This window comes from Rosa rugosa, chromosome 2, assembly GCF_958449725.1.
Source record: "Rosa rugosa chromosome 2, drRosRugo1.1, whole genome shotgun sequence".
NCBI classification, from domain to species: Eukaryota; Viridiplantae; Streptophyta; class Magnoliopsida; order Rosales; family Rosaceae; genus Rosa; species Rosa rugosa.
The window spans coordinates 54443708-54506795 of NC_084821.1; the positions used below are offsets into that span (position 1 = coordinate 54443708).

Sequence of the window (63088 nt, forward strand, 5' to 3'; positions counted from 1 at the left end):
CTTTTTGGGGATTACCGGAAGGGCAGGAGACAACAGGGCAAGCGAAGGCGACGACTCAGGTACCGGGTGATCCTTCTTCTGTCTCTTAGCACCGGATCCCTTAACGTCCCGGCCGGTGTACGTCACCTCATGCTTCTCGCTTCGGTGCCGATGCTTGTGAGATCTCTTCTTCTCACCTGGAAGCAAGGCCTCATCACTCCCAGTGGAGCGGGAGGAAATAGATACGGAGGCCGGTGCTTTTTCCTTTCCGGTATCAGCAATGGTAATGACGTCAGCAACTGACGGCTGTACGACTTGGGTCGCGGGAGCTTCAGGATCAGGTTCCCCATACCCCGCATCAGTAAGCTCCAGTAGGGTCTCTTCAACGGACCGACCCGTAGTTTTCGACCCTAGGTCGACTTCAATATGAAGGGCGTCTTCTCCCTGCCCCATCAGCATATCCATCAGCTGATTATCATCCATTTTGTCCTCCTCTTTTCCTTTCCGGGGTTTCCTCTTCGGTGCTTTCACTGCAATCAGTTCGAAGTTAGTCAAGGAAAAAGGACAGGGTGACATGCAAAAAAAAAAAAAAAAAAAAAAACCTTTCAGCCTTACCGGGAAGCCATCCTAGTCCTAGCCTATAAAGTATAGAGTGCCGGATGAATCTATAAGAGCTCCTCTCCTTCTCATTCCAAACGGCATATACCCGGGCTATCCTCTTCCTTTCTACCTCAGACAAACTGTAGGCCTGGTCCCCGATGGCTTGGAAGGTACCGGTCAGCTGCCACTTCTTATTTTTAATTTGCCACCGGCCCCCAGCTAGAAATACTTTATTCCTCCACCTTTTGCTCATCGAGGAAGGCATATCGGTAACTAGTGGTTCGTAGTCCCTAGCAGCAAATGTCACCGTACCCGCACAGGACAGCTTCCTCGAGTACAGGACCCTGTGCACCGCGCGGAATTCATTTACTGAAGGCCACCCTTGTTGGCACAAATCCCACATGGCCAACATACTATATATTTGGCGAATAGCATTCGGGGTCAACTGCCCCGGTGACAGGTTCAGCATCCGCAGCAGATACTGTAGGCACCGGGGCAGAGGTAGCGATAATCCTTGGTGGAACTGGTTCTCGTGCAGCGCCACCCACCCCGGGGCAGGATTTGCGGCCATCTCTCCATCCTTGAGAGGCCTAAGCTCCACTGTATCCGGTATTCCCCACTTCAGTCGCATGGCGATGATCTCCTTCATCGTCATACTTCTCCCGGGTTCGTAGCATACGGTCCCGTCCGCAAGTGTATACCTAGGCTTCGGTATGCCCTCGGGAATTGCCACCGTGACTACCGGGGCCTCCGCCGACCCTCCCTCGCTCTCACCCTCGTCGGACTCCTCACTGCTCTCCGAGAACACCCCAGTCGAGGATCCGGTATTCTCTGCTAATTGACTTACTTGCGCTAAGTACCGATCGATGTCCACTTCAGCTTGCCTGGCAGAGGACTGGTACGACGATCCCGCATCCCCACCCTTGGTTTCTGATTCCATCCTAACTACGATACCGCGGACTTCAAAACTCGATGTATCTGGAATCAGAAGCACAAGGGTTAGCCTAGCCAGATCTAAGACCATGTTGAAGCGCGGATCACTCCCCACTTCAAACAAAAAACCCAGAAAAAACACAGAAAAAACCCAGAAATTCAAGCAAAGTCCATAAACACCCAATCGGCCGTAGCAATTCCTACCCACTTTCACATATTGCTTATTCTGAGTAACCCAGAAACGCAAACAAAAAAAACCCAGGAAAAACAAAAAAACATGCCAAACGGAAACACACAAGAAAAACCAAAAACCAAACCACATTCTCTTACCTCTTTTCCTGCAGTCGCTAATCCGGCCAAGGCCTTCTCTGTGATCGCACCTCAAGGTTTTCGTCTTCACTCCTCACAGCAACAGAGGCACACAGAGAGAAGGTAAAAAGCAAAACTCGCAAATTCTCAGAATTTTGGAAAGTGAGAAGGGAAACAGTCTGTTTCCCTCTTAAATTCAATCCCTAAAGCATCAGGGCCGTTGAAGACGAAAAGACCTCAACCGCAAGATCACTACACGTGTCCCACGTCTCGAAAACCGTCAGTTGAGGGGACGGGCATTTATTGCACTCAGTCTGCCCCACGTGGCTGACATGCACCGCCTACCCCATTGGGTACCACGAGGCTCACATCCTCTACCCCATCGGGTACCAGAGCCAAGTCCCCTCTCTACCCCATCGGGTATCAGAGCCAAGTCCTCTCTCTACCCCATCGGGTATCAGAGCCAAGTCCTCTCTACCTCATTGGGTACCGGAGGCTCACATCCTCTCTACCCCATTGGGTACCGGAGGCTCACACCCTCTACCCCATCGGGTATCAGAGCCAAGTCCTCTCTCTACCCCATCGGGTATCAGAGCCAAGTCCTCTCTACCCCATTGGGTACCGGAGGCTCACATCCTCTACCCCATCGGGTATCAGAGCCAAGTCCTCTCTCTACCCCATCGGGTACCGGAGGCTCTCATCCTCTACCCCATTGGGTACCGGAGGCTCACTTCCTCTACCCCATCGGGTATCAGAGCCAAGTCCTCTCTCTACCCCATCGGGTATCAGAGCCAAGTCCTCTCTACCCCATTGGGTACCGGAGGCTCACATCCTCTACCCCATTGGGTACCGGAGGCTCACTTCCTCTACCCCATCGGGTATCAGAGCCAAGTTCTCTCTCTACCCCATTGGGTACCGGAGGCTCACATCCTCTCTACCCCATTGGGTACCGGAGGCTCACATCCTCTACCCCATCGGGTATCAGAGCCAAGTCCTCTCTCTACCCCATCGGGTATCAGAGCCAAGTCCTCTCTACCCCATTGGGTACCGGAGGCTCACATCCTCTACCCCATCGGGTATCAGAGCCAAGTCCTCTCTCTACCCCATCGGGTACCGGAGGCTCACATCCTCTACCCCATTGGGTACCGGAGGCTCACTTCCTCTACCCCATCGGGTATCAGAGCCAAGTCCTCTCTCTATCCCATCGGGTATCAGAGCCAAGTCCTCTCTCTACCCCATCGGGTATCAGAGCCAAGTCCTCTCTACCCCATTGGGTACCGGAGGCTCACATCCTCTACCCCATTGGGTACCGGAGGCTCACTTCCTCTACCCCATCGGGTATCAGAGCCAAGTCCTCTCTACCCCATCGGGTACCGGAGGCTCACATCCTCTACCCCATTGGGTACCGGAGGCTCCATTCTCTACCCCATCGGGTATCAGAGCCAAGTCCTCTCTACCCCATCGGGTATCAGAGGCAAGTCCTCTCTCTACCCCATCGGGTACCGGAGGCTCACATCCTCTACCCCATTGGGTACCGGAGTCTCACTTCCTATTCCCCATCGGGTATCAGAGTCAAGTCCTCCCTACCCCATTGGGTACCGGAGGCTCAACCCTCACCCTATCGCAGCGTGTAGATTAGCTACCTACAGCGTAACCCGCTCAAGATATCCCTTGAACGGGAACTTGGGGGACTCCCTATAGGCACACTAGTGCCAAACTTCCGAGACAATAATAAGTCCCCACCCAAGAAACATCTTGAACGGGAACTTGGGGGACTTGTACATACTAGGGAAGTCTCAACTAAGTTTGGCACTATCGGCTGGGCCCCATCGGTACTCCCATGTACTATGCCATGGGCCGGGTTCACGACCCACCATGGCGGGGCTCATTTGGGATGCCACCCCGGGCACCCAGGGCCCTGGGCAAGGCCAGCACAGCCCAACTATTTACACAACAGGAGGACTGATATGGCATCAGAAGAACAACTAGTGTCCCACATCGAAGATGGGGGAGACTTCCTTCACATGCTCGAGTATAAAGGCATTAGCACAACCACCTTTTACGGGTAATAACTCCTTTTGTCCACTATTTACTTGATACGCATCTATATTAGTTTCTCATTCAAGCATCGGACAGGCGTAAACCGTCCGGTACGGTTTACCCCTCTAAGCGTGTGTTATTGATACAGGATTTAGGAGTTGGATCGGTACCCCAGACGGTATAGCATTCTGTGTGAGGTACCCGGAGAAAGCCACCAGAAACACCATGTATACAAGAATTTTCAATAATTCACAAGGTATAGCGTGTACACTACATAGATATCGACTTATTATAAGAAAAGAGATTGAATGGTAATTATGAGCTACTCTAAGCCAAGTCTAATTGTTCACGTACGTACATGGAATAGTATTTGTTTTGATAGCTCTATCATTAGATAGGGTTCTATATGGAGAATTGGTAATGGTAAGGAGGTGCACTTTTGGACTAATCATTGGTCAGGTAGTGGTTTACTCTATGATTTTGCAACTGACCCTTCTATGGTGGATGATAATATTATGGTTCATGATTTCTTGGATAACAGAGAATGGGATGCTGCTTTGCTCTTTGCTTGCTTACCCCCTACTGTGGTTGAAAAGATTTTATGCTGCCCTATTTCTTACCTGGATCAAATGAATGATAAGTTAATACGAAGGCAGATATACTCCAAATGGACAATTCTCTGGATAGAGTGCTTATTGCAGCATATTGTTGATCCTGGCTAGCATCCCGATCCTAAATGGAAGCATATTTGGAATTTAAACATCCCCCCCTCCCTCAAAAAAAAAACAAACAAACAAAATTGGAGATTTTCACTTGGTTACTTCTCAAAGGAAAACTCTTGACTAATGTTAACGGCTTGATTATACATTCGACTATTGATTCAAGCTGTACTCATTTTCCAGGTGATGAGGAGTCTTCAACCCATCTATTCTGAGATTGTTCTGAATTAAAGCAGCTGCTATATGGAATGCTATTGTGTCCCTAATTCCATGACCAAGACTTTCACACTTCAGTGGGATGACTAAGTCGCTGCGAATTTGTTTCAAACAAATGCAGGTTTCTTGGTCTTCAGTCGTACAAATTATTCGTCTTCATTTGTTGGTTTATATGGAAATAGAGAAACAAGTATGTATTTGACAATACTTTTCTAGGTCCCTATGATACAGTTAATTCTATCTTGAGTTACCTATCTAAATGGGATAGAGCTACTTCTAAATCAAAGGTTGCTACTATTTTTAGAGCTGAGCTGTTATGCTGGTAGAAACCTCCTCCTAACTACTCCAAAACTCAATGTGGATGGCTCTAAAAATGCAGCTGGTATGATTAGTACGTACGTACTGGTGGTGTTATAAGGGATAGTTCTGGAGAGTGGGTTGGAGGTTTTATGAGATGTATTGGTCATGTTGAAGTATTGCAAGCAGAAGCTTGGGGTCTTTCTACTGATCTTCATTTGGCTAGTGATCTTCACATTAAGCATGTTATGATTGAAATCATTGAATGATTATGAAGTGTTGGTCAACCTCCTTAATAGCAATGACATTGGTTTACATCCTTTTGATAAGTTGCAAAACTCTTCTATTCTCCTTTGATTCCTACTCTATCTATCATCTTCGTAGGAGGAGGAACATGGTGGTTGATTGCTTGGCAAAGAGAAGCATAGAGATGGATCTTGGCCTTCTGCATTTATCGAACCCTCCTATTTTTGTTAATTAAATAGTTTTGGATGACATTGATGACCTAGTGCTGGTAATTAGGTTTTTCTTTTTCTTTCTGGGCCTTTGTGCTCCCATTGTACCAACAAAAAAAAACTCAAATTGGCAATGGCCCGGCCCATCAAGCATTTTAAGTTTGGTCCAGTTCGAGTCCACGATACTTGTTCAGCTTACAAGTAGAGAGGCGCATCCTCTTCCTTGCTTCTAGCCTTCTAGGGTTTGTGCCGACGTATTTTACTGTGCGGAAAGACGAAGTGGTTTAGCTGAGGGATTCTTCATCGAGGTAAATCCCCCAATAGCTAGTGTTTACCTCTAGGGTTTTTCTCCATGGTGTTTGATTTGTTTGTTTATATGAATGTTACTCTGCTGTGAGTATGAGTTGTAGTTAGTTTCAATTCTATCAATTATAGCTGATTAGGGGCTTGTTTTCTTCTTTTATTCTTTGTTTGTTTTGTTTCACATACGGGTCTTTGATTGTGAATAATTTGGATTCTCTCCGTGTAAATTTCAGCTAAGGGAATTGAAATCTGAAGCAATGATAGACTCTTTTCCTGAGGAAATCAGCCATGATATCCTATCCAGACTACCTATTAAGTGTTTGATCAGATGCACCTCGGTGAGCAAGCCATTGTTGTCCATTATCAAAAACTCTGGTTTTATTCGCACCCACCTCAGACGTAGACATGAGACTCTACTTCTACTACATAGCAGGTGCTACAGAGCTTCCATGCATGAGGGAACAGAAGAGGTTTACCGTTTGCATTGTGATAATCCTGCTTTTGATGAGTATTGTAGGATAGATTTTCAAGTTGACCGCATGGTAGACCCGATAAATGGGCGTTTCCGTGTGGCTGGCATTTGTGACGGGCTAGTGTGCCTGGCGGATGATTTAATATCTAAAGCTTTAAGCTACATAATATGGAACCCAACAATAAGAAAGGCAGTGATGCTTCCCCGGCCTGGTTTTACCTTCACCACTCATGGTCCTTTTGAAGATTCTATTGGGTTCGGGTTTGATGCTATGACCAATGACTACAAGGTTGTTCGACTTGTCACTCTTGAGAATCTTGTAGATGAAGATGCGGAAAATCCAACTGTAGCTGAGGTATATTCACTAGCCACAGGCTCGTGGAGAAGTCTTGGTTCTGTTGGTCTTCCATGCAAAATATTTTGTACAAGACCGCATGCTTTCTTCAATGGGAACATTCATTGGGTTGTTCATGCTGTTGCTTCCTTCTATTTCATTTTGGCATTTGATCTTGATAGTGAGTCATTTCGCAAGATATTGATACCAATTGGTACCGAATTGGGCTTCAATTCTCGAGTTTCTGTTACAGGAGATGGGAAATATCTTGCTTTGTTCACGTGGTATAATGATAAGAATGATATTAGTTATCTTGATATTTGGGTTATGAAAGAGTATTGCCAGCAGGAGTCCTGGACCAAAATGATAACTCTCGCTCCACAAGGTCCAGAAGGAAGTGTGCGCCCCAAGCCATTTTGTTTTAGAAAGAGCGGTGAAGTATTTTTGGAACTAAGAGAACCATATTTCTATCGTCGATATCAAACATTAGTTTCACTTGACCCTGTGAGTCAACAAATGAACAATGTTGATATTCTTGATTGTGAGTGTTATTCTCTTGATTCTTATGAAGAGAGTCTTGTTTTACTCGACGTGGAAAATGCAGTTTCCTGTTGAGAAAAAGAACAGGCCAGGTTAGGTTATTCTCCGTGCATGTGTCTTTTGTCATACACATGCCTCTAGTTTGGTCACTTGAATAATTTTTTATATTTTCTGCACATTTTCTTTCTATTCTTTTTAATATATAGATTGCATCTTCAACTTACTTGCCTGGAATTTTGTTAAACGATTCATTGATGTCTTTTAAGTTTGAACCACCTATCTTTTGCTTAACCTTTACATATTTGTTTACACCAGTAGTGCATATCTAGCTCCCTGAATACGCCACTGTTCACAGCCAATTACATCAAGAAAACTTAGAAACTGGTTTTGCTGGCAGTTTTATTCCTGCATTGTGTTAAATCTTAATTGTTAACATCAGTCACTCAACTTTGTGCAGGTGTCAATTGGGAGCAGAGAAATCTAAGCTAGTATGTGTTGTCTGTAGCTGTGGGCTGTGAAAGTTGCTGCTTGGATTTGCATTTTTAGTTATCAGTGTTTTTTTTTCCCTTAAATCTCTCAAGTCACTCTATCTGAGTGGCTACTAGTTTAACCTTATCCTACTGATCGTCTTGCCTTGTGAGTATAACTCTTATCAAAATTTGCAATGGTATCTTTGTTATGTTCCTATTAAGAAAGAACTGCTTTTTGTGTACATCATGTGCATGTTGTTGTGGCGTATTCAAATCACTCATTGTTGAAACAGACACTGCCATCTTCAACACTTGAAGCATATCTGATTCATGTATGATGAAAAGAGTCATCTAAACATGTAGAGTAAGGTGTTGTCTGATTTCTTGGGTTTTACTTCTTTATATAGCTCGTTCATCCTAGCTGTTTGAGCCAATAAATTCTAAACTAGAATGGGCTTGGACATAGAACTTTGGCCTGCGTATCAGCGTATCTTTTGAATACATACCTTTTCCTTAAAGGAAAGGCCTAAACAGCAAGCATTATTTTCCTCAAGGGATTTAGTACTTGTTCTCCAAGGAACTCAGCCCCCTATAAATAGAGGTCTCACACGGCATTCTATCTACAATTCTACACAAACTTGCAAGTTGCAAGCGCGTTGCATCCACAACAAGCGCAAATAAAAGGACCTTGCACTTGGAACTTTAAGGCGTCAAATAGCTTATTAATCTTTCGGTGTAGATTCTTTCTTATTATTTCTCCATCAAAATCTGAAACATGATAGACTCTTTTCCTGAGGAAATCAGACATGATATCCTATTCAAACTACCCATCAAGTGTTTGGTCAGATGCACCTTAGTGTGTAAGTCATGGAAGTCCATCATACAAAATTCAAGTTTTATCCGCGCCCACCTAAGACAGAAAATCAACACCAGTAACCAGCATGGCACTCACCTTCTACTTCACGGTGTCCGCAACCGAACTTCCTGGCATGAACCAATGGAAGAGGTTTACACTTTGCATAATGATAGCAATGATTTTCATGAGTGCTGCTACATAGATTTTCAACTTAACCGAATGGTAAACCCGGCAAACGAGCGTTTCCGTGTAGCTGGCATTTGTGACGGGCTGGTCTGCCTTGCGGATGATATAGGGTCTAAAATGTTCAACTACATAATATGGAACCCATCAATTAGAAAGGCAGTGATGCTTCCCTGGCCTAGTGTGACCTTTACCACTCATGGTCCTTTCTAGGCCTGGGAACTCCAAACCGACAAACCGAGACCAAAACTGTCCGATCCGAGCCGATACCGATCGGGTCGGTTTGCAATTCCAGTTCCACATATTCCCGAACCGTACCGTACCGAATAGTAAGTAAACGGGTCGGCATCGGTATGGGTCAAATAGATACCGTATTGTCCGACCCGACCCGATTTTCTAATATTTTCACGACTTGTCGTATGTGATCAGCCACTTAGCCCTAATACTCCCAAATCCCAATTCATTTCGCATTTTCCCCTTCTGCCGTTCTCATTTCTCAACTCACAAACCCTAAATTCCTAAATTCCTCTCTGGCTCTCTGCCCTCCATCGAAGATTCGAAGGCCCAGAGAGGAGATTCAAATTCGAAGGCTCTCACTCCTCTCTGCCCTCCATCGAAGAATCGAAGGCTCTCACTCCTCTCTCCCCTCCATCGAAGAATCGAAGTCTCTCACTCGGTCACTCCTCTCAGTCCTCTCACAGAGACCAAATCAGAGTTCAAGAGTGAAGAAGTTAAGACTTAAGAGCCTCGATTGGACTCAACTCGATTCTTCAAGCCTCCCACTCTGAAACCATGGGAAAACTGCGGGTAAGTCTCTCACTTTCTCAGATTTTTCTGTTTTCGTTCATGTTTTGTACTTTGTAGCAGCATGATTGAATTTGGGGTTGATTAGTGGTTGGATCTGTGAGGTTTCAATAGTGAAATTTTAGGCTGGAGCAGTGGGTGTGCTGGGCAGTGGGTAGTGTGTGGTTGTGGACTTGTGGGATCAAATGAGTTTTAAATTTGAAGTGATTTAGGCTGGAGGCTTCTGATTTGTGGATATGTTGATTCTAGTCTAGTTGTTTCTTCAACTGGTATTAATCGATTTGTTAATACTATGTATAAATGTTCATACTACATTGCATTTTTCATTTTCGTGTTCATAACTTCATAAGCTGCATTGCATTTGCATGTTTATATGTAATCGAGTAATCTGACTGTTGTGTAATTTACTTGTTTCAGTTTAAAAGCAGTAAGAAGAGAGCTCAAGGACAGAAAGAAGCATATTCTAGTCTAGTTGTTTCTTCAACTGGTACCTCTCCCTAAATCCCTGACAGAGCTGAAGAAGATGTCACTCAAGCAGGAGCTCCATCTTCCTCATCTGACAAGGTTAGTAACAATCCTCGAGTGATAGAAAACGTAGTTGGGTGTGGGAGCACTTTAAGGAATATAAAGATGTAAAAGTCACTAAAGTAAAGGGTCAAGAAGATATTGTAGAAGAATTTAGGAGGGCTAAGTGTATATATTGTCCTAAGGGTCCTCTAGGAGACTATGCTTGTGATTCTTACAAAAATGGGACTCAAGGGATGATTAGGCACATAAACAAATCATGTAAGTATTATCCCGGAAGGAGAGCGATAGATAAAAATCAGAAAGTGCTTGCTGGTGATAAAAGTAAGGGTAATTCTATGAAAATTGTAGCATTTAATCCTGATGAAGTTATGAAAGCATGTGTTGAAATGGTAGTAGTTGATGAGCTTCCTTTTAGCTTCGTTGAAAAGCAAGGGTTTAGGCTTTTTTGTCATGTTGCAGTGCCGATGTTTAAGGTCCCTTGTAGGAAAACTTTGGTTAAACATTTTCTTACATTGTATGATAAGACAAAGAAGAAGTTGAAAACTGATTTAGCACACTATAGGGTCTGCCTAACCACTGACACTTGGACAAGTGTTCAAAATTTCAACTACATGGTGCTAACAGCACACTTTATCGATGATAAGTGGGAAATGCATAAGAGGATAATCAATTTCTGCACTATTTCTAATCATAGTGGGAATTCCATAGGTCTTTTGATTGAGTCTTGTTTGCTTCAATGGGGGATTAGCAAGGTTTTAACCATCACAGTAGATAATGCAGCAGCCAATAAGTGTGCTATTGAGTTTGTTAGGTCCAAACTTAACAAAAGAGAAAAACTACAATCAATCTTAGAGGGTCAGTACATGCATGTTAGGTGTACTGCCCATATTTGTAATTTGATTGTTGGTAGTGGGCTGAAGAGACTAAATAGAGCAGTGCTGGCCATTAGAAATGCGGTAAAGTTTGTTAGGTCTTCACCAGCAAGGTTGGATAGTTTTAAGGCATGTGTAGAACAGGAACATATCCCTTGCAGAGGATTGGTTGTTATGGATGTTCCCACGAGGTGGAATTCAACATTCTTAATGTTGGAAGCTGCCTTGAAGTTCAAAGCAGCCTTTGCAAGGATGGAGGAGCAACCGGACAGCTGCTTTTCAGCCTATTTCAAAGAGCCTGAGGAAGAGTATGATGAGGAAGGAAATTTGGTTCCAAGTAAAAGCAAGAGGCCTAGAGTGGGGCCACCATCCGAGGATGAATGGGATAAGGCGGAAGTGTTTGTGCAGTTTCTTAGGGTATTCTATGAAGTAACTCTAAGAGTTAGTGCAAGTAATAGGCCCACAATCCATACCACTTTTCATGATGTGTTGTCAATCGAATCGGAGATTAGCAAGCTCTTCATAGAACCTGAAATTGCAACAGGTTCGGACACCGAGAAGGTTTTGAGTGATATGGCAGCAAATATGAGGTCCAAATTCATCAAGTATTATGGTGGCTTTCGGGATTTGAATCCCTTGGTGTTTATGGGGCTGATCCTTGATCCTAGATTCAAGGTAAGGCATGTAACTCATCTTTTGACAAATGAAGGGTTTGAATTGGAAGATGTGCAGACTAAAACGAGGGAGTTACGTGATGTGTTGATGTCCTTGTATGAAGAGTATGCACCAAATGAGGCCCCTGCAAAGAAGAGAGGTCAAACAGAGGTTGAAAGCTCATCTTCACAAAGCACTGTAACAAGCACCGGCAGCAGAGGAAGACAATCTTACATCAATGATTGGAGGAAAGTAGTTTCTGAGCTTGATGAGGCTGTGGTTTCGCATGAAGTAGACAAATACTTGCTGGACCCTCTTGAATTCACAAATGAGAAGGAAGGGTTCGAGTTCCCGATTCTGTTATGGTGGAAGATCAATGGAGCCAAGTACCCTATACTTCAAGCAATAGCCAAAGATGTGTTGGCTGTTCAAGTTTCGACAGTTGCATCGAAGTCCGCTTTTAGCACCGGAGGGAGAGTAATTGACAACTTTAGGAGTTCATTGACTCCTAAATCTGTCGAAGCATTGATTTGTCTACAAAGTTGGTTGAGGGGGAATGATACTAGTTGCATAGAAAATGAACCATGCATCAAAGATTATGAGTTCTATGAAAAGTGTGAGAAAGGTGCAGATTTTTAACTTTCTCTGTTTGTTTTTTTATTTTTCAGTTTTCGCTTTTTACATTTCAGTTTCTGCATTTATTTTTTACATTCTGACTACAGTTTCTTGTGTTTTGTACTTTGGTATGTAGATCATGTAACCTCAGCCTCTTCAACCTCTTGTCCTCCTCCAAAAGCTAAGGGAAAGAATGGTATTGGAACTGATGATGAAGTTGTTCAACTCAGTGAAGTTGACTCCGAGGATGAAAACAGTTGATGCCTATTGCCTTGATGTGATCAGTTTCTGACTTTCTGGTTTATGCCGCAAGGATGGACTCTTTCAGTTTTCATTTTTCAACTTGATTGTTTCATATTTTCATGAACTTATTTCAATTGCTAGTTTGCTACTGTGGTTTCACTGGTTTGTGAACATTTCCATGTAATATTAAGCTGATAGGCTTAGAACAGTGGGAACTAGGAACTATTTGGCTATTTGCAGTTATGCACTTCTGAGTTCTGATTTTATTATGTGATTTGTTAACCACTTATTTAGTTATTTTAGTTATTTGTACTTTTGTAGTTCCAAGTTCTGCTTTGATTTGCATTTTGGACAGAAATGTGCATGAAGTTCATTGGAGAACTAATTAGAAAGGTTTGCAAATTTACAATGCTGCATTTTTTCAGGTTTCTGGAAATTTTGCTATTCAAATCAGTTCAGGCCGATTGGAACCGAACCGATCGGATTCGGGCCTAAACGGTATTGCAGATGAGATTCCGGCGTCCCGAACCGAACCGAGCCGACTATAAACTCGGTATCGGTATAGGTATAGGCATGTTCCCGAGCCGAGCCAAACCGATCCCAGGCCTAGTCTTTTTGAAGATTCTATTGGGTTCAGGTTTGATGCCATGACCAATGATTACAAGGTTGTTCGACTTGTCACTCTTGAAGAAGATGCAGCAAATCCAACTGTAGCTGAGGTTTATTCACTAGCCACCGGATCATGGAAAAGTCTTGGTTCTGTTGCACCACCATGCCGAGTACATGGAGTAAGAGGCCAGTGTTTTTTCAACGGAGCTATTCATTGGGCTGTAGAACCTGGGGGAATTGCTAGTGCTTATTTCTATTTCATTTTGGCATTTGATCTCGGCAGTGAGTTATTTCGTGAGATAATGATGCCAAAGGACCGAAATGCACTTAGAATCGCAAGTGTCTGTCTCGGGAGATGAGAAATCCCTTGCTTTGTTCACGAGGTACAGAGACAAGAATGATGTTTGTTCTCTTGATAACTGGGTAATGAAAGAGTATTGCAGGCAGGACTCGTGGACTAAACTGATAACTTTAGGTCCACAGGGAAGTTTACGGCCTCAGCCATTGTGTTTTAGAAAGAGTGGTGAAGTGTTTCTGGTACTAACATCTAGAAGGCAAACGTTAGTCGCACTTGACCTTGTGAGCCAACAATGCAACGATCTCGCGGTATTTGATTTCGAAGATTTCTGCTCTCTTAATTATTACGAAGATAGTTTTGTTTTACTCAACATGGAGAATGCAGTTTGTTGTTGAGAGAAGCTAGATTGCTATATGGAAAGCAAACAAACATTAGTTTTTTGTAGAGAATTTGAAAAATTGTATTGTATTGTATTCATCTCACCATGAGGTTTATATAGGGTTACATCATGTATACAAAAGGCAATACATAATAGCTATACTAATCACTCGCACATTACGAGTCTGTCAATCGCATACATTACGAGTCTGTCAATCGCACATTACAAGTATGTCAATCGCATACATTAAGCAATACCTATTGCATGAATAGTCATGATCATTTACAACACTCCCCCTTGGATATTCCATGTCAATAGTGTTGCATCTGCTATGCGCTTCTAAGTTGCCTCGTCAAAAACCTTGCAAAGTAATAAAAACCTTGTGGGAAAAAACAACCTTGGTCGAAGGAGAAAAAGAGCACAACGCGCGTGAATGTGGAGTAGTCGACATCCTTCAACACTCCCCCTTGTGCCGCTCAAACTCAGTGATGACGCTTTGATCGTTGCCTCACTAAAAACCTTGTCAGGTAAAAAAAACCCTGTGGGACAAAAATAACCCTGGTCGAAGGGCAAAAAGATCACAACACGTCCTTCACTCTTCGAGATCGAACATGTAGACATCATACCTCCCCCTGATGTCAAGGTCTCCCCCTGAGTTCTACAATTATGGGAGTTCGGATAACTTTCTTAATCCGATGCTCTTCACATGTTTCTCGAAGGTGGATTTAGGTAACGACTTGGTAAACAAGTCCGCTACATTATCCTCTGAACGGATTTGATTCACTTCAATATTTAGAAGTGTTTGTTGTTGCTGATTGTAAAAAAACTTAGGCGATATATGCTTGGTGTTGTCGCCCATGATGAAACCTAACTTCATTTGCTCAATACAAGCTGCATTATCTTCATAAATGCATGTAGGTTCATCTGTGATAGACTTCAAACCACAAGTTCCTCGAATGTGTCTAACTACATACCTTAGCCATATGCATTCTCGCACGGCTTCATGTAGAGCGATAATCTCTGCATGATTTGAGGAAGTAGCAACAAGGGTCTGCTTTGTAGACCTCCAAGATATCGCAGTGCTTCCCATGGTAAAGACATAACCCGTTTGGGAGTGACCTTTGTGAGGGTCAGAGAGATACCCTGCATCAGCAAAACTCATCAAGACATCGTTGTCATTTTGATGGAGGGGAGAAGGAGCACGGAAGGTGGCGTTTTGCCTTGTGGAGTCTGATCCCACACTTCCGTTATTTATTTTCTCTCTATAGGGATAGAACAAGCCCATATCAATCGTACCTCTCAAGTATCGAAGGATTGTCTTTATGCCAATCCAATGGCGGCATGTTGGCGCAGAACTGTGTCAAGCTAACAAGTTCACTGCTAATGAGATATCCGGTCTTGTGCATTGAGCTAAGTACAATAATGCGCCTATTGCACTTAGATAGGGCACTTCAGCCTCTAATAAGTCTTCGTCCTCATCCCTTGGACGAAACGGATCTTTTTCAGGCTCAAGACTACGACCGATCATGGGAGTACTCACAGGCTTTGCTTTATCTTCATTAAAGCGCCTTAATAATTTTTGAGTATATGCTGACTGATGGATCATAATCCCATCACTACGGTGCTCGAGTTCTAGTCCGAGGCAAAACCGTGTTTTCCCAAGATCTTTCATCTCAAATTCGGATTTCAAGTACTTAGCAGTTTCCTTTAACTCATCTAGAGTTCCAATTAGGTTCATGTCATCGACATAAACTGCTACAATTGCAAATCCGGAACTTGTCCTTTTTATAAACACGCATGGGCATATTTCATTGTTCTCATATCCCTTCCCAATCAAGTAGTCACTTAGACGGTTATACCACATCCGTCCGGATTGTTTCAATCCATATAGTGAGCGTCTCAATCTTATTGAAAACGCGCTCCGTGGTTTAGAGCCACTTGACTTGGGTAATTGAAGTCCATCTGGAACCTTCATAGATATCTCTGAATCTAGATCCCCATATAGATATGCTGTAACCACATCCATAAGCTGCATGTCAAGTTTTTCGGAAACTACCAAACTGACAAGGTAGCGGAACGTTATAACGTCCATTATGGGAGAATATGTCTCCTCGTAGTCAATTCCAGGGCGTTGTGAGAAACCTTGCGCCACAAGGCGGGCTTTGTATCTAACAACCTCATTTTTCTCATTACGCTTTCTAACAAAGACCCATTTATGGCCAACAGGCTTTTATACTTGGGGGTGTTAGCATTATAGGCCCAAATACCTGTCTCTTTGTTAGTGAATCCAATTCAACCTGGATCGCATCTTTCCATTTAGGCCAGTCTGCTCTTCGTTGACATTCTTCAACGGAGCGAGGTTCGATATCATCGTGTTCTATAATTCCTTGAGCAATAGAATATGCAAACACATCATCAAGGATAATAGAATCTCGATTCAACGTCTCATGTACACTAGTGTAATTCATGGAGATCTCCCTATTCCCTGGAATTGGTTCTAACATTGGAGCGTCCCCCAATGATGTCTCTTGAACATAACCATAATCCGAAATATCTTCATGAGACGGGTTATTTATGTCGATGATTAATGGATCTTTCTGTGCCAAACTCGCTTTCTTTCTCGGGCGAGAATCCATCGAACCTTTGGGCCTCCCACGTTTCCTTGCTGGGAGCCCGGCCTGAGCCACATTTCCATCACTATTAGTGGTGGCGGCGCCATGCCCAATACCCCTAGGGGTGGCGCCATGTCCATGATTTTTAGGGACATCAATCCTTGCAGGCACGTTTGCAGCAGGTATATGTGATCTTGTCACTTTAGCGATATCAGAAAACGCATCAGGCATAGAGTCTACTACGTTCTGAAGATTGAGAATTCTCCGCACTTCAATTTCGGACTGTGCGGTTCGGGGATCAAGATGAGACAAAGTGGGGACAGACCACGACAATTCATGTCGTTCCTGTTGAACATTATTGTTCCTATCTCCCCCTAACGACGGGAAGACTGTCTCATCAAAGTGACAATCCGCAAATCTAGCGGTAAATAGATCGCCTGTCAAGGGTTCTAAGTAGCGGATAATGGTTGGAGAGTCATATCCAACATAAATGCCTAATCGTCTTTGAGGACCCATTTTGGTGCGCTGTGACGGCGCAATCGGCACATAAACTGTACACCCAAATATGCGTAAGTGTGAGACATCAGGCTCATATCCAGTAACCATCTGGGACGCAGAAAAGGGTTGAGTGGCAGTAGGCCTCAGACGAATGAGCACAGCTGCATGCAATATTGCATAGCCCCAAGCGTAAACAGGGAGATTGGTGCGCATAACCAATGCTCTAGCGACCATTTGAAGTCTTTTAATGACAACTTCTGCGAGACCATTTTGGGTGTGAACATGAGGAACAGGGTGTTCAACCTCAATCCCAATGGACATGCAATAGTCATCAAACGTTTTTGATGTAAACTCTCCAGCATTGTCAAGACGAATTGACTTAATGGAATGATCAGGGTGGTGAGCCCGTAATTTAATGATTTGTGCTAGGAGTTTAGCAAATGCAGCATTTCTTGTGGACAATAGCATGACATGTGACCATCGTGTCGATGCATCAACCAACACTATAAAATATCTAAATGGTCCGTAAGTTGGTTGAATAGGTCCACAAATATCACCTTGGATTCTTTGTAAAAATGGAATATTTTCCTTAGTGTCCTTTGCATAGGATGGTCTCGATCCTAATTTTGCTAAAGAGCAGGCTTTGCAAAACGAAAGATGGGCTTTAGAAGCAACCAGGGAAGTATCCGGTTGAGCCACGAAGTCACAATTGACTTTAGAAGTAGAAAAAGGAACCAAGAAGGTATTGGTGGCGTCAATACCACTTTTGGGCCGCAGGGGGTAGGCGGCGCCAGCCCTACCTTGGATCGAATTTTGGTTCTGACTTCTTTTCGTTTTGAAAAATGGATGTTCGTGTGAAGTTTTTAATATACGGATCATCATATCACGACCTGGGTGTCCCAAACGGTCATGCCAAAGCCTATATGTGTCAGAATCCCATAAGTCATTTCTCATGATATGGTTGGATTCAATAATTCGAATAGTGGTTGCATACAACCCACTAGATCGACACATAAGTTTCTCTAATACTCGTTTATGTCTGTAGTCATTAGAGGTGATGCAAAGGAACTCTTGTCCATTCTCACAATGTGTTTCCACATGAAAACCATTGGCTCTTATATCTTTAAAACTCAATAGGGTCCATCCAGCCCTAGGAGCATATAGAGCTTCGGTGACATTAATACTTGTGCCATTTGGCAACATAAATTGAGCTGGTCCTCGACCATGAATCAATTGTGATGGTCCAGCCATCGTAGTCACAGAAGATCGACTATGCGTCATCCATAGAAATAGTTGCCTATGTCAATATATAGTATGTGTGGTGCCACTATCAACAAGGCATTCCAACTCTCCAGGAAACATACTGAAAAATAATAAAGTTCGGAATTAAAACATGTCCATGACATCGAATAATAATACGATACTTTATTAATAAAGATAGCCAATGATTACATCAAAGGTCCCAGAAAGTCTAATCCAAAATAAAATCAAACTAAGACACATTGTAGTCACTCTATCCGTTTGGTAACTCCAATCAAATATGACTAGGAAAGTAGAGAGATGTTGGTGGAGCGAGGCTCTCTTAAGTACCAATGATCTCAATGACTTTCCTAGACATCATATTTTATTGGGTGCGCCACATGAGAAAGAGTTAATACAATTGTCACTTATTGACTAAGGCATATTGCCATTACAAAAATTCTTGGAAAATAAAAGGACTAATCTAATCAAAGTCTGCGGCATCCTTATGCACTTCATTGTCAGCTTTGAAGTCCTCTATGGTGAGATGGACGTCTCCACCATTTTCTTCTTCTTTTGCAAGGTACACTTCTTGCTCCCTCAGGTCCATGTATGCCCTGTATCTTGCAGCTAGTTGCTCGCTTGCCTTGCATTGCTTGAACCAATGCTCACTTGATCCACATCGATGACACACATCATTGTGGTTGCCTCCCTTTAATTGAGGTGCACGTTGTGGGCGTTCCCTAGGAGGGTTGGTGCCACCACCACGGGCCATGGCGCCACCACCACCGCCAGGGTTGCCACGACCCCCTCTCCCACGTGTGGCATTGCCACCACGTGTATCCGCACCAAACTTGCGGTTTCCTTCCTTGTTAGGGCGGTTATATGGACCCATACGTCCCTCATATCCCTTATTCTTATGGTTCCGCTCCTTGCGCCCTCTTTTGGGTGCATTATAATTCGCCTCATGAACGCTCTTAGTTCCAATGGGCCTTGAATTATAATTCCTCACGAGTATGTTATCATGTTTCTCAGCTACAGATATGAGATTGATAAGCTGATGAAACCTCGTGATCCGTCCAGCATTGACTTCAGTGCGGTATTGCTTTGATACCACAATGGCTGAAACGGGGAAGGTGGAGAGAGTTTTCTCAATTAGCTCTTGCTCTGTGACAGGTTGTCCACAAAACCTCAACATGGACTGTAGGCGAAGAGCTTCTGAATTATATTCAGCAACAGGCTTGAAATCAGCAAAGCGCAGATTGTTCCATTGAACCTTCAAGTCAGGGAGGAGGGAATCTTGGACATTGCCAAAGCGCTCTTCTAGCACTACCCATAGCTCTCTTGCATCCTTGATCGACATATACTCCAATATGAGTGCCTTGTCCATATGGCGTCGCATCAAGATAACTGCTTGAGCATGATTTGTAGGTGTTCGCGCGCACGAACACACGATCCGGGTTAGGTGCCTGGATTATGGGTAATATTCCCTTTGAAGTGAGGTGGTTCTCAACATCGGTTACCCAACTGTGGTAATCCGAGCCTGTTGAGTCAAGCATGGGAAAGTCGAGTCTAGGTTCATTCGACATCCTGAAAATAAGAAGAGAAGATATATTAGTTTCGGAGCTAAACTTCCACGAAAATTAAAATAATAAGATTTCCGAGCTATGCTACCATGAAAACAATTTCCAAGAATCTCTTTTGGATTAAACCAAAAAATAATGTTTTAATATGATCACAATTTGATGCTTACAGACGCTCTTAGTCCAAGCATTATGAACACTCTTAGTTCATACGAACGCTCTTAGTTCATTTAATTATGAACACTCTTAGTTCATACGAACACTCTTAGTTCGTTAAGCGTGAATCCCCACAATTCCGCTTTGTTAAATACTCAAAACCATTTGGCAACATATATTCCAACATTCTGCAGAAAATAAAAGGAATTTAAAAGACAAGAAAGCAGGAACTTTAATCTTTAAAACTTACTTGTTGAAATTCGGAGCAGATTCGCTTCTGAACAGCTCCCACTTCGAATGGTATACAGGTCTCAAAACGACTCCAATAGGGATGAAATTTGGAGGTCAGATAGAAGAGGCATAGACGAACAACTTTGATGAAGGAAAGATTTTGATCTGAGGTCCCGATCAAGAGGTTTCGGGGCGTTCAATCAGGCTGATCTGCACAGGAACGAGCGTGCTGCTGTGCTGCAGGGGCAGTAGGCGTGCGACGATACTGCAGGGGCAGCAGGGACTGCAGGGAGGCTGCGGCAGAGGGGTTTTTTCTGGCTAGGGCTTGGGTTAGAGTATCGTGCTGATAACGTGTTGTAGAGAATTGGAAAAATTGTATTGTATTGTATTCATCTCACCATGAGATTTATATAGGGTTACATCATGTATACAAAAGGCAATACATAATAGCTATACTAATCACTCGCACATTACGAGTCTGTCAATCGCACATTACAAGTATGTCAATCGCATACATTAAGCAATACCTATTGCATGAATAGTCATTATCATTTACAACATAGTTCACTTGAAGCTTATTATGAGAGCACGAAAGTTGCTACTTGGATTTGTTTTTTCAGTACCTGTCTACCATGTATAATCCTTTTTCTTTTTCTTTTTCTTTTTCTTTTTCTTTTTCTTTTTCTTTTTCTTTTTCTTTTTCTTTTTCCTGTTCTTAAATTCCAAAAGTCACTCTACTAATTATCTGATAGTGAGTTTAAGAGTTATATCCTTCAAAACTAGAAGCATATCTCTTATTGAGGTATAGTAAAAAGTTCTCTGAACATGTAGTTGCTTCCAAATTTTGATGAGTACTCGAGCGCATTGACTAGTTTTTGTTGCTTCCCTTTAAGAACTCGAGCGCATAAACAAAATTCACAATTCACTTGCGGTCTAAATAATAGACGCGATTGACAAGGTCCTTACAAAAATGAGCTTCATAGTTGTTTATGTGATGATCCTCATTTGCTTCAGAGGGTGTTATATTGGACGAGAGCAGCCATTTAGTGGTGCGACTTTGAATCAAAAAATTTCATTGGATACGGAGAGTGACAAAGTAGATCATTGTATAGTTTGTTTGTGAACATTGTTTAAGGATGTTGTATTCTAATGTGCCTCTTCAAATTAGGGTTTAGTTCTAGAGTTGTAATAGGAGAAGATTCTAAGTTCCCTAATTATATTCAGATTCTATTACCTTGTATGTACTCTGTAAATCCCTATATTAAGGGCTCCTATTATCAATAATAGAACACACTATTTTCTCCCGAATCATATTTTCCTACAACAAACATAGATTTGTAGAATGATAAATCGTGTTTTACCGACAATGAAACTATGGCAACAATTTGAATAAAAAGAGGTCTAGATATAGTTTGGTACTCATGTCTTGCCATGATGTCACTGATCGTTTATAAACCATGCGCTAGTCATAACCCCGGTGAGACTTCTTATGTCAATGAGCTTCAGTTATGTGAATAGAGTTCTGTTTCCTTTACATGAAAATTCTTGGCTTATGTGTCAATAAGCATATACCAATTGTAGGTCTAAAATGGCGCAATAGATGCTAGCTCATCCCACTTAAATGGTTCTAAGGTAAGAGAACAGCAACTTAACACAGGACCTATTTAAGCCATTACCAAGTTATAGGGGATTTGCCACTAGAAATAGGATTCCCTCAAATCACAAAGACATTCTGAACACCACCAACTCTACCATCAGGCAAATGCAATAGGAGTGGTGGCCATCACCGTGGGCACCTTTTACATTCATTTTGAGACATCACAAGGCGGTGGAGACTAGCTCAAATTAATAACTACGCCAACCTCACCACTTCTTTGCTACCGGATCTTGTTCCTTTTCTACCAATCTACCAAAATTAACATCATAATTTTAATCAGTCATTAGAAATCCACAGTGCAACGTACATTTAAATGTTCAATAGGAAGTGAAAACAAATTAAGTTCAATCTGCCTTCTCTCCCTTGAGCATGTAAACATAGAGCATCATAATCCAACAGGGTTAATTGCGACTTGACTGTTACTCTTGCCGAGGATTCTAATCAAGGATTCTAGGTTTTGCCGATTGATGTATTGCCAAGAGGTTGGCCCTTCTTAGCTGTTTGAGTTGCTTGATGTGAATCATAGTTTAAATGCTTGAGGGGGCAGTTCTTATAAAAATATTGTTATCACCTAAAACTCTAAAAGCTAGTTCGTTTTCGTAATTATAAAGTTGCTTTGTGAATAATAAAGAAATGGCATGAGAAATAGAATCATGTACAAAGCTCCAAATCATTTATCATCATTCATTCATTCCCTATGGCCATGAATTTCACTTCAAACTATTATCACTTCGTGTACACACATTGGCCTCTTAAAGAAGTTGTAAGTGCCCAATCAACTTCCCAGAACCACAATTCTGCCCCAGTCACAAGTTAACAACCTAGGAACATGCAAAGCCACAATTGTAAATTCTCAACCTTTACAAGGGCATTTTCTTCTAGACGTGTCCTATAAACTTGTGGACCTTAGACATTGATGCTCTCAAACAACAAACCAACCTTTCGCAAAGTTCCACATCTTTCTGAAGGGATACAAATACACACAACTCTACACCAATTAATCAGAAAATGGCTGCCTCTATGTTTAAGCTCTCAGTTTTCTTGAGCCTGCTCTCCAATCTGAATTTGGGTCTCTGGCCAGAAGCTCAGAAAAGCGTGGCAACATTTCCACCATCATGTAACAGCATAGAGTGCCCGAGCTATGACTCCATCGAGGTTGGCAACGGCTATGAAGTTCGTCGTTACAATTCGAGCGAGTGGATATCAACTGCTCCTATTCAGGACATTTCTTTGGTTGCAGCCACCAGAACTGGCTTCTTACAGTGAGTTTAGTTTCTCTGGTTTTTGTGTTCATTAGCTCATATACTCTTGTTGAGTAGAACTATTCTAGGTGGATATTGATGTATCATTGTATGTGCTGGTTATATATAATATTCGGTATCTATCATAATTTACATGTGAACTTCGATCGATAATTCTCACATGCATGTTGTAAAAGCCTGACAAGTTCTTCCCAGATGTGGTACATGTTCAATATAATCTCTCTAGGAAACTATAACCAATGGGATTAATGAACAAAAATAACTTTTTGGAGAAAGATTTTATACAAGAATGAGAAATATCGAAAGTTTGTAATCAGTCAAGGTGATTTCTTTCTCTTCGATTCTAGTGTTTTTAAGTGTTCTTCATACTCGTCTTTCCAAAACTAAAACTTAGTACTAGGTTTCTTTTAGAATTGGTTATTCCCATTTAGATGAGTTTGAAGAGTAGCTTTGAATAAATAAGAACAGTTTAATTTTCACCCATTTCTGAAATTAATCTATGGAATGTATGAAAGTAGTACTTATATGGTTGTTCTTGGTTCGTTTGTCATAGGCTGTTTGATTACATTCAAGGGAAGAACAAGTATGGAGAGAAAATAGAGATGACTGCCCCAGTGCTTAGCGAAGTTCAACCAAGCGATGGACCATTCTGTGAGTCTTCATTTGTGGTGAGCTTCTATGTACCAAAAAAGAACCAAGCAAAACCACCACCAGCAGAAGGCCTCCATGTTCAGAAATGGACATCTACATATGTGGCTGTGAGACAATTCAGTGGGTTTGTTTCAGACTACGATGTTGGAGTAGAAGCTGCTGCCTTGCAGTCCAGTCTTGCAGGAACTGTTTGGTCTGCTGCCATTGAGAAAAGCCATGGAGCTGATCACACTACAATTTATACTGTTGCACAGTACAACTCTCCATTTGAATTTGATCACAGGGTGAATGAGATCTGGATTTCGTTTAATTTAGAAGAGTAAAATGAGAGCCAAATCACCGTCTTTAAGATTTGCAGATCTCTTGTTAGATATAGAGATGGTGAAGGTGGTGTTTCTTAGCAAGTTCAAATCTGCTAATTTTCTGTAGTGAGAAAAGTTGTGTAACTACTGGTGTTAGACTTATAGTTCACAGAGAATAAAGAGGCAGTATGTTTTTGCAGTAGATAATATTATGGAATTAGAGTCAAGTCAAGTTGCCTGCATTTGTAATACTCAATGAAGTTCAGAAGCAGCATATCATGTTTCCTTGAATCTTGAAAGCAATTCGGGTGTCTGCAACTAGTTTTGCATAATTACATGTGCGGCAGAATTTGTAGTTTAGTGATGATGATGGTGATTATAAGAGTTATCTTGAAAACATGTTGAAGCAAAGAAAAAGCCCGGAACTTTACAACTTTCAGTGATAAATTAATGGCTAACAAGATTGTTCATTCTACTTGTTTTGATAAGAACCAAATGCCCCAACCGACAATACATTGAAAACAAAAACTTTGAGGCACAGCTCCTACCAGACTAATTCATCTATTTAATTAGTAGTATCTCTCATCTACTAGAGTTTACAATGATCAGAAGTTCAGTCAAGACTCAAGACTGTAATGGGTTACTCCCAAATCACAGGCATGCTGCATTAACTATAAGCATGTGCAGTTGAAGAATCGCTGACCTTTTTGAATAGTTCCATTTCTGTACTCAGTCAATTGGATGGTGACAAGTACAGATTTGAACTAACACCCTACTCCTGAGAAACAAAGCTACTGTGTGGCCTACTATTTGAAATCTTTCTACAGGCAACAGAACTGCGAGAATATTCTGGCGCATACAAGATGTTGAAAATTGACGAGATTGGATCCATATTGCCAGCATCAGCATGATCAACAGTACTGAAAGAGTCTCTAGTGCTCTCAGTTGTGAAAGAAGCCTCATCAGAACTTGTAAAAAGGGACCAATCGCTAGATGTAGCATCAGAGAATTCCATGCTGGTGGGGTCAACATATGTTTCCGCCGTTCGGAAAACATTCCCATTAGAACTCCCAAGGATGTCATTGCAGGTGCTGTTGGCAAAGCCACTTGCAGTTTCTGGCCTGATAAAATTAGGTAAATGCTCTGGGCTAACATATTGGCTGCTGGGTATGCTTTGGCTTGGCTTTGGCCTCTGAGCTTTTGGCAAGGAACCATTTTCAAGATTTGGAACTTGCTGCCTGATAGTTTTTCCACCAAATGCTCTTTGAGGGCGAGGGCAAGACCTGAGAACAAAAGAAATTCCAAAATTTGAAGAGCTCAAAAGCATGAAAATAATTTTCTTTCAAAAAAAAAAAAAGAATATTAAAAAGTAGATAGTTTTGGCACAAACAACAAGGAATGATATCCGCAGTATATGTTAATTAAGAATCCAAGAAGAAACGAAACTGACAAGCTCCACCAAGCAAAAGTTAAGGAAAGAGATCACAAACAGTTCCTTTTTTTCTTTTACCCCCAATAAATCTTACCTCATATAGAACAAAATATATGCCCCTTCCATCATAACCTGGCTCATGGACACGGGCTGAACCTGTTAACAAAGCATAATCACCGTCAGGATCTAATTACTTCAAATGAAAGGAAAAGATAAATAATCTAAACATAAATTTCCTCATATTTGTCTGCCATCAATTATATGCACCAAGGGGTACCATGTCAACAGGCATAATCGAAAAGAGAGCATATACTAGAAGTCCTAATCAAGATATGCATTTCTATTTGTGTTTATGGAATTGATATTCATTCATTGTTAATGGATCTTATGACAACACTTTACGGAGATGCTCTTAAAGCAGCTATTGGCTGTAATCTTATAGAATCCAAAGTACTTCTATGACATCAAAACGCTTATACCCTGCCTTTGATAACATTAATAAATGGAAGCTCTGACAACAACATTATCTATTCAGTAAATTGATTGGCAGTCTTCACTGAACAAGCACTAATTTTAGGTAACCGTAGAGACCATCTTGGTCTTTCACCTCTTTAAAAACCACAGACAACTTATGGGGTGGGCGGAACAAAGCGCATGCACAGAATGAACCTTTAAACCTGAGCTTTCACCTCTTCTTCTTCCTTTTTTTTTCTTTTTCTTTTTTTTTTTTTTTTTTGCATAAGAAAGTGAGTCAAACCCTTGCATGAAAAGTCAATGAGGGGAAGCATTTACCTCAGTGTCATCTATCCTGAACCAGTTGCCTCGCATATCTTTCACATATGCCACATAATGTCCAGAGAAAGATGCATTTTGCATATCCAAATGCACCACAACAGCATAGAGCAAGTAAAGTGGAGGAATGTCGCCCGTTCCAGTCATAAATGGAATCATATCCAGCATGTCTGGAAACGTGATGCACTTGTTTATTTTCCCATATTTTCCTTCCTGATGAAGCAACAGCCGTGACTTAATATTCCAACAAGTAATCCCAACATAATGGCTATCTTGCAGGAAGGTGTCAAAACTGAAATTCTTTTTTATGGTAAAAGTTGGAAGCACTAGATGATTGGGTATTTGAGTTGTGATTTGTATTTGGGTTTTCAGAAAGTGAGTCATAACTCATTAGACACCAAGGGACTAACATAAGCTGGCTTTCTCTCTTAAAACCAAATTGCTTTTAAGTTGCTATACCTGAATAAGGTACAATAGCATTGTAGTTACAAAAAGAAAATTGCAAATCAGATGTTTCACTTGCTATACAGAACCAGCAAACAACAATTGAACCTCAAGCAAAGCTGTGAGTGTTGTTTAAGAGACTTTAAAATGAAAAAATAAATAAATAAATAAATAATAAAATAATATTTAAAAAAAAGCCTTTCCACTATCTAACTCGAAAATATAATGATACCTGAAACCTCTTCAAGACAATTGTCAGGATATTTGGCGCCTCATGTATGCTCAATTGCTTCCTGGCTCGAACATATGCAGCACACCTTTTTCCCCCAAAGATGAGTTTGTAAGTCATTTAAATTGTACCAACTAAAACAAGTATATGGGCCTAACCACACTAAAATAAGGTCATCATACCTTCCACATCTATACATGTTTTCACCATCCAAATCTTCAGGTGTCGTAAACTGAGTCAGCGCATCTTCAAGTGACTCAACCCAACCATATATTTCTAATGTAAGATCCATGATGTTTTCATATCGTTCAGACTCATGATGACATCTCAAACACTTGACCTGGAGGCATCAAGATTGATTCAGCAATGAATAATTGGGGTAAAGGAGGATAAATGGCAACAATAAAATTAAAAATTAATAAACATCAGTTTGATCAAATGAAGATTAACAACCAACATAAGACATCTGTAAGTCCACATTAAGTACCTTGGATCTGAGATGCCCACCAAAGGTGTGTTGTATAAAAGTTGTTTCTTGTAATCTGGGATCAACCTTGGTTTCACCACCCAACCCCTCCAAGCATATAGATTGCATTGATGCTACTAGAAGCCTGGAAAAAGCAGCATCTTATGATATACTATATGAGGAAACAGATGCAATTGGCAGTGCATTCTGTCCAACAAAAGAAGAAATATAATGGCAGACTTTGACACACCTTAAAAATTCATGCGCATCTTCCTGACTTCCATCACCGATTTGGCAATTAATACTCCTCATGTGAAAAAGAATCTGACGAAGAGAAAGAGCACCCCCTCTTTCCCGTAACATCATCACATGTTGCTCTAGTTCACACATGAGACACCAATCTTTACCACAACCTAATACATATAATAAACAAAATTGAGTCACATGCATATTCAAACAAAAGAGCCATGAAAATTGTTCAACTCATGAAAGGCATATGAGAAAATGAAAGTACAGGCTCTCGAATGTGATCTGCGAAGCAAATAGATAATGAGTGGCTTCGTGCAGGTTAAGCACTGCAAGACAGCGTTTGCATAGCAACTGCAAGAAAAAAGAATTAAATCAACAAATGAAATAGAAGATTCATAGAAAACAAAGAAGCTTCTGTGCATAAAGCATTGCTTGGTCATTGTGTTACAAACATATTATCCCAAGGATACAGCACATCATAATTTAAAACAATAAATGATTGGACTGTATGACTTTATTCATATGAATCTCATGATCCATTGCCAGTCTGCATCACTACGAAGTCCATTAAGAGCTTTCTTGATTCAAACTTCATCAATATGATATTAATGCATGCACTAAATTTTCATTACTTGAAAGAGATCAAACTTTTTTCTAAATTTCTGATCTAGATATGACAATCATTAAATTTTCATTTTTTTTTTTTTAATTTATCTGACGAGTGTGAATGGAGTTTTGACTTCTATCACATGGATCCATTTCTATGCTCATGACCTAGGAATACATTAGATACGATACATTACCTGTTCCCACAATTTAAAAGGCCCCGAGGTGTTAAGTCAAAGACTTCACTCTGAAAGTACTTAACAAACTCGTCATAAGGAAACAAGACCTGAAAGTCAAATGGCATACATCAATTAGAACTTATATTCGGTTCAGAACCCATAAGACCAATATAATTCCTGGAGGCACATTGACCAGAGATTGACCTTCTTAGTTTTGTGTCGATAACCACTGACTTCAGGGACATCCTGTCTGGTAATGTTTTTTGGCTTCTTTAGACCCATCATCTTCATAATCTTTATGTTTGCCATTCCGTTGCTTCCCTGTGGAGTCGTCTCTCTCATTCTAGCTACTTCTGCATCACCCACATAGAATTAGAGGAACACTACAATGTTCGGATATGTTTAAACAGTATTGATTTAGTAGGCTTACTTGAATCATCAGTAATTTGTCCCTGCCTCTCTATCTCAGAGCAATACTGCTTCCCAGAGTCCTTGACTGTTGAATTTGACAATTTAGGCACCTTCGTCCCAAGAGAATATGGAGCTCTTTTAGCCTTTACACTTCCCTTTACTGCGGTAATTTCAAAACATTTGAACTCTGCCTTTTCATCATTGGAAGTTTTTTCTCCTTGAAGAGAATGTCTTCCCTCGGGAACGAAGTCCAACCCCACTTCATGCAAATCTGCTCCACTTTTTGAAGAATATGATGCGCATGTTAATCCAGAGTTGCTTCTTGATTCAAATATGTTACCATCTTGACCTTGAAACTTATCATTCTCATGCACTGTATATCCTGAAGTAGCTTGTCCATTGATATAGGCATCAGAAATATTGGCATGGTATTTCTTAAGAGTTTCGGCCTCTGACAGGACAGAGTCAAGATTTGTTGGCTGCAACCAACAATTTAGCATAATTATCAGACATAATTTACCAAAAGAAGAAAATTACTAGCAAATGACAGAGTGATAACAAACCTTATGCTCCACAGAAACCTCTCTTGATGCAACATTAGAAAAGGTTGATTGGGTAGTCCAATCACCAAATGTTTCTTCAGAAGGATCAAATGTTACTCCATCCTTTTTCCTCAAGAGTTCGGTTTTGGATTTTCGGGAAACCTTCTTGTCCACAGTTCTTTTCTCCAGCATGGAAATGTGAGAGGGGTCAACTGAAGCGCACTGAACCTTATTCGGGATACCAGTGTAAATTGGAGGATAAATTATATTTTCAGCTGGTGCTTCCTCTCCCAAAATCTGCTCCATAGCAGACCCAAAGTACTGAGAATTGATGCTGTCATTATGAAAAGATTCTCCATATGAGACAGCCATAGGAGATGAGGTTGCACTACTAGGTTCCAACTGCAGGCATGTTTGCCTGTGAACTTCCCTCCAATGCATTATTTGACACTTCCCAGAACTGCATTAATGAGTACAAACGGTTAAGAGATCAACCTCATGGTGCATGCATTTGGTTCTCTCTCTCTCTCTCTTCATTGGATACAAAACAAAGCTGAAATCACCAATTAGCGAATCCTTATTTTTTAGGGACATGCAAATTCTGGAATATAGTTACTATATTATGCTGCACTCATTGTCCTCTTTCTGATAGTTAGTTGTGAGTGGCGTGTCTAAGTTCCTTTTCAGAGATAATTTTCTTTATCGAAAATGCATACCTCCTATAAATGGTACAACTGTGATATGCTTAACAATCTAAATACCCTTTTGCAGACATGTAAATAAAATTTGAAGTACAATACTAAAGGAACATTTAAGTTTGCTGCCTTAGGTGAAGAGCTAACTTGAGCAAAAGTGGCTGAACCAAATTCTCAACTAATCTCAAAAGCACTGTCTGGGAAGACTACACAAGCATCAAGTGCAGGCTTGAGAAACCTCAACAGCTATTTCTATAGTCAATAAATCACAATGCTTGGGATGCAACAATTTATCATTAAAGTTCGATCTTTCTTTAGTAGACGAGCATATAAGGAAAAAAAAAAAACAGAACAAGGAAGTATATAGACAGACAATATCTGACAAATTAAAGCATACCAATATCTGACAGATTTGCATCTAGAGCAGCGGGTTGTGGCTGGCCTAGAGCATCTAGCACATGCATGAACATTATTCTTTGAAGACGAAACCAGAGGAATAACGTCAGGAACAGCCATTGCTTCAGCTCTAAGAGCTTCTTCTGATGCGAGTTGAGCAAGCAAACTTACCCTCTCTCTCTTCTTAGATGCCTCACTCCATTTTCCAAGTAAAACATAAGCAAGCAAAGGAAGCACAACGAAAACCAAGAACAGGGCAGGTATATCAGCTTCCCTTGGCTCAAGCATGTCCCCACGGCCCCACCAGCATACTCATGTCCAATATCCCTCAAAACAAACTAACCCGGAGATGACCTCTTAAAGTTAAACAAGTCCAAGTAGGTTGACATTAAGGTTCAAAACGAGATAAATATATTCCACCAGCACCACTACTCAGACCTGTTAATTTTCACCAAAATATCCAATCGAAAACATAATAATCAGTACTGCATTTTCCATTTTAGAGAGTACTAAAAGCATTCAGATATAAATCAAGCATTGAAAGGCAACTTGATTGAATCCAGAGCCTTGAACATTAAACAGTTAAATCACAGTCATTACCAAGTTTCGACTACAATGAAGCAGTATTACCAGCCCAAGCAAGTAGGCTACACTAAACATTTGGATACCAAATAACACCTGAAGCTATGAACCCACATTCAAAATTACCCAACATTCAAGCACACCCATTATTCCAGAATGAAAATCTAAGACAACCCCATTTAAGAAATCCACCTAATATCCCCAATCTCCATAAACAAAATGACATCTTGCAAGCCAAAACCCTAACCAGTTTCTCATAAATGCCGGTACTTCCACCAAGAACACTAATTTAACACTCACACCCTCCCACAATTGAAGAAAACACATAAATACTCCTCCCATTTTCACCTAAATACCAAAACAAAAAGAGGCCCAGAAGGAAACAAGCATTGCAAATCTGAGATTCAAGTACAGAACTGTGAAATAGTAACATATATTTTTTTCAAAATAAAGTACACAAAGATTGAAACTTTGAATGAGGTGAAAGCATACCCTCATGCACAAGCAAAGCTCTCAAGCTAAAAACCCAGAAAGGTAAACACTTGTGAGCTGCTTTTGCCTTCTTCTTCTTCCTCCCTGAAAAAAATGATTCCTTGATTCCTCAGACAGTAAGCTCAAAAAACACACCAGTCTTCTCTCTGCTCTTCTCCCTTCACACTTCACACCCCCAAAAAATAGCCCCTACTTTTAACACTGGGGTTTCTCTCCCCTGCTTCCTCACAAACCCCATATCAGTGTGCACTCATTCACATCAGTCACACGTGGCGGAAGCCCATTTGATCTGAAGCCTCGGGGGGGGGACCCATCTGAGCAAAGCTGACAAGGTGGGGATTAGTTGATTGACGTTGGACCGTTGGATGTGTTGAAAGTGGGAATAGGAAAGCCTAGGAACGTCAGAAGGTCTTGGTCAAAAAAATAATGTGGAAAATTTTTACCTTAATAATGTGTTTGGGGGGTGGAGCCCAGGAGATGATGTTCCCAATGAGTTTTAACAGAGGGCCACGTTTACTGGTCGATTCCCTTCTACCCATGAATGGAGAGAGAAGAGGATAATTGTGTTTTGCGGAGGCAGACATGGCTGTGTGCAATTTTTTAAACAGTTCGGACTTCGGAGGGAATAAACGAACGGTACTGTGGGAATGAAGTTTTACGATACATCAAGAGTCTTCAGTGGACCAAGGTTCAAATACATCATAAGTTAATTCTCGGTACTGTTAGAATAACATTTTGCGATACATCAAGCTACAGAGCGAAAAGTCTTGGGTGGACCAAGGTCCACATGCACCATGAGTTAATTTCCGGTACTGTTGGCAGTGGCGGAGCCATGTTGGGGCCTACTGGGTCCCCTGACCCAGTAAAGTTTATATATTTTCTAGTTTGATAATATGTAGTGTGATTAGTCTAGCATAGTGGAAGCTTGATCAAATTGGTAACATTTGGGTCATGGGTTCGAGCTACCATGCACGTATAGCTTTAGTCTGTTTTTTTTTTGTTTTTTTTTTCTGGCCTGAACATTGATGTTTTGTATATAATATATATTATATTTTGGACATTTACACTAGACAATAAAAGATATCATTTTGGGTGTTTTTTTTTTCTTTTATTTGTCAATGAATTTTTTTTTTCTTTTATGGAGTTTTAATATTTTGAAAGTGCCCCACTTGACATCAAATCCTGACTCCGCCCCTGACACAGTTTTACGATACATCAAGCTACAGAGCGAAAAATCTTGGGTGGACCAAGGTCCACATGCACAATGAGTTAATTTCCGGTACTATTCATGAACAGTACCAGAAATTAACTCATTGTGCATGTGAAGTTTGGTTCATACTAGAATTTTTGGCTACCGAGATATTAAATAAATTTAGTTCGATACATAGATACAGTAGTTTGGTACGGTCGAACCGGACCGGGAACGAAACGTTTTGTGTGGTAATTGTTTGAAAAGAATAATAATAATGGGGAATCTTCTACTTCGTTTGGGTGACTTGAGGCCTTTTCAATTCAACGTCAATGAGTGTGACGGAGGGTCCTTTTTAGAATTGAAATCTTGTCTTGTTCTCGGTGGTTTCTTCTGCATCTCTATCTCTCTCTCTGTGGACTTGGAGGAATTCGACCACGGGTTTGGTACTTCGATTGATGGGGTGCATAGGACAATGGCAGAGGCCAGGTCTTGGCAATTTCCATGTTATATAGGCTGGTAAAGTTTCTGACGTTAGTGAGAGGCTTGATTGTCTAGGAAGTTTGAGCCTAGTTTCAGTTGCATCTGTATAGTTGGAATCTAAGGGAGTGAGTCCTTATGGTTGGTTTAGGTTTCCGATGCGGTTCAAAGGTATGTCCATCGTATTGGTTGACCAGAATGGCATGTATTTTGAGTAGAGGGAAACACATTTGACCTCCATTGTTACAGGAGTGGTTTGCTTTGGGTAAGCATGTCAAATATAGGTATGAGTCGTATGACTAGAGCATATAATGTGGGAACAGGAGACAGAAGGTTAGAACCACATTGTAGAGGAAGAAATTGTGAGTTCCCAATGTGGTAGGTTTAGAAATTGGGTAGTTGCCATTTGTGGTTTTGACAAAAGAGAATAACTTCAGGTCCAGATTTGAGGTCAGCTGAAAGAGCTGATCATTTTAGACAGGATTTTTTCTTAGTCAAAAGTAGGTCTAATTTTTAGTTAGAGTATAATATAAATAGTATTATTAAATTTAGTAAAATATCAAAATCGTATATGCATCCTAATGGTTAAAGACAACTTTCTATAATTTTATAGTTGAGAGTTTTAACTTTACAAATTTTGTAAAGACAGACATATTTTGTATTTTGCCTCGGACCTAAAAATTACTATTTCAAGCTTAATAAGCTTCGAGGCTAATCAGCAGCTTTTTTTCCTTTGCCTAGTTTGTCTATATGCTGTCAAATGGTCTTTTATGGTAACAACCCATTTGTATATGCTTAAGATTGAAGAAGCAATAAATTATTTGTAAGAAGTATATGACGAAACCTCCTAAAATTATAAAATTAGACATTGTAAGGAGTATATGACAAATTTTTACATCCAAAGAACTTAAGACAAGGACAAATCGAATAGAAAAAATTTTAGATGCCTCTTGCAGGCAACTCCAATAACTTCTTATTTTAATATTTGTTGGAGATACTCTAACAGTTAATGTTCTTGATTTTGGAGGAAATATAGCCAGAAGATAATGGAAATTCATATTTGGGTATTAGTTCAGTTGGTTGATAGCTTGATCCTTTTTTTCTTTTTCTTTTTTTTTTTTCACTTTCCCCAGTTAACATTGGGTCACAATTCCCAAAATCAATCACCAACAGCCTTGAAGTTAAATTTGAAACAAGGTTGTATGTGTATTCACTACCTTCAGCACAATACTCCCTCTTGCAATTCGAACCCAAGAGTGCAATTGATCAAATATACTTTGGGTGCACTGTACATACATGGCTAGATGAGATCAGAAGTCGAATATACAACTAGATATTTCTTTACGGGATATTATTATTCACATGTTTACTTTTGTAGCAAATTACACTATGCAACAGCCTCATGAACAATTATTTTAGCTAGTATCTCAGAAACCCAGTTGTTGTTGTAAATGTTCATTCTAGACTCTTTTTTTCATTTTTTTTTTTTTTTTTTTTGCTCCATTTCCAGAGGCGGAACTACGGAACAATAGTGTGCAATGCCTGGAGCCCTCCAAGACTTTTGGTATTCTCACGTTTAGTTAACTGAGCTTAATGGATGTGAAATGAGCTTAGAGCAATTTCAACATATTCTCTATAATTTCTATATTATAGGGAAGCAAAAGTGAAAGCTTTAGCCTTTTTTTTTTTTCTAACTCCAACAGATTCTCTATTTTACAGCTGTTTGGACCCAAAATGAGCATTTTGGCCTGACAAGGCACGTCTTGGAGAAATTGAGTCAAAGTCAGTGGCTCAAGCTATATATTGTCGACAAGTTCGAAATATATATTTAGAGGCTAAATAAAGCCTACTATGGAAGCATGAAAAATCAACTTTAGCACATTTTCCTACTTCGGCTAGGAGAAACCGAGCTAAACAGAATGAGTGGCAGACTGACCAAATGAACTCGAAATGAGCTGAAACTCTGCAGATCCATTCTAGACAGCCCAAGAATCATTTCTTATGAAGAGTGCCAGAACTAGCTTTGAGTGGAAGGCCTTCAAATAATCAGTCCAATTTTCTGCAGAAGCAAAACTGGAAAACTGGACCTGTAAGAGGTCCAGCAGCATTTCCGGCCCAACCACATGGAAATAAATTCTGAAATTTTACCACAACAATCTAAATTCATGGTGGATCATTTCATATGAAGAAATTGAAGGTTGAATCTGAGTTCTTAGTGGAGATAAAAATGGAAGGATAAGGGAGCAGAAAATGACTTAAACCTAACAAATTTCATTAAGTGTTTAAGTATTCAAACCTAACATTCCATTAATGTTTAAGTGCTAAAACCTAACCCATTATGAGTTGTTTAAGGCCAAATAGTGTTGCTTGGAAGCCTATATATAGAGGCTACAACAAGTATCATCATACTAATTCATACATCAAAACATCTCTAAGATGATCTAAGTTCTCTCTAGAGCAAACCTCTCTAAGAGCAACTCCTCTCCTTCTCTTTCTCTTATCGCTGATCACACTCCTAGTCCTAGTCTTCTCGGAAGCCGACTTTCAGTGCCACCAAACCCTCTGTCAACGTACTTCGGTCCTAGTCTCCTCGGGAGCTGACGGTAGTGCCGAGACCAATTCAAACAACAACCAATTCATACATCAAAACATCTCTAAGATGATCTAAGTTCTCTCTAGAGCAAACCTCTCTAAGAGCAACTCCTCTCCTTCTCTTTCTATTATCGGTGATCACACTCCTAGTCCTAGTCTTCTCGGAAGCCGACTTTCAGTGCCACCAAACCCTCTGTCAACGTGCTTCGGTCCTAGTCTCCTCGGGAGCCGACGGTAGTGTCGCGACCACAACGGTTACAGAACCAGCCAAGCAAGGGTAACGCCCTAGCAACCCAGCCAAGCTAAAGTCACGCTTTAGCAAGATCTCAACACTTCTCGGTGATGTCGCTCTGCTCAATCTACAATATTGAGTATCGATTGTGTGAACAAGAAGAAACTACAGCAAAGTCCTTACCACAAGGCACAAAGAATCCCGCGACGAGGTTGGTGCTCTCCTCGTCTACAATCGCTTGATAGAAGTCAGGTCAAGGGACACCCCCGACGACCGCACCCGAACGGTGCTGGCACGCCCGCGCAGAAAAGAGACTGTTGACCAGCTGCAGCAAAATTGGAGCCAAACAACAGCAATCTCTAAAATCTTCATAATTCTTCCTTAAAATTTTAAAGATTGCTGTAAATTTAGGGAATTTGACTTTCTCTTTCCTCGCTATCCCTAAAATAGGGATAGTTATAGGGAATCTGTTGGAGCAAAAGAGGCTCATTTTTCCCTAAAATACAGAAAAACCAAAATTTGGGGAAGCTGTTGGAGTTGCTCCTTGTTCGGTTTACAAAAAGAAAACTAATTCCTTTGTCTTTCCCATGAGATGAGAAATTAAATTTCCCACAAAGTTTCCACTTTGATGTTTGGTAACATAAGGAAAGTTATAAAAAAAGTTGATGAAAAATTTATAATTAATGCAATAAAATAATGTAATGTGAGTAATAAATGTAAAAAAATGAATCCTTGAGGCTATGGAAACACTTTTCCAAAGAAAGGAAAAACAAGGGGGGAGCAATAGCTTGAAGAGCCATTGACGGAGAGCTTGAAGTTGCAATTAATAGAAACTAAAACGTGCTGATATGATTTGATTGGAAAGTTTAGGCTTGCGATAGTGATTTTTAGGTCCGAGGCAAATTATATTAATAAAGAATGAGGTGTCAAATTTTGATTGGAAAGTCAAACCATGTCAACGTGCTGATATGGTTTGACAGGAGCACTGAAAAATTTCTACGCAACATACTGCCTGATGTAGAACGGATGTCAGTCCGAATCAAAGAACAATTCGATCGTGCAAAAGGAGGAAAACCCAAGTTACTATTGCAACTTTCGCATTCGTTGTCCGATTCGATCGTGCCATAGCTTTCAGGAAACGGAATCGCGCCAGGAACAAAACTTGTAGCTATGCCACGACGTGTGGGCTTTTTCAGGCTTTCGGGGTCGTTTAGGGTCTCAAAACTGCAATTTACTGTTTTTCATAATTTTTGGTTTCCTAGTTTGTTTTGGGTTTGTTTTATTTTTACCCGTGGGCTTTAGGGTTTCATTGTTAGTCGCCCTAGAGTTTCTTTTCTCATATATAAGCAGCCTTAAGCGGCTGCAGAACCTATCTTTCATTTTATTGTCAATCAAATAGAGAATTTTCTCTTTTATCTCTGGTAGACTCCAGAACTCTTTGTTTATGTTTATTGCTTGTAAACTTAGGTTACTGTTCCGACTGCGTCACTGCCATATCATTTGATATCTAAATTTTGTATAAAAATTTGGTATCTCAATCATTTTCCGGTTCTAAATAAGATGTGAAACGCCCAACAAAGTTGATAAGACTCAAATTCACCATCATTAGTCAATAATTCGCATATGAAAAGAATTTGACCTTTGCATTGTTGATTCTTTTAGATCTTGTTAAAGTTACATATGAAAATGAAAGTGCGAAGATTTTCAAAATTCTAAAAAACAATTGTATTTACCAAATTTGAAGGTAATTATTCCTCAAAAAAAAAAAGGAATTACTGCCTTGAAAAGAAAATAATAAAATAAAATCTTCACTCAAAAATCTAGTGAGAAACGTATGTAGCTCGAACTAGTCGAAAAAAAAAACGTATGTAGCTCGAAAACTAGCACCAATTCCATGGCATGCTATGTACTTGGCCTCAAATCCAATTCAAAAACATAACAAGAGTCCGACAACCCTTGAAAATCATCGGCTTTTCTTCACATATTAAACTCTGAGTCATCTCCAACCAAAATCACTCCGTCTCTCTCTGTCACTCCCATACAAAACCAACTTCCATACACATCTTCCACCCCTCTCTTCTGCGAGCTCCAAGTTCCAAAATCACACACATCCATGGATCAAGAAACAGAGCAAAGAAGCTATTGGAGAAGATGGAGTAAGCAAGACTTCTTCCCGGAACCTACGTTCCAAAACTTCACTTCCTACAAAGAAGCCCTCTTCGACACTCCCTCCCGCCTCAAGGACCGCCTCATCAACCGCTCCACCGACTCCTTCGAGCTCCTCCAACTCCCCAAGCAAAGCGAAAACACAATGAAGCGTTGCCTTACGTGGTGGGACTTGGTCTGGCTCAGCTTCGGCTCCGTCGTCGGCTCCGGCATTTTTGTCATCACAGGCGAGGCCACTCTCCAAGCTGGACCCGCCATTGTCTTGTCCTATGCAATCTCCGGCCTCTCTGCATTGCTATCTGTGATGTGCTACACCGAGTTCGCTGTTGAGATTCCAGTTGCAGGCGGGTCTTTTTCGTATCTCCGGATCGAACTAGGAGATTTCGTGGCGTTTATTGCGGCAGGGAACATTCTCTTGGAGGCTGTTGTTGGTGCAGCCGGACTAGGCCGGTCTTGGTCTTCTTACTTCGCCAGCATTATCAGTTCTAACACCAATTTGCTGCGATTTTCGGTACAATCTTTACCTGATGGTTTCAATCTTTTGGACCCTATTGCTGTTCTGGTGATTCTAGTTGCTAATGGTATAGCAATGAGTGGGACAAGTAGGACTTCTATTTTGAATTGGGTTACTTCTATTGCTAGTGCTGTTGTCATTGTGTTTATCATAGCAGTTGGGTTTTCTCATGGCAAAACTTCAAATTTGGAGCCTTTTTTCCCATATGGCGCAGAGGGTGTCTTCAAGGCTTCAGCTCTGGTTTATTGGTCTTACACTGGGTTTGATCTGGTTGCAACAATGGCCGAGGAAGTAAAGCGGCCGTCGAAGGATATACCAGTAGGTTTGATCGGTTCTATGAGCCTGATCACTATAATATATTGCTTGATGTCTTTGGGTTTGGTTATGATGCAGAAGTACACACAAATTAGTGCAGATGTTGCCTATTCGGCCGCTTTTCAAGCTGTTGGGATGAACTGGGCCAAGTACTTGGTGAGTATATGTGCTCTCAAGGGAATGACTACAAGCTTGCTGGTTTGCTCTCTTGGGCAAGGAAGGTATACCACTCAGATTGCAAGAGCTCATATGATTCCTCCCTGGTTCGCTTTGGTCCACCCAAAAACTGGAACCCCAATCTACGCTACTATTTTGGTGACCATAACTAGTGCTGTTGTAGCACTGTTCTCTAGTCTTGATATCCTGTCGAGTGTCTTCTCTTTCAGTACACTTGCTATATTTACTTTCGTGGCTATTGCATTGCTGGTGAGGCGCTATTATGTTAGGGATGTGACACCAAGAAACGACTTAGCCAAGTTTCTTACAAGTTTGTTTGTTATAGTTGGTTCTTCAATCGGAATTGCAGCGCTTTGGAATGCAAATGTGCGAGGGTGGATTTGGTATGTAGTGGCCGCTTCAATTTGGTTACTTGGGACTTTATGGATGGCATTGCTTCCGAAGCAAAGAGTTGCCAAGGTTTGGGGTGTTCCACTAGTTCCATGGTTGCCTGCATTGTCAATTGGTATTAATGTTTTCCTCATTGGGTCTCTAGGCTACCTTGCATTCTTGAGGTTCGCCATTTGCACCGCGGTAATGGTTGTCTACTATTTGTTGGTTGGTGTACATGCGACATATGATGTTGCTCACCAGATTGACCAATAAGAATCAAGGACTGAGAAGGGAAGTGCTAGTTAATGGGTACTGCTGTAGCAGATTGAACAAGAATGGATGCCATGCGAACATAAGTTAAATATTATAGCATATGTCATTAGGTAATGTTTCAATTTCAGCTTCTTTTAATATCATTTTTCAACTCAAAATTAATTGGTACAGAAAGTAGTCGTTATATATGAAATTGGGTTTTTCTTCCCATCAAATTGAATTTATGTTGCAAAAGGATTTTCCTTGGACATTACATGAGTCCTTTCTGTTCTACATGACATTTGAATAGATAGATCGTTTTCAGTAAAATCGTTGGAATGAGTAGACTTCAGTGTATAGCATTGCACACCATATTTGGACTCTGCAAATGTCCATTGAATAGATAGACCTGTGTTGCCTCATGATTTTCAATAGCTCTATTATTCCAAATTCCAAAGCAGAAGAGAGCATATACTTTCCGGGTGTTCTGATGAATTTTCTAGTTGCATTAAGGAAGGGAAAGCTTGAGTCTCTGGAGTACTTTTGTTAGCTTGTTTTGTTGTCTTTTGATGTGCGTCAGTATGTGTGTATATATAAGTTATAATGATTTAAAAGTTTTATCAATTTACTTATTTATCAGTTTTCATGTGTAGTCTCTACATAAATATTTTCTCATTGTTAGTAGTAATGGCAAGATTCAACTTTGAAGTTTTTAAATCGGTATAACAGAATATAGCCACTTGCATATGACAAACAACATTTCATCCAAATCAGATTCATTACTTATAGTTGCAGTGATCATTTTTTGCAGTTTGTAGATCGTTTTGACTGATGATGGCACTGATGGCATTTGTTTCATTAGTAGTTCCCTTTGATTCTTCTTAGAGGCACTGAGATGAAGAAACTAGCTAGTGTACTAAATACTAACGATAAAAGATACACAGTTTAGTTAAAAAGAAAAAAGCGAAACCCCCATTTCTTCAATCATCTGTTTGACCAATAGTTTAGACTTTTATCAGATATGTTTCTTGTTCTTTGTTTCATGAGGCATTTCTTCGATAGATAGGCACCCAAGTGTTGTGATCCCTTTATTATGTTCTAAATCCTTCCCAAAACTCTTGCGTAAACAGCTGTAGCAAGTTCTGTACCATCCCACAAGATTTGCAATTGTTCTATGATAGAAATGAAAGACTGAATACGAAAATCCAGAAACAAAATTGAAATGATGCTATTGAAACTTTATATCACTCACATAGAGAGATGAAAGATATAGATCGACAAGAGATGGTTGATTTCCCTTAATGTTCTAATGATCAAAGTCCAACCCAACAAGCAAAATCTGGTTTTCATGCTTGCAGTGGCGAATCCAGAATCTTATTTAATATGTCATATTCTCTTTATTTTAAGCTGTTGAGGGGGCATATATGTTAATATTTAAGTTAAAATTTTGTATGCTATCTAGTAGATCATCAATTAACTCCACTACAAAAAAACTCAGTAGGCGCATAAGCCCTCACTTGCCCCTAGCTAGGTCCACCCGTGCATGCTTGTGAGATAGAGAGGTGCTAGAGATTTTGAGAAGGAAGTAGCAGAGAAAGCCTTGGAATTATTTCTTTTGAAGTTACGTTGGCCTTTGACTGACTTGGGCTGAGTCCAATGTCGTATTTTTTTTTTCACCAGAGACTTTAATGAAGGATGAAGGTAATCGGCTTTGATTGACCCGAGCCCATTACTCAGCGAACTAGGCTTTTTTTGCGATTTATGTGGAAATGAGAACGAGGATCCTCAATATTCACCGACCAACAAAAAAAAGGATCCTTAATATTCCATTTCTCAAAACGTGTATGCAGCGGGGATGGTAGTGTAATCTCCTTATAAAATAGGTATTGGTTATTACTTGGTGAATAAGATGTGTCTTTGTGCAAGACTTGACTGAGTGTTAGGGGCCGCACTTGTAATGCCGCAAGCAACCTTGTCCAGGGTCATTAGTTAAGCCTTTGGTTTGTTTGCTTGCGTGCTAGGGTTGTTTTGGTAATTTACAAATTATGTAATTTATTTTATTTAGCAATTAGTCTCCTCGGCCTTTTTCATGTTTCCTCCTGCCAAGTTCATGTAAGGCCGATATGCTCTATAGGGAGGGGTTCCTAGTCGGCATAGTTTGGACTACGGAACTAGTATAGGTAAGCACATGTACTTTTGCCTCCCTTACCGTCTTACCATCAATAAAAGAGGAATTATTCAATCACCCTGTGCCCTGTGAGATTGCTCTTTGATCTTTCCTTTCGATTATTCATTGTTCTTCGTGGTTGCCCCAACATTCATATAATTGTGTTCTTGCTTGTTACTAGCACTATTTTAATATCGTGTGGCTTTCATTGTTCCTTGCAAGGTACTCACTTGGCTGACTTGCTTGCTAGCAAGTGCCGCACGGTCCGCTTTGCGCATTGCAAAGTTCGGCCCGTGACAGTTGGTATCAGAGCCAACTCGGCTCAAGAAGCTCACTACGATGACGGGGAAGATGACAAACCAACAAATATTCGATTGGTATGACCAACAACTCGGAGAACTTGCGGGAGTGCCGGATAGGTTGATTGATATCACTAATATGTTGGACCGTGTCGACCTAGATGAGTTGGCAGCGCGGATGATAGAGGTGGAGAGCCTGAAGGACCGAGTTGTGGCCCTTGAAAATTGTAAAGCTCGAGGTAGCGGAAGGGAGAGAAATGAGGAAGAATCTCCTGTTCTGAACGAGCAAATGGGGGCGATGAGTGATGCCCTTGACACACTCCAGGTGGCCGTGGACAATATGGCAGAAGATGTCCGAGTCACCATTGATGCTTTTAGAAACGAGCTGGTGGAGATGAATACCAAGCTCAACCTAACCATCCGTGCGATGGGAAACCAACCTGTGACAGACTACAGGAAGGTAAAGATACCAGAACCTCAAGCTTTTGGAGGGGCGCGAGATGCCAAGGAGCTTGAGAATTACTTATTTGATATGGAGCAATACTTCCGAGCAGTGAAGCCAGACTCGGAAGAGGTGAAGGTGAACATGGCGACAATGTATTTGTCAGGAGATGCTAAACTATGGTGGAGGACCAAGTATAATGACATACAAAGAGGGGTATGCACCATTGACACCTGGGAGGATCTTAAGAAGGAGCTCAAAGCTCAATTCTTCCCCGAGAATGTAGAGTACATTGCTAGAAGGCAACTAAGGGAGCTCAAGCACAGCAACAACATCCGAGACTTTGTAAACAAGTTCTCGGTGCTCATGCTTGACATCCCGGACATGTCAGAGAAGGATCGGCTGTTTTATTTCCTGGAAGGCTTAAAGCCATGGGCGAGGACCGAACTTCAGCGGCAGAGAGTCCAAGATTTGGCCTCCGCACAGGCTGCTGCTGAAAGGTTGACGGACTACACATTCGAAGAGAACTCTACTAAGAAGACTCAGCCGTTTTCGAATGTGAATGTCAACAGAAATGTAAGGCCTGGACCGAGTAGAAGTGGGGGAGCAGAGTCCAAGTTTTCCAACTCAGGAGGAGGGGACAGGAGAGTAGTGAATGCGAGGGACACGGCAACGTCCAAGCCTGTTGCCTCGACAGGGGTCTTCACCCCTCGACCCTTTAATCCCTCAGGCTATGCTCCAAAGCCACTAGCATGCTTCTTATGCAGAGGACCGCATAGAGTGAATGAGTGCCCTCATAAGACCGCCCTCTCTGCCCTACAGGCTCATATTCACTCGAAAGAAATGGAAGATCAGCAAGAGCCAGAGGAGGAACCTGGTCACATGGGAGCTCTGAGATTCTTGGGTGCGGTGGAGAAGCGACCACAATCACCTAAAAAGTCCCAGGCTAAAGGCTTGATGTTCATAGATGGTAGTATTAATGGAAAGGTAGCCAAGAGCGTGATGGTTGACACATGGGCCACTCACAACTTTGTGTCAGAACCTGAAGCACGGAGGTTGGAGCTGAAGTTGGAGAAGGATGTTGGCCGCATGAAAGCTGTGAACTCTAAGGCCTCACCTACAACTGGACTATCTCGAGGGGTATCACTCAAGTTGGGTCACTGGCAAGGGAAGACTGACCTCGTAGTTGTCCAGATGGACGACTTTGATGTCATATTGGGGATGGAGTTCTTGTTGGCGAACAAAGCTATTCCCATTCCTAGTGCCCAACACTTACTTATTATGGGAGAAAGGTCGTGTGTGGTTCCGGCAAGAATCGAGCAACCAAGTGAACCCCGTCTCTTGTCCGCCCTCCAGTTCAAGAAAGGCGTGAAGCGTCATGAGCCTACCTATGTAGCAGTTCCTTTGATAAAGGATGAGACTAAAGGAGAAGTGATTCCGAAGGAGATTGAAGGGGTATTGGAGAGCTATGTAGATGTGATGCCTCCTGAACTTCCCAAAGAATTACCTCCAAGGAGGAGTGTGGACCATGAGATCGAACTGCTTCCGGGGGCCAAACCACCTGCAAAGGCACCTTACAGAATGGCGCCCCCAGAACTGGCGGAACTTCGAAAGCAGCTCGAAGACCTGCTCAAGGCGGGATTCATTAGGCCATCTAAAGCCCCCTTTGGTGCACCTGTGCTATTTCAAATGAAGCACGATGGAAGTTGGAGACTGTGTGTGGACTATCGGGTTCTCAACAAAGTCACGGTGCGCAACAAGTACCCGATCCCTCTGATTGCAGATCTGTTTGACCAACTCAATGGTGCCAAATATTTCACAAAGCTAGACCTCCGCTCGGGGTACTATCAAGTTCGCATTGCAGAAGGAGATGAACCAAAGACAACGTGCGTCACCCGTTATGGCGCCTTTGAGTTCCTGGTGATGCCGTTCGGGTTGACCAATGCGCCAGCCATATTCTGCACTTTGATGAACCAAGTCTTCCACGAGTACTTAGATAAGTTCGTGGTAGTGTACCTGGATGACATAGTGGTGTACAGCTCTACCCTAGAAGAACACGTAGAGCACCTGAAGTTGGTGTTCCAACGGTTGCGGGACAACCAGTTGTATGTCAAGCGCGAAAAGTGCTCCTTCGCGCAAGTGACCACAAGTTTCTAGGTCACATTATTGAAAGGGGTCAAATCAGGATGGATATGGAGAAAGTAGAAGCCATAAAGGAGTGGAGAAACCCCAAGAATGTGAAAGAGCTACGTTCTTTTCTTGGGCTGGCCAATTACTACCGACGTTTCATTGAGAATTACTCAAAGAAGACGACCCCCTTAACTGAACTCTTGAAGAAAGGAGTGACATGGGACTGGAGTAGTAATTGTGAGAAGGCCTTTCAAGATTTGAAGAAGGCCGTGATGGAAGATCTAGTCCTTGCCTTACCCGACCTGAACCAGCCATTTGAAGTCCAGACAGATGCTTCTGACTTCGCCTTAGGAGGAGTCCTGCTGCAACAAGGGCACCCTGTTGCGTATGAAAGTCATAAACTCTCGGAAGCTGAGAGGAGGTACGCGGCTCAGGAGAAGGAGTTGCTAGCCGTAATTCACTGTTTGAGGACGTGGCGACACTATTTGCTGGGGTCAAAGTTCCTTGTGAAGACAGACAATTCAGCCGTCAGCCACTTCCTGACCCAGCCGAAGTTAACTCCAAAGCAAGCTTGATGGCAAGAGTTTCTCGCTGAGTTCGACTTCCATTTCGAACACAAGGCTGGGCACACAAACCAAGTTGCTGATGCTCTAAGTCGCAAGGCTGACCTTGCCACCCTCAAGGTGTTGGCCACTTTGTCGAGCAGCATCATTGCCACAGACATCAAGCAACGTATCAAGGAGAGTCTGGAGAAGGATTCCGTGGCGCAATCCCTCATGAAAATGGTGAAGGAAGGGAAGAGCCGTCGGTTTTGGATGGAGGATGACATATTGATGGCCAAAGGAGGACGAGTGTTTGTTCCGCGAGCTGACGGACTGCGAAGAATGCTTATGAGGGAGTGTCACGACACCCTGTGAGGAGGTCACCCTGGATGGCAGAGGACCCATGCACTCCTCAAGCAGGGTTACTACTGGCCCCAGATGCGAGACGATGTCACGGAATACACCAAGACTTGCCTGACATGCCAGCAAGACAAGATTGAGCGCCAAAAGACTCCAGGGCTGTTGGAACCACTGTCTATTCCTACTCGCCCGTGGGAGAGTGTCTCCCTTGACTTTATTACTAACCTCCCGAAGGTGGGAGACTTATCAGGCATCCTGGTTGTGGTTGACAGGTTTTCAAAGTATGCCACCTTTGTGCCAACCCCAAAGTACTGTTCGGCGGAAGACACAACAAGCCTCTTCTTCAAGCATGTTGTAAAGTATTGGGGTGTGCCTCAGAACATAGTCAGCGATCGAGACACTAGGTTCACGGGAACATTCTGGACCGAGCTATTCAAGTTGCTCGGGTCTGAGCTCAACATATCTTCAAGTTATCACCCACAGACTGATGGGCAAACAGAAAGGTTCAACGGGATGTTGGAGGAGTACTTGCGCCATTTCGTTCATGCCAACCAACAGAATTGGGCGCAATTGCTCGATGTTGCACAATTTTGTTTCAACTCGAAGAAGAGCTCATCCACCAACAAGAGTGCTTTTGAAATTTTCACTGGCCAACAGCCTCTCTTGCCGCATACGGTGCAAGAAGTCTACAAAGGGGCGAATCCGCGTGCTTTCAACTTCACAAAAGAGTGGAAGACTAATGCCGAGATCGCTCAAGCCTATCTAGAGAAAGCGGCGGGGAGAATGAAGAAGTGGGCAGATCAAGGTCGCAAGCCCAGGGAGTTTCAGGCAGGGGACATGGTCCTTGTCAAGCTGCTTCCTAAATAACTCAGGTTCCTGCGCTCCAGAGACAGACGACTATTCAGGAAGTATGAAGGACCGCTCCCCATCATTGCTAAAGTGGGGAAGTGCTCCTACAAAGTCGATATTCCCGCCTGGATGAGAGTTCACCCCGTCTTCCACGTCAGCAACCTCAAGCCGCACCAGCCAGACTGTGAAGATCAAGCACGCAACCAGCCTGTTCGGGAGCACGTCGACATCAGACCACCAAAGCCGAAAGAAGTGGAGGAGATCCTAGCAGAGAGTGATCCGAGTGTCAAGGCGCCCATGCCAGCAGTTCCTGGTCAAGTGGAAGGGTCTTGGAGATGAAGAAACCAGTTAGGAGAATGCTGACGTCCTGAAGAAGAAGTTCCAGCAGAAGATTGAAGACTTCAAGATCAAGGCAGTCGTCGAGAGCGCCGACAGCTTAAGTGGGGGAGGATGTTAGGGGCCGCACTTGTAATGCCGCAAGCAACCTTGTCCAGGGTCATTAGTTAAGCCTTTGGTTTGTTTGCTTGCGTGCTAGGGTTGTTTTGGTAATTTACAAATTATGTAATTTATTTTATTTAGCAATTAGTCTCCTCGGCCTTTTTCATGTTTCCTCCTGCCAGGTTCATGTAAGGCCGATATGCTCTATAGGGAGGGGTTCCTAGTCGGCATAGTTTGGACTACGGAACTAGTATAGGTAAGCACATGTACTTTTGCCTCCCTTACCGTCTTACCATCAATAAAAGAGGAATTATTCAATCACCCTGTGCCCCGTGAGATTGCTCTTTGATCTTTCCTTTCGATTATTCATTGTTCTTCGTGGTTGCCCCAACATTCATATAATTGTGTTCTTGCTTGTCACTAGCACTATTTTAATATCGTGTGGCTTTCATTGTTCCTTGCAAGGTACTCACTTGGCTGACTTGCTTGCTAGCAAGTGCCGCACGGTCCGCTTTGCGCATTGCAAATTTCGGCCCGTGACACTGAGCAATGATTCGGTATGATAGATAAAAAAATGTATTACATAAACTATAATATCAAGCATCTCCAACAAATGTCTTGGCTATATTTTAAATTTGAATTTGATGAGTCCAACTTTTGGACTTCATATGACAATCCTACCTGATTAGTGACTACACAACTATTTGACCAGCATTTTCATTCATTTATAGTGATCTCACCAACTAACTGATAAATCTTACCAACACCTTACCAGCAACTTCACAATCACCTAACTAACAATCTCATAAACTACTCGGCTATCTCACAACATTTCTAATGAAGATACCAAATAAAATTTACCAAATTCAAATTTAAAAGGTGATGCGACTCTTTTACAAACTTTCCACATCTACTAAATTTAATATTTAAGTATTATTCTTTAAAGTCTCATCTTTTCTCCCTCTTCATGTTGTAAAATTATTATATGTGGGTGTGGGACATGCCACTAAAAAATCTCTACAAAACATTTAGATCCCAAACATTTAACATGTGAGTGTAGGTCTGTCAAATATAGCAGATCAATTGAGCTCTCTTTTATGTAAGCAATCGTTGTTGACTCCGGCGGGTAGATAACTAATCCGCTAAAGGTGATATTACTAATCAATTGATTGACGATCTCATTAGTGGACTGATTGGCCTTCCATCTATTGACTGACCGACGACCTTACAAATCAACTAACAAATTACATTGACCACCACCTCACCAGCGACTCCACAATCACCTAATTGACAATCTCACAAACTTACTAGTTATCTCTCACTAATTGATTAATCAACGATCTCACTAAACCAACTAATCAGCGTTCTTCCGATAAGCTGATCGACGACCTTGTCAGTCGGTGACCTCATTGACCAATTGACAAATCGCACCACCACTTCACCAGTAACTCTTTAACAACATGACCAACAACTTCGGCAATCTATCAGCGACCTCACCAACCGATCGACAAACTCTACCATCACCTTATGATGACTTAACAACTACACAAGTACATAACCAGCAACTACCTAACTAACATTCTTGTCAATCAATCCACTATCACACTAATTGATCGACAATATTACAGACTGATAGGAGATGTCACCAATCGATCGATGACTATATCACTAAGAGCAAGTCCACCGGAGGTCATAGTCATAGTCATAGTCAAGAAAAATCTGATGTGGTGACCTTGAGAGCAATTTTCATACTTGCACCGGTAGTTTTTTGCCCGGGCAAAACCGACTCCTTCTTGACTACATCCAAGAAATTAGTCATTCCCATGACTAATTTCATGACCAGGCAACAAACAGGCCAGCGATTTGGAGAAGGAAGTCTGCAAGGGAACGTGGGCGACGTCAGCTCTTCAGGGGAGAAGGAGACGCGCCAGCTTGGGAAGTGAGGGACAACCCGTTGACGCGTGGTGCCGCAATTGTTGAAATCCTCAAACCACCAAACTACACAACTCGATCAAACTATGCATAACACCATGATTCAACCAAATCTCCAGGACAGAAATAATTCAAGAGCTCTTCAGTCCACAATTTTCGAATTCATCACAAGAGCAACCTTTGAATTCAAGATTTGGAATTATACCTTCGGAAATCGACTGCAACCAAGCTCAACACACTGCCGAGACTGGGAAAGGGATGAACTGATGATTCCTCGTGCCACAACCCAGAAAGCTCCTTCATTCCTCGTCTACAGTTGCAGTCGAGGCCGAGATCAAGCCAAGGAAAGCGGGAAAGGTCGCCGGCGTTGAAGAACACGGCAGCCGAGACCAAACCCAGAAACGAAATCAGCAAAACTCCATCAATTTCAAAGACTAATTGATCTAACGTGTAGAGAAGGCGAGAGGATGAATTTCTGTACCGAATGCGGCCCAGACGGTGGCCGAAAATCGCTGGAATTTGCCGGAACAGTCAGACCTTCTCTCTGCCGTGTCTCCCTCCTCGTCCGGTGCATGAGCGATCGAAGACTGCAGTCGTGACGGCGACGACGAGAGGAAGAGATCGGTGGTCGTGCGTCGTCGATCGGTGGCCGGACGGCGTCGCTCAGGTCGGTTTCTCACTCGGGTCGCGGTTGTGTCCGGGTCAGGGAGCTCTGATGCTCTCTCGAGCTTTCTAGGAGCAATTGATCACGATCCTTGATCTGATCAAATGGTATTTATAACCCCAAGCTCAAACTATTTTAATGGCTAGGATGAAGCGGTGGATTTATGGACGGTTAGGATTGCACCGCAGAAATTTCTTTTTATTTAAATGAATTTCCATAATTTCCAAACTTCGGAAATTCATTATAAACACTTCGAGTGTCCGAAAAATTCTCCGAAAATTCCCACAAACTCGTCGTGTCGCGTACTTTATTATCCAACACTTAAATTGAAGATTTCACTTTATGAAAATTTCTGAAAATATCGTAGCGACAACGGTGGATACTTAATGAACAGTGGATTTAAACAGTAAAATCCACTGGTGAACAGTTAAAGTGTGAACAGTAGATTTAAACAGTAAAAGTGAATAGTGTTGACCGGGCAAGAAAAAAAACGGGTGCAAACCTATGTCCAATGGGAGTAAATAGTAACTTGACTGGTCGAATTCTTGACTTCTCGACTTTGTATTTTCTTGACTACGGGTGCACTTGCTCTAATAAGTAATAACTACCACCTCTTAAACTATGACTCCCAAGCTACCAAGCGCGATTTCATATTTTTCTGTTATTAGAATCTAGTACTATTTGGCTAGGACTCCCTAGGAGGAGAGTTATATTTCGAGTCAATATATGACGTGGTCGAGAATCCCTAAATTTTACACTGCAAAACTGTACTTTCCAATGGAATCTCTCACTGTTCCAGATTCCAGTGAGCGCCGACTTTACCTGGCAGAAAATAAATTACCCTGATTAGAATTCAATTCCATCGTCTCTGCTACGATTCTAAACCCGAATAAGAATTTCACAGATATAGTAAAACACAACTAACCTGTAAAACCAACTCACCTAACTCTCTCATTCTCTCAAACTCTCAAACACTGTACCACCGGCCATGGATTCCCAACCGCAACCGGGGCAGCAAGACCCAGAACCCAGAAGCTACTGGAAAAGATGGACCAAGCAGGACTTCTTCCCGGAACCCACTTTCCGCAACTTGAGTTCCTACAAAGACGCCCTCTCCCACACCCCCTCCCGCCTCAAAGACCGCCTCCTCAACCGCTCCTCCGACTCCTTCGAGCTCCTCCACCTGCCCAAGCAAAGCGAGCACCACATGCACCGCTGCCTCACCTGGTGGGACCTCATCTGGCTCGGTTTCGGCTCAGTCGTCGGCTCCGGCATTTTCGTCATCACCGGCGAGGCCACTCTCCTAGCCGGACCAGCCATTGTCTTGTCCTACGCCATCTCCGGCCTGTCGGCTCTGCTCTCTGTCCTCTGCTACACAGAATTCGCCGTCGAAGTTCCTGTTGCCGGAGGATCTTTCTCGTATCTTCGGATAGAATTGGGAGACTTCGTTGCATTCATTGCAGCCGGGAACATTCTCCTCGAGGCCATGGTGGGGGCGGCTGGGTTGGGCCGGTCGTGGACTTCTTACTTGGCCAGCATGATCAACACCGACAACACCGACTTTCTGAGGTTTCGGGTAAGCTCTCTGCCTGATGGGTTCAATCTGTTGGACCCAATTGCTGTTGTGGTGCTTCTGGTTGCTAATGGTATAGCAATGAGCGGGACGGCTCGGACTTCGATGCTGAATTGGATTGCTTCTATTGCTAGTGCATTGGTTATTCTGTTTATTATAGTTGTGGGTTTTATTTACGGCAAGACTGAGAATCTGCGCCCTTTTTTCCCGTATGGGGCAGAGGGTGTTTTCAAGGCTGCGGCTGTAGTTTATTGGTCTTATACTGGTTTTGACATGGTTGCGAACCTTGCGGAGGAAGTTAAGCAGCCCTCCAAGGATATACCAGTGGGTTTGATTGGTTCTATGAGTCTGATCACTGTGATTTATTGCTTGATGGCTTTGGCTTTGGTTATGATGCAGAAGTACACTGAGGTTAGTGCAGATGCTGCCTATTCGGTTGCTTTTACGGCTATTGGGATGAATTGGGCTAAGTATTTAGTGAGTATATGTGCCCTTAAGGGAATGACTACAAGCTTGCTGGTTGGATCTCTTGGGCAAGCTAGGTATACCACACAGATTGCAAGATCTCATATGATTTCACCCTGGTTCGCTCTGGTTCACCCGAGAACTGGAACCCCCATTTATGCTACTATGTTGGTGACCATAGCAAGTGCAATTGTGGCCTTCTTTACTAGTCTGGATGTGCTGTCGAGTGTGTTTTCTTTCAGTACACTCTCTATTTTCATGTGTGTCGCTATTGCATTGCTTGTGAGGCGGTATTATGTTAAGGATCTGACAGCTAAAAACGACCTGGTCAAGTTTCTTGCAAGTTTATTTGTTATAATTGGTTCTTCAATCGCAATTGCTGCACTTTGGAACACGGATGTGCGAGGTTGGGTTTGGTATGTTGTGGTTGGTGTGATTTGGTTTTCTGGGACTTTGTGGATGGCATTGCTTCCCAAGCAAAGAGTTGCCAAGGTTTGGAGTGTTCCACTAGTTCCGTGGGTGCCGGCATTGTCCATTGGAATTAATCTCTTCCTCATTGGGTCTCTGGGTTATGTTGCATTCTTGAGGTTTGCCATTTGCACTGCAGTAATGATTGTCTACTATTTGTTTGTTGGTGTGCATGCGACATATGATGTTGCTCACCAGATTGACCGACAAGAATCAAGAACTGAGGAGGGAAGTGCCAGTCAACGGGTACTGCTGTAGCAGATTGAACAAGAATGGATGCAACATATGAACATAAGTTAAACACTTTGGTATATGTCATTAGGTAATGTTAAAATTTCAGCTTCCTTGAATATCATTTTCCATTTTGCTGTAGTTTCAACTCAAATTTAATTGGTACAGAAAGTAATCGTTGAATTCATGTTGCAAAAGGATCTTCTTTGGTCATTGCATCAATCCTCTCTGCTCTACACAACATTTGAATAGATAGATTGTTTTCTGTAAAATTGTTTGGAATGAGTAAACTTCAGTGTATAGCATATGCACACTATATTTAAATGTCCATTGATTGTAGTGTTAGCTGTGTTATTCATGTTTTTTTATAGCTCCATTACTCCAAACTCTGAACCAGAAGAGGACCTATACTCCCTGGGTGTTCTGATGAATTTTCTAATAGCAATAAGATGAAGGAAGGGAAATCTTGAGTCTCTGGAGTACATCAAATCTGTTTGCTTGTTTTGTTTTCTTTTTATGTGTGTCAGTTGTGTGTGTGTGTGTGTGTAATAATGATTTAAATTTTTTTATTTTTCTACTTGTTATCAGTTTTCATGTGTAGTCTGTACATAAATATTTTTGCTCATTGTTAGTAGTAATTGCAAGTTCAACTTTGAAATTTTTAAATCAGTATAACAGATTAGAGCCAATTGCACGACAAACAACATTGTTATCCCAATCAGATTCATAACTTATTTGATAGTTGCAGCGATATCATTTTTTGCAGTTTGTAGATCGTTTTGATTGATAACTGCACTGATGAGGATTTGTTTCAGTAGTAATTCCCTTTGATTCTTCTTAGAAGTGAGTATCTATCGAGGTATTATACATCTTTGAAAAGTTCTTTTATGTATTCAGAGTAGATAGAAGCACACAGTCACTAGTAACCTTATTATGGACACTGGTGCAGATAGATAATGAAACAATGGTTTTTAGTAATCCCCTTTGATTCTTGTTCTATCGAGGTTTTATACATCTATGAAATTTTTTTTCATGTATTCAGAGTAGATAGAAGCACACACTCACTAGTGACCTTATAGACACTGGTGCAGACAGATAATGAAACAATGGTTTTTAGTTTCTCAGAAGAAGGTACAATGCATAAACAGTGGTTTCACAGACAGACAGATCTGCGAAGAATATCACCTGGTGATGGAGTATTGCTCATTGCTTTAGTTGGTTTAGTCATTCGAAACAAAGACACTAGTTAAAGAGATGGATTTGATTGCAAAACTAAGCTAGAAGGAGGTTGAAAAATTTAATGTGCAACTGCAGAGAAGAATCTGACACGGTAAAACAATATTGGATTGTCTAGTGATAGGCCGTTATATTGGTTATCTGGGCAGAAAGGAATAGGCGAATGTTGAACATGCTCGGAGGCTACAGAGACTGATAAGTTTTGCACAGTGCAAGGCATGTGTCTCTCCACTCCAGATTTTCAGGGTATATCTGGAAAGGTGCAGTATCTTGGCTTCTCGTATATCTCTTATTTCTCTATTCAAGTTTGTGATGCTATGGAGCTGAATAGCAACACAAAGACACTACTGGTTTAGTCTTCTCTTAGCCGCAGTGTTATGGTGTTCGATGAGGGCACCCTTTTGACTGATCCTCCGACAACCAGTATAAAGCAGCATTATGTACATGTTCTGCCTTTCCCTTCCATTTCTCATGTGTTTCTAAATTTGAGAAAATGGTTAGGCGCAGAGACTCGAAGCTTTTCAACAAGAAGTCTCGCTGCAGCCAATCTCTAGGGACTCAACTCCATAGAACGCTAATTGGTGCAAATTTTATGGAGTTTTTCCCAACATAGCCTGATGCAATTTCAAATTTTAAAATTATAAACAGAATCTGGAATTCCGAAATAAGAGTACCTATAAATAGAATTTCCATCATACCCCCAGTTGTGAGATATTCTTTGTTACTTCATTGTGGCATTTGCTCTTTTCAACTGATCCAAAGGTTATGAGTGTATAATGTTGATATTTTTTAACTGATCCAACGATTTAGAACAATTAGATGATAGCACTTTTCACCTTGCCAGAAAAAGAAAGACACCGATCTAACAAATGTAAAGTATGGAGTTGTCCGACCAGGAAATATCTAATTGTGATTTTTTTTTTTATTACACGAATATAAGAAATATATTAGTTCTTTGTACAGGCCTTTTTTTTTTTTTTTTGTAGAAGAGGAGATCAATTAAGCTACCCCAAGCTAGCCCAATGGGCATTAAAAAAAGAAAACACCTAACCAGTCTGATGGACAGGCCCATACAGACAAAAACTAAAAAGGAAAATTAATTTTCTCCAGGGCTCCAATAGAGCCAGTATCAGAAAATTAATCCTTAAAACAATAAAAGCTAAAACATAGGCCCGATGAGAAGCCTAGCCCACTACCGAAACCCTAGTTGCTGCCGCCCAGTTTGCGCCATGAGCCACACACAGTAGCCGAGGTGCCGACACAGAACACCCAGAAATTTTGTCGTGATAAACCGATGCCAAACCAATTCCAAAATACAGATCAAAGGAGAACCAACAACCAAAGGAATGAGATCCCTCACAAAAGCATCCTTTTCTCCACCAACGAGACCAAGTAGTAACCATGGCTGCCGACAAGGATCAGAGATCCAGGACATAGAACCAGAACAAGAACAGTAACAGTAACAATGGAGAATGGGGGGTGAAAAACCCATGCGTGAGCACCCATACTCGCCTAGGTAAGTGACATGCACTTTGTGGTCGCAGCCATAAGGACCTTCTTGGTGGTTATGGGTAGAGATAGGAGCTGTGTTGTGGGATTGATTAAATTTTGACCTGGAAACGTGTGGAATTGCTTGACAGTGAGAGGAAAAGAAGAGAAAAAACGAGGAACAGAGTCCTCCCATGCTGGACATAGCCAGAACTACACCACAGAGGGTAACAAAATCACCACAAGGGTGAGAAAGGAGCTGGAACAGCTTGATGAAAGAGAAGATCAGTAGGGATGGAGAGAAATTGGATACAAGTCAAAGTTGGTATGGCCTCCCCCAACTCTTCCACCATCAATCTAGATCCGGAAGGATCAAGATTTAGGTGAGAGAGTAGGGGAGGAGGCGGGTTTGAATTTGAGATCTGGTTTCTCTCTCTAGTTTTTAGAGAGAGAGTCTCTCGATGGTGATAAGCTTTTTTCTACCGTCAAGCTCAAAATAATGGGTTCTGCTACTGTCTGTGTTATTAATCAAAGAATACAAATGAAGATGGAGACATAAAATATTACCTCTTAAATACAACAAAATACAAGAAGAGAAAAACAAATCCAAGAGTAAACGATAAAGAGATGCTATTGTGGGAGAGAGGACCACCAGAAATAACTTTGATGATCTAGTAAGAGAATCCGCAATTTGATTTTTCTCTTTGTGAATTTCTAATCTTAATAACTAAGCAATATCACTTTAACACAGAAAAAGTACTGGATAGAACGAAAATACACGTAACACGTTTGAGTTATCAATTACAACTAGTGCAAAGGGCCGCGCGATGCTGCAGTTTCTTAAATAATGGTTATGCTAAATGCTTTTCCAGTTTGTCAACATAGTGTACAATTGAACTTCTGGCTAAAGAAATGGGATAATTTGAAGAGCATCCTGATTGCTGAACATACTTCTGGAACTTTGTTTGCTCTTTATAAGCCAAAGAAGAGAAAAGTGAGCAAAATGGCATGTTTGCCTAGTTTATTTATTGAATCAAAGAAACAAAAACAGAACACCAACATGTCCTTGCTCAGGTTTAAGGAAAATGAGCTAGAATTTTTTTTTATTGAATTATAGCCATAAGAGAAAGCAAAACCAAACTCAACCAAGACTACAAATCAAATTAATCATAGGGAAGAACAATATGCCTAACATTGATGCTGGCCTTCATCTTTTCATTACCAACCAAATCTGTAGTTTTTCTTATCTGATTTAAGGAACCTTTTGGAAATCTGAAAAAGCAAAATGAAATTTCATCAATATGTGTATAACGGTGGTAAGAAAAAGGTATATCATGACGTAGGCAAGTTATTTGTACAACTTAATTAGTTAAGAAATAAAAGCTGAATCTAATTAAATATACATCAAAATTCAACCTTCCAGAACTTGGTTAATATACTTACATTTTTCCCCTGAGAGGGTAAAGGTTGCATTGAAGATAAGTGTTTGAACTTTAGTTACATCTTTGACCTTGCCTGCAAACCCAAAAAAAAAAAGAAGAAGTTAATATCAGATATAATTCTTACAAAACTAACAACAGAGAAATTATCTGAAACAAATATTGTAATACTTGGAAAGTATTTAGCTACAATCATATCGGACACAGAAATTTGGCAACAATATTAAGTAAATTTATAAAAATATATAAAACACAGCTATCCCCAGTCAACAATAGCCAATCAGCAATACAACACTATTTGACAGTGAATTATTCAAAACACATGTTAACAATGAAGTGTAGTACTAGCACCCACTACCTAAGATGAAGGTCATGGGTTCGAGTCACCATGGGGTAGGAGTGAAATCATTTGATCCTCTTATAAGAAATTTAAGTTCTAGAAATACTGGGACTAACATGGCTTTTTTGTCAGCCCCTTTAGTCATTTTATATGTTGCAGCTTGAAGGAATATAAGCAGTTCATATAGAATTGCCAGTTGACATGTCACTCAAATCATAGTTACAGATGAATGTATGATTTGGTGTGCCTTCTCGCTTCATAAAATGTCAACTACAAAAATTAAAAGACTTTACTTCATCCAAGATATGACCTTTCTTAACTCAAATCATCACTATCGTTTTGCAGAGCACTAATAATATTGAGGGCATCACCTTTAATCTCCAAGTTTCTGAATCCAACATGAATATATAGCAAACCGAAGTCCATGAAATAGTGCAAGAGCCTCAATGATTTTGGTGATAGATTTTTAACTTGAGGAACAGTTATGGCTCCCTTCAAACCTCTATGTTCATCCCTAAAGACCACGCGCCAATCCCATAGAATCCTTGTGTCACATGCTCCATCAAAATTCAGTTTCAACCTATAGAGAGGGCTGCTATTATACAGTAGTATCTTATGGTGCTAGGATAGCAACTGCCTTCCCATCCTGACTTGGGATAGCAGCAGCCTTCCCATCCCGAAAAAATTTCGTCAGCCAGTCTGCTGCCATCCTTATTAATGCAGCTGGTTGTAACACAGTTTCACCATGCCATTGTAATTTCCTGTTTCTCCACAGCCACCAAGCAATATAGCCAAAAGATTCAAGCTCTCTCCTACCATAATAGTACAGTCATGTGAGAAGAGATCAATGACGGACGGTTCCTTCCATATTTTGCACACCTTACTCAGAAAATAGAGCTTCCAAACATCCTTGCCTGAGTAATTTAGCTATTAGTTGATTGAGGTTCTCTTCCTCGTTCATATTTTTACTTTCCAAAGATCAAACACCAATCAGAAATGCACTACAATTGAACAAAAGAAAAGTTCATACCCACACGAGCTAGATATTGTGGAGAACGCGCCTCACGCGCCAAGGAAAAAGGAAAAAAACCGACGGTGTGTGTTCTCTCCCGGCCGGACGCTGCCGGCATTCCCGCCGTTGCGATCCGACCGGGGAGGGGATGATGTTTCGGAGATGTGGAGGGGTTCCAGGGCAGCGGTGTGGTCCGGTGAGGGTGGATGGGCCTTCGGTTCTGGGCAGGGAGGATCGATCTCGATCTGACCCTCTTAGATCCGTGGCGACGGCGGAGGTGCAGTAGCGACAGATTTCGGATGTCCGGCGGTGGTTTCTGACGTCACCAATCCTGTGTGGGTTGTGGCCGTGGCGATTCAGATTGGATCGAGGAGGTGGAGATCCTGAAATGGATCTGTCTCTACTTCGGTTTGGGACTGTTTTGTGGTCGTCTGCCTGGTGTAAGGGTTGGTTGTGGCGTGTCAAGGCGGTGCAGCGGCGGAAGACTTCAGCGCGGTGGCTTTTTGATGCCCGGCGGCGGGAGTGGCTGCTTGTAGCATGTGCGCTATGCGGAGGGAAGTGGGGTTTGGGCCGGCCCACTGTTTTTGGGCCTCTTGGGTGTTTTGTTGTTTCCAATTTAGTTTGTTACTGTTTGTTTCTAGTTGTTGCTTTGGTGAAAATAAGTCCCTCCTCTTATGAGCGAGGGTTTGGGGGTTTCTGGGTAGTGTCGATGCCATTGTTATGGTGTCATGGTCATTCTGCTGTGTCATGGTATGGTCTTTTGTCGGTGCTTTTTGGTTATCAATGTGATGGTGAATCACCCTTACACGTGGTCTGGCGGTATTGGGTTGCGGTGTCCGAAAGGGTGAAAACAGTTCATCGTAATGTTGGTGGCTAGGTTGTATCGGTACAGGTTTGATTGGTACTCATTGTAGCTCGCGGGTATGAGCGTAAAATTTAGTTAGGGGTTGGGTCTTTTTGGCTCATTGCAGTCACTCATGTTGACGATCCCGTACCTATGGATCCAATGCTATGTAATCTGTTTGGTTATTAATGGAATTTTCATCTTCTCAAAAAAAAAAAAAAACACCAATCAGAAATGCACATGTACCCATAATAATCAAATCCCCATTTCCAGAAACTATACACTCATTTACTTCAAAAGAGCGCCACCATTTTTAACCAATATAAGTTCCAGGTTCAGAAGCCAGAGAATTCACTCAATTCAGATTCCTAATGCACAATTTGGGAAGATTTACCGAGCCCCAGAAAATTTACCGAGCTTAAGTGAGATGATTCGGAAATCATTTATTGATCTTGGAAATTGTGAAGGTACTCGAGAATATTTTTCAGAAATTTTCACGAGATGAAATCCTTGACTTGGATACTAAAGTATACGACACGACAAGTTTGTGAAAATTTTCGGGGAATTTTTCGAATACCCAAGTTAGTTTCTACGAAATTTGGAAGTTTTGGGATGTTCGAAATTTATTTAAGGAAATAGCAATCAAGTGATGCGATCTGAACCGTCCATTTCCTCCACCGTCCAATCTGGACCATTGATTTCAGTTTAAGAGAATGGTGATCAGCCTAGAAAGCTCGAGAGAGAAAGAGCTTGGAACTCTCGACCCGAAAACAAAAACCGAGACCCGACACCTTGACCTAATCAGCGCTCCACGTTCAGGCCGCCTCCGGTCGGCACACTGGAACCATCCACTTCGTCTCGCTTTCGCCTACATCCCAGTGGCCTATGATCGTCCATGCATCGATAGTGAACGAAGAACAGACGACTGGAAACTCCGAGTTTTCTCCAACGAATTTCAGCGATCTCTGGCGACTCCGGCCTCCTTTTAGGCTGCATGTGGTATGAATCTTTCTCCCCTAGTCACGCTCTACCTGCTTGTATAAATGGTTTACGATTTCGAATGGGTTCTGATGAAATTGAGTTTTGGGTGACGTCGGAATTCACTGTGATTCAGGTTTCCGGCAGCCGTTTGGGTGTCTTCAACTCGTTTTCCGATGGTCATTGTGGTCCTAGAACTCGGAAGCATGGCTGGTTGAGCTGAAATCATTGGTCGGGCTAAGTTGATAGTTTTGGGTACGTTCTGTAGTACGTAGTGCGATCACATTCGTGGTGGCAGTTTTGATTTTTCTGGTAACTCCTCCTCTTCGATTTGTGTTGTGAATTAGGAATCCATACCTAGTCTTGTTTGTAAACACAGAATTCGTAAGTTTGGAAACTGACGAGCGAAAGGAAGAGTCCTCGAACTGTCGTGTGTTTGGTTGAGAAGCGAGTTAGAGGGTTGATCCTGCTTTTGGACAAAATTATTATCAAAGGTAAACTCAAAGTCTCTGAAGTTTTCAAACCTTGGTTGATGTTGGTGCAGTTGAGAAAATGATTTGGAAAAGGTTGCTTATGTTGTATGTTGATCATAAGTTGCATTAGAGAATGGTAATTTGAGTTTGTTTCAGATTCTGCGAGTTGATATTTAGTTAAGGTTGCTAAGGCAATTTGTTATGTTAATCGTTGTTGATTTGATTTGGAAGAGATTGTATTTCAGTTAAGGAGAGAAGTTATGTTTGGGTGTCTTTAGTTGTTTGGGCACACCTTGTATGAAAATGGAATTGTGTTGGGTGTCCATAGTAATTCTGTCGAATTTCTATGCGACGAAATTTGAAATGGAAAGTAGTCGATCGATATTCCAATCTCGAGTAAAATGTTTGATCGAACCTATCTCGATTGGTCAAACAAAGGTCAAAGTTGGTCAATCCTGGTCAAACAAGGAAAAGTTGGTTAGACGATTTATTAATCGTCAAGATTTCAAAAGTTGTTTAATAGATTATTAACGATCGAAATGTCGGAACTTAGGACTCCAGTTACCGGAAGAACAGAAGGTTTGCAACTCTTGGAGTACATGAGAGAAAGCATCGGAATCCAGGTAAGGATTCGGGACTCTCCTCGATATGTGCTTTTATTTTGTTAAGTTGTTTTTAATATGATGCATGTTAAGCTGTGTGGCTTGGTTAAGTTAAAATGCAAAACATACTAACCAAACCATATGAGAAATGTTGATGGCTTGAGAGTGAAGGGTGGCACTGACTTCCTTGGGTTCGATCCCCAAAACCTCTAGAGGGTTAGCTACACCGGTCGGATAGTGAGCAATCGCAATGACGACCTGATTCCGTGTGTGTAGCTAGGTAGCGGACACTCTCTTTTTTTTTTTTTTTTTTTTTGAATAAACGGACGCTCTCGTTATGTTTACCTGGTTGATAAATTAATTGAGGTAAGGTCGTGTAGTAGGTCTACGGGACTAACCACCGGGTAAGATTCAGCGCGTGTATTTGAGTATCTTGCATTGATTTTCAAGTCAGAAAGCATTTTAAAAGTTTGTCGTTCTTTGAAATCTTTGATTTAAGCATGTTTTCATACTGGGTACCCAAAAATTTATTTATTGGTTTTGAATCTAGTCGAGGTAGAGTTCCTGTTGAGCAACAAGGACGAAAGCTCACCCCTATAACAATGTGGATGCAGGTATTGTGCGCTGGTAATGGGACAATAGCGGACGGGGGTGTGGGGAATAAGTTTGATAATCCATCTCCCAGACTTTATTTTAAATTCTATTTCTTGAATTCGTGTTCCGAAATTTGTTGAAAGCTAGTCTTGTGCCAAACCTAGTTGAGTTCGTACTCCTTGAAGTTGTTTCTTTTCTAGTGAACATCTCAAGTTCTGGAAGAACAAATTGATATAGTATTTTAAAGAATTCCACCTCAAAATTATTTTTAAAGCTCCGTTGTGCGTTTACGAAAAGTTTATTAAACCAATGCCTAGCGGTTCTCTAAGATGTAAACCGAGCGTTCGGTTTATATTTTAGAGACTCGTGGCACTGTGACGTGCTTAAGCTGGTGAGTTGCAGCTTGGGGCGTTACACACACCACCAACTGGAGGGGCAAAAATGGATACCCACTATTCATAAGCCAGACTACTGTTCATAAGGAGTTGCAACTTTAGAAGAGAATTTATTATCTTGTGTTGTGAACTTAAAATACCTCCTCACCCCACTCTCTTATGATACGATCGGTGAGTTGGACGTCCAACACAACTGGCCATACCAAAGATTCATTCTTAAAGATTGAGTCATCATGCCAACTCATATGGAATTGCATTCTCGATCTGGTCGAGGACGAGGCACCGTTTAAAATGTGCTTGATGAGACTTTTTTGGTCAGAATGCTTGATGAGACTTTCTGGTTGTTTTACAGACTATTTTCTTTGAAGATAATTGATGGCCGGCCAGATCGGATATGGCAGAAGTGGACCGAGCTCGAGTCAATATCTGGAGAGACTGATAAGTCATGCATGATGATACTGTAGTATCACGCGGCAATCTACCTCCCTTTTTGACCACCCATTGTTTCTCTGTGTCATTGTCACCAAGAATATCTCTTTCACTCTTTGCATCATTCCTGACTAACATCAAGTAAAATCTAGCCTTCGCAATCACATTGTTATAACGTATAACTAATATTCTCAAGATCTTATATATATGTTAATCATCACATTTATGTGTACACGAATATACTTGATTAGTTGTACGTTCAATTAATATTGAGAAATTAAAGACTTGTTTTGGTGAAAGATCCTCTTGGACTTGGAGGGATAGGTGACAGAAGTAAATATCCTACATACAATTTGCTTTGATGCAATAAGATAGATACATTTGCCGACTGTGAAAGAACTTGGAGTCTTGGACAATAGACATGACCAATCCCAATCATACTTTTCTCTCAATCTTGACACAACTAATTGATTAACATCTACATCCAAGTATCAATTTCAGGTCATATTCTTCTTGTTTAATTTATTCGATATACGTTTTTGTAAATGGTGAACGTAGAAATTTATCTAATGGACATCAAATTTATGTCTCTTTTTTTTTTTTTTTTTTTTTGAAATGGGGTTTGAAACCCAGTCAAATTTATGTCTCCTTATTATAGAACAGAATAAACTCTAAATTAAAACCGATGATAACAGGTGCTTAATGTCTGTAAGAAAAATGCTCAAAATTAATTATGGAGGAACTGATGTACACAAACACCCAACACATGCTTTCAGCCTGATTCTACCGGCTAAAAGTCTAAAACTAGAAAAGGCTAGAAAAACTATGGACTCGGGGAGTACGACTGCCTCTAAACCCGATGAGCACGAACGAAAGAGTGGTTCTCCGCCGCTCTCTTGAAAACCCTAGTGTTCTCCCTATTTTCAGTTTCACACGTTAGAGAAAGAGAGAGAAGGAGCATTAATTTGCTAAGTATCTTATCTTTGCCAAATTGA

General features: G+C 41.5%; 5 protein-coding genes, 1 long non-coding RNA gene and 1 pseudogene across 7 annotated transcripts; 6 read left to right on the top strand and 1 right to left on the bottom strand.

Moving 5' to 3' along the window:
- Positions 1-5788: 5788 nt before the first annotated feature.
- On the top strand, positions 5789-7647 carry LOC133732272 (F-box protein CPR1-like). The gene is made up of 2 exons (XM_062159783.1): positions 5789-5856; positions 6085-7647. Exon 2 carries the CDS (start codon positions 6109-6111, stop codon positions 7270-7272), a length of 1164 nt encoding a protein of 387 aa, XP_062015767.1. The 5' UTR covers positions 5789-5856; positions 6085-6108; the 3' UTR covers positions 7273-7647.
- Positions 7648-22615: 14968 nt separating this feature from the next.
- Positions 22616-24202, top strand: LOC133728455 (uncharacterized). Its single transcript, XM_062155870.1, has 2 exons — positions 22616-22946; positions 23500-24202. Exons 1-2 carry the CDS (start codon positions 22693-22695, stop codon positions 23918-23920), a joined length of 675 nt encoding a protein of 224 aa, XP_062011854.1. The 5' UTR covers positions 22616-22692; the 3' UTR covers positions 23921-24202.
- A 216-nt stretch (positions 24203-24418) lies between these two features.
- LOC133728454 (ubiquitin carboxyl-terminal hydrolase 15) lies at positions 24419-31603 on the bottom strand. The gene is made up of 14 exons (XM_062155869.1): positions 31415-31603; positions 30342-30778; positions 29271-29709; positions 28727-29186; positions 28501-28649; positions 28315-28403; positions 27777-27862; positions 27513-27675; positions 27284-27407; positions 26979-27136; positions 26800-26884; positions 26124-26336; positions 25426-25487; positions 24419-25182 (listed from the first exon to the last, which is right to left on the bottom strand). The coding sequence occupies exons 2-14, from the start codon at positions 30626-30628 to the stop codon at positions 24672-24674; spliced, it is 2826 nt and encodes a 941-aa protein (XP_062011853.1). The 5' UTR covers positions 30629-30778; positions 31415-31603; the 3' UTR covers positions 24419-24671.
- Positions 31604-37994: 6391 nt separating this feature from the next.
- Positions 37995-39797, top strand: LOC133728161 (cationic amino acid transporter 8, vacuolar). Its single transcript, XM_062155571.1, has one exon. It carries the CDS (start codon positions 38021-38023, stop codon positions 39722-39724), a length of 1704 nt encoding a protein of 567 aa, XP_062011555.1. The 5' UTR covers positions 37995-38020; the 3' UTR covers positions 39725-39797.
- A 2511-nt stretch (positions 39798-42308) lies between these two features.
- LOC133731046 (uncharacterized) lies at positions 42309-47251 on the top strand (annotated as a pseudogene).
- A 2972-nt stretch (positions 47252-50223) lies between these two features.
- LOC133728459 (cationic amino acid transporter 8, vacuolar-like) lies at positions 50224-54380 on the top strand. 2 transcript variants are annotated; one of them, XM_062155874.1, is made up of 2 exons: positions 50224-52354; positions 53381-54203. In XM_062155874.1, the coding sequence occupies exon 1, from the start codon at positions 50515-50517 to the stop codon at positions 52288-52290; it is 1776 nt and encodes a 591-aa protein (XP_062011858.1). In that variant the 5' UTR covers positions 50224-50514; the 3' UTR covers positions 52291-52354; positions 53381-54203. The 2 variants fall into 2 exon arrangements, 1 of the variants encoding a protein (XP_062011858.1); XR_009855857.1 differs by lacking the exon at positions 50224-52354 and adding an exon at positions 53041-53122 and having other exon boundaries at positions 53381-54380.
- A 4992-nt stretch (positions 54381-59372) lies between these two features.
- On the top strand, positions 59373-60228 carry LOC133734130 (uncharacterized). The gene is made up of 2 exons (XR_009858102.1): positions 59373-59621; positions 59737-60228. It is a non-coding gene; the product is annotated as an uncharacterized LOC133734130 (long non-coding RNA).
- Positions 60229-63088: the final 2860 nt, after the last annotated feature.

Bases quoted from the DNA above. Each gene is read 5' to 3' on its own strand.
- LOC133732272 (XM_062159783.1), top strand. From the start codon at position 6,109: ATGATAGACTCTTTTCCTGAGGAAATCAGCCATGATATCCTATCCAGA.
- LOC133728455 (XM_062155870.1), top strand. From the start codon at position 22,693: ATGGCTGCCTCTATGTTTAAGCTCTCAGTTTTCTTGAGCCTGCTCTCC. The intron at 22,947-23,499 runs GTGAGTTTAGTT...CGTTTGTCATAG, and splicing joins ACCAGAACTGGCTTCTTACA to GCTGTTTGATTACATTCAAG.
- LOC133728454 (XM_062155869.1), bottom strand. From the start codon at position 30,628: ATGCTTGAGCCAAGGGAAGCTGATATACCTGCCCTGTTCTTGGTTTTC. The intron at 28,404-28,500 runs GTCAATCTCTGG...TTTGACTTTCAG, and splicing joins ATCGACACAAAACTAAGAAG to GTCTTGTTTCCTTATGACGA. The intron at 27,408-27,512 runs GTGTGTCAAAGT...TGCTTTTTCCAG, and splicing joins GATGCGCATGAATTTTTAAG to GCTTCTAGTAGCATCAATGC.
- LOC133728161 (XM_062155571.1), top strand. From the start codon at position 38,021: ATGGATCAAGAAACAGAGCAAAGAAGCTATTGGAGAAGATGGAGTAAG.
- LOC133728459 (XM_062155874.1), top strand. From the start codon at position 50,515: ATGGATTCCCAACCGCAACCGGGGCAGCAAGACCCAGAACCCAGAAGC.